Source organism: Alligator mississippiensis, chromosome 7 (genome assembly GCF_030867095.1).
Source record: "Alligator mississippiensis isolate rAllMis1 chromosome 7, rAllMis1, whole genome shotgun sequence".
Classification (NCBI taxonomy): Eukaryota; Metazoa; Chordata; order Crocodylia; family Alligatoridae; genus Alligator; species Alligator mississippiensis.
This window is the reverse complement of record NC_081830.1, coordinates 58,007,928-58,080,016: the sequence shown is the minus strand read 5'-3', so window position 1 is coordinate 58,080,016 and position 72,089 is coordinate 58,007,928.

Genomic DNA, 72,089 nt, shown 5'->3' with positions numbered 1-72,089 from the left:
TTCTTTATATTAGTACAGTGCTTTAAATACAAAAGCAAAATGCTTTTTGAGTTTACCTCAGGAAATTAATTAGCAAGGGCTGGGAAATTATATGCAAGGAGCAAACAAAATAAAAGCAAGATCATACCTACCCCTTTTTGAAATTCAACAATTTACCTATATTTTTTCATTTCCATAGTAATATAAAGTATCTGTTTTACTAATTGAATCATCTGGTAAAAATAGATTTAATTCCTTAACAAAATAACTCTAGTGCACTGATGTATAAAATGCTTAACAAAGACACTTTCATTTTTATCTTCAGGCAGTTACTCTTTTCATGAAATCTTGGTTATGAAGTAACTAGAATTGGGTGCTAAAATGAGACACTCTGACTGATTACCCTATTCATGTTGATCATTTCCCCACATGCACAACTTACTTCTTAAAATGTCTATTGCTGTAAAAGAAGTTAGAAGTTCATTTAAGCTTTTCTTCATATTTGAAAAATCATGCAAAAGAGTCATTACAAATCACCATGAGAGCATATCAGAAACAGCACTGCATTTTTTGCCATATTCATTCTGAGAGCAGAATTGTTCCTTTGGTGATAGTCATGTTGAATTTTTGTGTAAAATGCTCTTGGTTTAAATCTTTGCTTTCTTTGTCCTCTGAGGTTGATTCACACTGGAAGATTTTTCTTTTATAAGAGTTAACATTTTCTGGTAGCTGGTTAGTCTTTTCCTCTGAAAGCATATGTTTAAATCTTTAAAATATAGGAGTTTCATTATTTCAACTTTGCTCTAGTATTGAAAATAAGTAACTACTGAATTTGCCAGTGACTTCTGAATTTCACAGAAACACCTTGCAGCTTTGGAATTCCCAGGGTACTGCAGACCAGGATTCCACTAGTTCTACTACAGCAATTTGTTAAATATGTAATTATATATGGCACAAATTTAGTCTGCCGGTCCTGCGTGTGCAATAAAATCCTTCTCTTTGCAACCCCTAAGAGGAATCGAGGCAACATCTCTACTATGTCTAGTGATACTGTTTTTCAAATATGCAGCTTGGACCATAGCTTATTATACAAATATTATTATATTATTGTCATAATTCTCCTTCCATTTGAAATCAACACATAAGTATGTTGGTGCATAACTTCTCTCAACTATATATATATATATATATATAATTTAGGGGATAATTTTTGGCATCACTGACTTGTTTTCTCCATTAATCTTGTGCCTCTGCTAATGGATTGATAAACTTCATTTATGCTTTGCTGACCTTTTTTTTCCCTCTAGCCAATACATTTTATCCTTGTATTATCCCTGTTAGTCAGATGCAATAATCCTGTTCGTTGGAGTATATCATGGAAGTTAGAAATTTGACACTCAGATGCTGTAGGAATGGATGTCTTTGCAGTAGTAGTCTATTTGCCTGCCTGGCATTTGAGGATGATTCCATACTCATTTATTAGAGTTTTATCCAAACTACCTTTAAATGCCCCAAGTTGCAGAACTTTTAATATTCTTGTTGAAAAACTACAACCTTAAAAATTATCATCTCCAAACTTACTTTGTATGCTAATAGCCACTATACATAAACATGCATCGCCTGCCTCTATTACTCTTGTCCTTCCGTCATTCTATTTGTTGTATTCCTTTAGTGTATCTTAATCTTCTTAGGATCTATGACCAAACTTGCTTGAACCCTAGGTAGCTGAGCGAGGCCAACACTCTCTACAAGTAAGCCCTAACTTTTGTACCAGTTATACCCCTCAGTACCCCATATAATGGCTATGCCTGACATCAAATTTGCACTGGTGCCTTACCACATTTCCCTGACACGTGCTGTCCCTGAAGCCTTACCAGACTGTTAGCACCTACACAGTTCCCCAGCATGAATCTCATGTGAAGCTTCTACAAAAGCTGATCTGGCAGGAGAGCAGTATGAAGGAGCTAGGTGAACATCTCTTCTTCTACATGGGAGACCTGCTTACAGTATTATCAACAGCACACATTCAAATACAATGAGTTTTACTCCAATTTTCCCATACATTTGGATTCTGTTTATTGCTTTCCAGGTTGAGCCAATACAAATAATTGTTTCCAACTCTTTCTTCAAAGTCAGGAAGAGCTAGAAACATAGTTTTTTGTTCTGAATGTAACCGGAGATCCTGCAGGACATGGCAAAGAAAAACACCAAAAATGAGTCATGAGAGTGAGCAAGCTAGTTCATGAACAGTCTGAACAATTAAGAAACTTTGTCTTCATTTTGATTTACTCTTTATTGATTAAATTAATTTCTGTGAAAAGGACCAGCACAAGATGTATGAACAGCCTGAACCAGAAAATCTTAAGCAAGACTTCAGGGAAGCATAGATCATGTGCTAGCTTTCTCTCTAATTCTTAATTTCACTGTACTTGTGAACATCTCATGTGTGCAATTGAAATCTGCTTGTTTATAGAAAGGCTTAAGTGTGTAGCAGGTCCATGGCCACAGGGATGACTGTAATGCCCCCTCATGGTCATGCAGCCCCGGCCTGGCAAACCTTCCTCTGAATCTTGCCTGCCACACCTGGCTTTTAATGAAGGTTATAAAAGGGAGGCTGCCTGTGGGCGTTGCATGAGCCTGAGCCTATGTTGATCCCCACTGGGCCTCTCCTGGGTCCACTCAGTCAGTCCTTTACCCCAAGCTGGCAGGCCCTTTCACGTTGTCTGTACCCCTGCTGGGCACCTGTCACCTTAAGGGCTCCCTGAGTGGCTCCTTACCTCCCCTACACCATACCCCAAGCCTCATGAGTGTTCTCTCTCTGTGATGTTGCCTAGTTATGTACTGAGCCCCCTTGGGCCTTCAGACCCCCCAGTCCCTTACAGAGCCTCTTCCTGGACTCTTGGGCCTTTGGTCCTGAATGCAGCCCCTTCTCAAGGCTTCTAGACCCCTGGTCCTGGACCCCTGGGCTCAGGGACCCTCTGCTGTGGCTTAGCCCTTCCCTGGACACCAGGATCCTCTATGGGCTCAAACTAAAACAAAGGCCTGTAAAAACTCAGTCCTTCTCTGTTCAAGAGGTTTGCCTCTGCTCACAGGCCTGCAGAGTTGTCTTTATGAGCTGTAGTCCTTTCAGGAACCCTGCTGCCCAAAGCTCCTCACCCCATGGTTGCCAGGGAGAAACTGCCTGACCGGCTCAGGTTTGGGGTTTATACAGCTCCAGCCTGAGCCCTCTCCCGGTCAGGTAAGTCTCTCATTAGCATCCTGTATCACCTGGAAGCAGTCTTGCAAGCTGTTAGCTCACTTAAAAGAAGCAGGTACATGCCAGTGCCCTGGTATAAAGTGTTAGAGATAAGATCCGCTTAATTTAAAACAGGTTTTGTTTCATCACAAAAATGGATCTGTTTTGTCAAAGTACTTCGTAAGGGTTAAGGTCAGTCTGATAGGAAATAGAACCAATGCCATATGTGGCCAGCCCAAAGCTCAAAAAACAAAATTTTCATGTCAAATACTAAACCAAGTAGTTACCTGAACATATATTCGTTGATTAAAAAATAGTCACACATTCATTTGAAAATACAAATTAATTAGTAAATTGGATCTGCTTGAAGAACTAGCAACAAGAAACAGAACATTTAAATTCATTGAACAAGATGTTGCCGACAAAGATGCTGACTAGCATTAAGTGTAATCTTCTTGCTTACAGTATATACTATGGTAAAGTTTACTCGCAACAGGAATGTTTTATCTGCCACAGATAAACACGACAGTATTGAGCCTCTGGCAAAGCCTGAACAATTTAGTTGATCAGTTTTTGTGGGCTGTATTCACAAGGGAGCTGGGAACATTGCCATCCATTGGTTACATTAAGTAGAATAAACCAAAAATCCCATTATTATGAAACTTGTATTTTCATTAGTAAAGTGTCACAACAAGAAGTATTTAGTCATCTTTCTGGATAGATCTGTTCAATTTTGTAGAGGTTGAATTAGCATCTAGCTTCCTTCCTTCCTCATTAAGAGAATTTTAAATGAATACCATATGCATTAGTGATTAAACTCCAACAGCTATATCTATTATGGATTTTTTTTTTTAATACCCCCATTGTTACATATTACATTAAATGTTTCCATGAAGAACTGGACAACTGAAAAACTTGAAGAATATATGGACAATTTTGGCTGTCATTCTGTTATGAAAACATTTAACAGAATTTTGATATTCGTGTCAAATCAAAATGTTATGATACTGGTAAAAATAAAACAGTGCAACCTTTTTTCCTTCATTATTGACCAAAACTGCTTACTAAAATACCGCATCCCCCTAGTACCAGATTTCATGATCAACCTCCCATTTTTCCAGGTGTTCATATATAATGTTTATAGCTGAACTTAAAGAAACTGGAAAAAATGATAGACCTACAATTAACTTAAACCAGGATTACATGACAGTGAAGCAGTTAAATGATGGTAGACCTAAACATAATCTTTGACTTGAAAAATCCTGAAGTGTTCACATCCTTTAGGATGCATAAGTTCAAATGATTGTTTAGACTTATCTTTAGTTAACTAATGTTATTCAAAGTTAATTAGAGACACTTAAAATACTATTAAAACTGAGATCTGTTCTGAAATTTTATTTTGTTCCATGGTCCTTCACAGCTCTCATTCAATGGCTTCCCAAGAAATGTTGATTGTACAAATGAAAAGATGCTTTGTAGCTGACATGTGGACAACTCAGGCTGAGACCTGACAGTCAACTGCATTGTCTTTCATGTGTCATACCCTGAAATCCCACTTCTTTACTCTGTGTTAACTCCCCAGAACTGGACCCATCTTTCTTGAGTTTAAAACATACAGCACTTAATAAATTCTGCCATAAATAAATAAATCCGAACCACCACAGCTGAAGAAAGTCCTGAAGACTATATTGACCACTCAACACTACGTTATCTTCAAATCATGCTATAAATGACACTACCAGGAACCTATTGCTTTCTATTAAAAGTCCTCCTTAAATATACCTTCTAGCCAACATGTAAGCTACAGTCTAGTATGCATAACATAGAAGAACAGAAACCAAATAGAACTTCAGCTCTGACTATTAAAAGTTCTCAAGGGCCAGAAGACTTGCATATTCTTTTTGGAATAACAAAATCAGAAGCATATTTTCCAATGTCCTTCTATTTAATAAGAATGAAAGGCAGGCACCCAATATATTTCCACTTTTTAAATGCAGCACTGTAGCACTGTGGAGAATCTGTGCCCACAAGCCTGTTTTGGGTTAGATTAATTGTTCTGGGCTCAGAATCTAGTCATTTTGAAGGCTGTGTATCTACACATTCATATGTAAAATGTAGCAAATCTGTTAAATGGAAGAAACCCAGTATTGGCACCAGAAAATCCTCTCCCCATCATCTGTCTTCCCAAATGGGAATCAGATTTGGATGCAGTTAGGAGGAACATTGTGCTCTGACATGATTAACCTGCCCCTCCATCTCCCATAGGGCACAGGAAAGCACACAAAGCCTATAGAAAATCATAAGAGAAATCAAAAAACTTTATTTCATCTCGGGATTAAATGAAAAAGCCTGCTATTTGACAGAGTGTTTCAAGGTATTTAGCCCTGTGGATATTGCCTCAAAATATATATGAGAACTTTTCCTGAATCTCCACACACACACACACACACACACACACACACAATGACAACGTGACTGACCACTCTCTCCGATGACACCTTGTAATTCAGAGGGAAGGGAGTGACAGAACAAATACCGAGAGGTAATGCTGATGCAGGTAGGGAGAATCTCTGATGATTTGATCAAAGATTCTCCTGATGATTTGACGTAGCATGGCTCCACCCCAAACACCTCAGGCTTGTACATGGTTTTCGTATAGGTTAGTATATGTGCAGAGACCTTGCAAAATGATTTAAAGAAATAGCGAGGAAGAAAATGGCCTGTTGAGCTTTCTTTCTCCTAGCTAGCCCCATCCTGGGTTTAGTCACTTGAGTTGCAAGCTACCTAGAACTTGGAGAAAGGAGCACATGTTACAGAAGGAAAGAATTTGAAAGAGATAGCAGGAAGCTAGTCTGTGTGCTCATGGCTGCAATGCTAGCTGCAGTGTATGGTACAGAGCCTTAATAAAAAGCCAATTTAGTTTCAGAAACATGGAATTCTCTGTTTAACCAGGATACTATATATCAAGCAGCATCTGTATATCACTTTAGCTCTGAATGTAGCATATTGTTGTAACATTTAATGCACGTCTTAAGTTCTCTTCCTCTCTTCACTTGTTTTTTTTCCCATAAATATTTTTATTTCTTATTATTTCACTTTTCAGAAACTTTTAGACCATGAAAACTATCTTACATGAACTATAACCATCAACCACTTCGTAGCGCTCACCATTGCAGCATTTACTGGAAATATTTGAGTGGAGGTAAATAGCCTAGCTACTTAAAATGAATTAGCTTGTGTTTTTGTTTGATCTCAGATCTTCCCTTTGAAATGCCTCAGGAAGGCCACTGCTCCAGTTTCTGGAACATTTGCAAACTTGAAAACATGCAATTAAAAGCAAAACAAAACAAAACAAAAGTTATTTTAAATATTTTACCCAGATCTAGAAAAATCATCAGAGGATAATATAATATCAGTCATTCCTAAAGCAATTCTGTCTCTAGGATGGAGCACAATCACTATTCAATAGTGAAAATAGCAATGCAAATGTTTTAAGACGAGTAGGGGAAAAGAATACCATGTTGAATAGGAAGTACAGATTAAATTTACCAATGATAAGGTTCACTGACATGTCCAGAACACTGAATTTAGTATTACTACTCTTACAAAAGGCATCATCCCTAAGCAGCATCATAGTGTCCCTTGCCACTAGTCAAAGGCACTGCTTGTCCGCTCAAGAGTGAAATTGGTGTTTGCACAATGGGCAAACACAAAGAGTATGGAATATTTAGAGTCTTTAAATTTGGCTTAAGTTCAGCACTGGAACAGCCAGCTATTTTTGAGCATCTAGCCCAGTGATTGTTAACTGGCATGCCGCTGCTCTCTGAGGTACCACACGATCCTTTGAAAGGTGCTGTGAAGAGCAGGATCAGACTTGTCCCTGCCTGGCCATTCCCCTGCCCATGCTGTGGCTCCTCGACAATGAAGTTAACACTGTAATAAATTTGTTTTTGAAATTCATGAAAGGTATAGAGGGGTACCTTGAGTCTAAAAGGTTAAGCACAAATGATACAGGTGCTAGGCATGGACTCTGAAAATCAGTTTGCAGGGATGTCAATGTGGTGCTTCCTTCCATTCAGAGCATGCCATGCAGTTTTAAAATAAAATCATAAAAAACATTTGATATTTTAAAAATTGTGAAGAGAAGCAGCATTGACTAAATTGCTAAACAGGTTGAAATTGTTTCTTGCTCTGTCAAGGTTAATGGAGGATTCTTCAGAATTCCTCGTGGAACAGATGGGGTGAAAAGAGCACAGAGCTTATGAGTTTCAAATCAGGTTAAAAAAATTCAGTTAAGATGCTGAAATTAAAGTCTTTATGCAAGAAAGTGCCTTACTCAAATATTTTCTCCTTAAACCTACTAAAACAAATTTAGCTAAGTCAACGTAGACACTGTAATTATAATAAATACTTAATGCATATTGCAAGAATAATAATAAACATTAGAATATTCCTCACAGAAATTTCTCAAGGGTTTATTTTTACTTAACTGTATACTAAGCTTTTTTACATTTTTTTTAATAGGAATATATTTAATATTTGGACATTTTATGTACACTTTGTAAATTGGAAAAGTATTATCCTGTACATGTATACAGCATTGCAAGTTTGAAATGCCCTTTCTGATAAAGCTGAAGTATTATTAGGTTTCTTTTCATGGTGTAGCTAAGATGTTATAAGAAGAATGACAGAATAATTAGAGATTGTCAAATAATGAGAAAATGCTGTGAATAATTTGTTTCAATTTTTGTAATTTTCTTTAAAAAATAATCAACTGTTATTAGCTGCTTCCAGATATTTTTAAAACAGTTCTCCCTTTCTCTTCTTAAATTAATCTAATGTGCCCACAAAAGGTTTAAGATTCCAGACTAAACTGTCAGGAGGTAAATAAATAAAATAAAATTTGGAATGGAATGGGATCCTCCATTATTATAACTTAAATAAAAGTTATATTCTAAACAGCTAAAAAAAGGAAGTACTGAGAACATCTAAGTACTTGTTGTGTCTCACAAAAAAATGTACATTATGGAACTAGATAAAAAGCCATCAGAGGAAAAATGGGTGGTGCAAGTGGTGGATATGGAAAAAGATATACCACTCTCCCAGTAAAAACTATAAGCTGTCATTCAATTTGTCCCAGGGGAAACATGACCCCTCAAAGGGGAAAATCCTCCAGGTCTCAACCTAAAGATCTCCCTTCTGAGAGAAACTCTCTCTCAAGAATAAATCTTTGTATGCTCCCCTCTCGGTTTGGTATGTTTCCTGGTTGATCTCCCCAGCTGGAGAAGTGCAGAGTCTATTCCTACTGCTTCACTGCCCCTGGGACTGGGAGGAATGGAGCAGCTGCTGCTCTCCACACCTTCTCCACACTGGGCTAACCTGTCTTTGGAAGGCACAAGGACCAGGCAAGAGGAAGCAGTTGCAGGTTGAACGCCTGCACTGCTTCCTTCCTGGAAACATTTCTAGCAGTGAAAACTGAATGCCTGTTCATGGCCAAAGTTAAAGCAGCCAGGGTCTGAAGTTGGAGAGAAAGAATGGGTGGAGGTGTAAACTGTGAACTTGAGCTGCTATAAAACAGAAACTTTTTGGCAAATGAGAAAATCGTATAAAATCGTGTAAATAATAAAAGTAGCTAGTTCCTTACCTTTTTTTTTTTCTTCTTTTACTTTTCATCTTTCAGATTTAAATGGTGCAGCAGCATCCTGCTGCTAACATAAAGGGCTACAACAGTGAAGAACACCACCACCTGAGAGGAGTTACCGACTAGAGGGAATGAGGACTTTCATTTCTTCTCATCTTCAGACTGTCACTTAAATTCATAGCTTTATAAACATTTAAGGCCACAAGGGACCATTAGATCATTGAGTCTGACCTTTTCTATACATCATAGGCAATTAAGTTTCACCCAGATATTCCTCTATTGAGCCCTATAGCTTCTTTTTAGATACTGCATACAACATAACACCCCAACAGAAAAAAAGGGTTTTTTGCAGGTGGAATATGTCCCCCTATAAGTCTCACCACATTTTTGCTCCAGTTTCAAAAAAATTCATTGGGGGTGGGGGGAGGGGGAGGAAGGTATTATTATTATTTTAATTTTTTTCCCCAAAGAGTGAGATATGCTAGAACAGTTCAAAACATCTCACAAATAAATGTTCAATTGCATTCCCTGCAGATTAATAGCAGTCATATGTTACTGTAGCACATCTTGCATATGTTCTCCTATTTGTAGCATTCAAGGAACTGAGCACAGTGCCAGCCATCTGACTCGCATTATAACTAATGAATCAAATAGCTAAGCCTCCAAGGCATGTTTCCTTCAAAGATCCCTTCAGAAAAAGAGGATTCTGTGTATTAGACAGACATATTTAATAAAATTATTAGTCCTAAACAATATAAATGCCATATTTTCCCTGAGCTATACACAAGGAGGAGGGTGGACAAGTGTCTACCTTCTGTACTCTACATAAAATGGAACAGTGCACAAATCTCTATATGCTTGAGGCAAAATCCCTGGACAAGGGCCTTATGAAACAGTGCACACTGTTCTCCCAAGGGAAAAAAATTAACAAATGCTACAATCCAGACTGAAGAGCTTCTAGAAAGGGCAGGAACAAACCTATCTCTTTGAGGTTTAACTCCTCATAACAGTAGTATAACATTTGATAATGACTCCACTCTGTTATATGCTATTGTAATAAGATGCATTTTATGTATCATCAGCATAGTTAGTATCAATGAAGCGCAAGGTGATACATCATTCTTTACAAAAAAAAATTTAGAGGTGGGCTAGAGCCTTCAGACCCAGTCAAACTATTAGGAAGTTTTTTTCAGTTTACTATGTTTCACCCCCTTCTACCAGGTCATATTGGCTAGGGACAGAAATGACATATGTAACCTGGGTATACCCAAGGGTGTGCCCTATTCTCAATAGGATGGGATGGGTAGGCAGGAGGGGGTGCTGTGAGAGGGATGCCAGAATTTCGAGGAGATTCCTCTTTTCTCTATAGTTAGTCCAAGCCCAAAGTTCTTAACTACATACAATTTATTGAGTTATAAAAAACATAAACATAAAACTAAATATCATATACATATATTTATACAGTGGAAATTAACCAATAACCAAGGTCAAACCCTAAATAACACTATTTACAACATCACAATACAACCTGTCAATCACAAAATATAAGGCACAAACATGAACAATCTTAATAACATCTATTTCCTTAATATAGTCCCTGACTCATGGCAAGAGACAGTCCTTCTTCCAATGAGGTCCCTTGCAGGGGGGTGTCCAAGAAGCATCAGGGGCCCCTCCCTTTAGGGCCTTGACTAGCAGAGGGCTGCTCACTCAGCCCCTTCTCTGGGCCTGCATGCCCCAAATGTCTTTCCTCTGTGGTTCCCAAAGGCCCAATGACTCATGCTTCTTCAGGTGGCGGTGATCGGGGCACAGCTCAATTGGGGTCTCCTCCGCTGGAGCACCTCTCCAGGCCTCTCCTCCTCCACTGGTCTCCTCCCCACCCTGTGCCCTGCTCTGGGCACCGAGGGCTCAACTCCTTTCAGCTGCTGCACCACCACTGCTGGCTTCTGGGTGCTGGGCCTCATGCTGCAGCATTACTATTTCCCCATGCTCTGGCTTCAGCACCGAGGGCTCTTTTTGCACAGGCTGGGCCCTTCAGGCTCTGTCCATTCATCCATCCTCATGCTAGGTGGCTAACCTAAGCAGCCTCCAGAGAAGTTCAGTGCATAGAACCAGTTGCAAAATGGCTAGAACTGGTTTAAGATAAGGCAACTCCCCTCCCTCCCCAACCCATCTCTGCTAGAGCAGACAGCACAGCACAGCACAGGGCTGGAAAACACTCTGGGGAACTCTGATTTAACTTAAACAAGGAAGGGATCTGGGACAGAAGTTTCATAACCTGGTTTGACCCAAATCAGTAAAGAGTTCCCCAGCATGCTTTCTAGCCCTGCGCTGGGCTAGGCTGGGCTGTACTGTCTGCTCCAGCAGAAATGGGTTGTGGGGGTGGGACAGGGACTGGTCCCTCCCCACCGGGCAAACCCTGGTTTGGGCCTGGACCTAGGCACAGGGGTTAAACCCCCTTCTGCAGAGTTCATAGCTGCTCTGTCCTGCTAAACTTACTAAAAGTTACTGCTGGCTGTGACTGTGGACCGCAAATCCCAGAGACACCTGGAAGTAGGAAAAGGAAGTGATGAGAAACCCTGCAGAGTCCTGGTTCTGTGATTCTGAACTGCAAGTTCCAGAGACCTGGGGGGCAGCCGAAAGAGTGATGCATAGTCCATGCTGGCTATATACCAGACAGCTGTGCTCTAGCACCCCTTGGCTGGTGGCCCGAGCCACTGCAGGCATGTGGCTGCGTTTCCTGAATCAAAAGTAAATGTGCATCCAGTTGTTTCTCAATTTAATCTCTGCAGCTTAGACTAACCTGCAAAGAGTGAACCAATTCAGCCACAGGCTTTTTGACTGTCTGTACTTAGCTCAGATGTTCAGTGAACATAAATCACTTTCAAAATGACCAAAACCAGTTTAAGGTAAATCTGGATGGATGTAGTATCAGACCTGAGTTAGGTTAAATTGGATTATTGGACTTCTGTCCAAACCTCTCCAACATAAAAGTTAACTCTCAGTCCCCTAACATTCCAGAATGCTTTGCACCTTCTCTGAGCCCCCCCCCCCCACCCTCCAGGGTGGGTGGGCTAGCTGGCCCAACCTTTGTGCTGCAGCCGAGCAGGGAGGCATGCACGCCTCAGCTTCTGGCCTGGGCCAATGGCAGGGGGCTGCATTTCTGGAATCAAAAGTGAATATATGTTCACTTGCTTATTGGTTCAATGTATGCAACTTAGAATAACCTGCAAAGGTTGAACCAATTCAGCCTCAGGCTTTTTGACCATCTGTACTTAGCCATCAAGTTTGGTAAATTAGCTTCATCTTTGTTATTTCGCACTTCAGTTTTTATAGCAACTATACAAAATTGATTGAAATCTCTGCTATCCAATTGCTCATTCTGCTCCAGAAAGGACAATATATGAACTCTTGAAGTGCATTGTCAACTCTCAAAAAACAAGCTGCAACCAACGTTTTTTTGGACATAGTGAAGGTAAATACATTATATTTTATTCCTTTTTAAATGATGAACAGAAACCTAATCTACTTAAGGGTTCTAATGTAAGAATTAGGAAATTAAGATCTGAATCCCAACATTCAGTACAAAATTTAGGTTATACAGCATAGAGAAAATTGTGCACTTTATGCAGGTAAGCATGATTTCAAAGTTCATTCCAAGTATAATTTCATAATTAAAACTACAATGGAATGAGCTATAAAGAACAGCACTGATCTTGTACAGTAAATACTCAGATCTTAGACATGTATGGAGCTGACAGACATGAAAAGATACCAAGATAACACCTTACTGGAAAAAGAAGTATGTTAGTTCAACCCAGGCTCCCAGAGTCTACATAGATCAGGTGCTTCAGCATGGCTTCTTGGCACTTTTATCTAATAGATTCAATCAGCTATTAGATAAAACACCAAAAAGCCCCACTGAAGTGCCCAATCTATACAGATATTGGGTGAGCCGGGACAAACTAACGTAACGCCTCTTCCAGCATATACTGCACTCAGTGTGAGGGCATGTGGAGCTGAAAGTAAAATGCCTTTTTTTTTTCCACCTGCAAGCAGCCATAGAGTGAAAAATATTTTCAGAAGGGAAAAAAAGGACTGTGTAAGGAATATTGTTTTCTACGTCTACCAAAGTATTCAAAAACCAAGATATTTTTATTGGCGATACTGGCAACATTCTTAATTAGCATTGCTCACATTACACTATGCACAACTTTGTTTTATGAAAAAGCAATATCTGCTTAAGATAAATACCTCAATTCACATGGAGTAAGACAATTACACATATGAAATTATTAGCAAACTGAAAGCAGATAGCTGAATAAACAAAACTGCAGAATTTGTGCATTTCCACATGAAGTTATAGTGGAAGAATTTTTAAAGCTTGATGATAACACGGGCATCAGACACATCTTAACATATAAAATACATATTTTAGTCCAAAAAGTTACATTAACTTGCCTATGCCTCATCTGTTATTTTCATTGCAGCACAGACTAAATTGTCATAATCACTTTGCCCAGGTTTCAAGGACATACAGAAAGAAGACAGCTTCCAGTTCTACCTGAACTTCAGTTAATTAAAGAAGAATGCCTGCACGTATCCAGTCATTTATCCCAGCAAACAGCTTATGCAATGTCAGTGTTAAAAAAAAGAAAGAAAGAAGGAAAAAAAGCTACCATTCTCACTTGGTAGCACTTACCTATACCTATACGTGTGTATACACCTACACACACACGCGCACACACACACACACACACTGTAGAGGTGTAAATGGCTTCCCAAAGAACAGTGCATTAGAGAATCAGACTCATTAAGTTTACATAATTCTGCTATTTGCTTGTTTGTTACTATATATAATAAGAGAACCTATCCTCTGCTTTGGCCACTTCCCCAAATTTAAATACAGGAAACCCTTGCTATTTGCGAATCCACTATTTGCAGATTCGAATATTCGCAGTGTGCCATGCCAACTGGGTAGGTTGGGGCAAGCCCCAGCATGGCTCCCTCTGGCGCTGCACCCAGCTCTTGCCTCTGCAGTTAAGCCACACACAGAACACTGCACAGGGCAGGGGAGGGCAGAGTCGGGGACAGTGGAGTGGAGAGCAGATCTGGGTGGGAAGAAGGAGAAGGCAGAGCCAGGTGGGTGGAGAGCGAACGCCGGGGATGGGGAGGGAGTCGGCATCAGCGGCAGCATCTTCTCCCCTGGAGGCAGCCGTTGTTGGTCCCCAGGTGCTGTGGGAGAGCCTCGTACTTCCAGCCTCTCATGGTGGGGAATCAGGGGGCAGTTGTGGGGTCTGATGGGGAGCCCCATCATTATTCGTGGATTTTGCCATTCGCAAGGATCTCCAAAATGGATCCCTCGTGAACAGTGAGGGTCTCCTGTACAGAAATATACAAAACTCCCATGTGCTGAAACTTCCTGGATTTTTTTTTCTCTAGCTTATTAAAGCTGATGGTTCTAATATGAACCTTCTTCTAAACAAAATGGAGGGTGCCATTGCAGGGCGGACATGAAGAGAGTGAGCTTCTGGAAGCCAAACTTACTGGAGATGTCCAAGCACATGGAAACTGCCTGCTTCTCAGTGGGCAAGTCTATTCGAGACACTTAACTCTGCAGTAGCCTAGTTTACTGTACAATAAGCATGCATGCCTATATATGTGCACGCTTACTGTGTGCACACAGTAAAAATGGCTAATCGTGAGTAAATTTGCTACCTGAAAATGCAGGTAGGAAATCTACTCATGATTAGTTACTACACAGTAATGCATCTGTAGACGGAACCGGGGAGCAAATTTGCATCCAGGTCAGCCTTGCCACTAGGAGATTGGCCTGAAGCTAGCCGCAGGGCACTGCGCTGGGAGCCTCTCCTGCCCCAGGGCTAGGCTGCCTCTATGGCAGCCTCTGCTTCAGGCCCTTAAAAGCATGCAGACATTTTGAGCCCTGGGGCACACAAGCAGGGAGCCTAAGAGCACTCCAGGCCCCTGTGTCCCCCTGGTCAGGCCACAGCCTATCTGTGCCAGCCTGCCTACACCCTAGCACCATTGCCTAGCACCGCAATGCTGCACAGCTGCCAGGCTGACACAATCCAGACCTGCAAGGTGCTGCAGGCAGCTTCAGATAGCTTCTGGCTGCCAGCACCAGCTCTAGCTGCCCACAGCCCACCCCCAGCAGCCTGCCCTTATCCTGCAGGTGCTGTGGGGCAATGCTTCCGCCAAGCAGTTGTCAGTCCTATACCATGCCCCTGTGCTGGGCACTGCAGGCAGCTGCCAAGGCTCAGCAGCAGTGAGACAGCTGCACGGAAGTCCAGAGAGCTAGTGTGGGACCCCAGAAGTCATCATCCTTGCCCACACTCATGCCTAACACCCGGGGCTCCAACTGGTCCATGGAGAAGACTGGAGACCTCATGTTGCCATGAGACAAGGTGGAAGTGTAGCACCAGTTCATAAGGGGTGGGTGCTCCAATGCTCATGTCTATGAGGGGCTTTCAGGCCAGATGCAGGAGCATGGGTAAGACTGGTCAGCCCAGCAGTGTCACCTAAAGGTCAAGGCCTTGCAGGCACAGTGGGTCACCATGACCAACCACAATCATCAGTCAGGGAGTGCCCACAAGTCCATGCCCTTTATGTGGCAACTGATAGCCATCCTTGAGCCCCAGGACCAGGCAACAGCTGTGCTGTCTACAGCAGCACAGGTAGCCTGTCCAATCCCCCACCCTGGCCTGGCACCCAAATGATACGTCACCAAAGGTGGGCCCCTTTGGCCAGCAGAAGCCTGTCGTGCTGACCTTCCTGACCGCAGCCTCCACCAGGAGCTCAGGAAGCCTGGGCCAATGATTCTCCAACAGCTGTACGATGTGGCTGTCCCAGCCATGAGGCATGGCCAGCCATGTCACCGCCACCTGTCAGCAGCATCAGCTCCACCCACCTGCATGCCATGCTGCACCATCTGAGGACACCACTCAGAGCCACACACCATCATCACTGGCAAGCAGAGGACATTACCTGTGAGGACACATGGAACCAGCACAAGGAGGAGCATAACAAGGAGGACTGTGAGTTCCGGGCACAGTTCCTGGCCCTGGAGTGTAAGCAGGTAGAGGCACTGCAGGAGCAGAACACCATCTTGGCCCAGGCAGTGAAGGCCATGGATGATAATCACTGAGTGCTGGGGACCTTTTTGGCCCTGCTGGTTGCCTTCATGCCACTGCTGCCCAGCCCCTGACTGTAGTGCCTCCTGTCCCCTGACAGCCACCTGCCACCCAGCAGTAGGCTTGGGAGGAGGTCCTGTGCCACCTCCAGCAGTGCAGAGCCCCTGGCCTGGCTCCACCCTAGGTCCCCCACCACCCAGCCTGTCCCCAGATTCCACCCCTAGGTGCCCCCAACCCATGCCCCCCCACCCTGGGATGGCACAAACAAAGCACATTTTGTAAATACTTTGCACAGGGAAGAAGATGTTTTATTGTTGGTGGGTAGGGTGGGTGGCAGAGGGGCTCTGTTTCTCAGGGACGGAGGAGGGAAGGGGGCTCTGTATGTTGGGGAGGGAGGAGGGAAGGGGTCTCTGTTTGATGCAAGTGGAGTAAAAACTTGTTTTCATATGAAATGTCTGCAGTGAGTGTGGTGCTGGAGATGGATGGGGGGTCAGTGGGTAGTGCTCAAGGCTGGCTACAGCAGGGAGGGCAGGAGGAGGCAGTCAGCCAGTACCTCTTATACCTGGTGTCCTGGCCCCTGCTAGCAGGTATGCGGCTTGCTAGAGGCCTCGGAGGGGGGTGGGGGGCACCACTTTCAGTGCTGCCACAGGTGACGCTCCCACTGCCTCCACTTGCCACACCTCCTCCACCCAGGCCTCATGAAAAAGCTGCCCTGGGGCCTTGCAGATGTCATGCAGCATTCAAGCTGTGGTGATGGCCTGGTTGTCCTCACTGAACTCAAGTTGGTCAGTGATGTCCCTTGAGGTGTCCCTTGAGGTGGCTGAAGATGTACTACACCAGCACGTGGGTCCAAGCCAAGCAGTGGTTAAAATGGGCCTGCAGGAATTGTGGGCACTGCCTGCCCAGCCAGCACTCACATGCGTGAAAACACTACAGTGGTCCACAACAGCATCCCCATGGGGCAGGCATGTGACAGGGATGTGCATCCTGTCCAGGGCCCCAATGCACTGGGGGAAGCACAGAACCATGTCACCACTGCCAGAGGGTCATGCACATGGAGCACTGTGCACCCCTGCATGTCCTAGAGGGTGCCACACACCTCCAGGATGGCCTCCCAGGCAATGGCCTTGCCCACCCCAAAGAGATGGCCCACATAGTGAAGACAGCCAGCTTCACCAGTCTATAAGATTCAAGGCAAGAATAAGGAACCATGGGGCCAGGTACTGGTGTAGAGTAGAAAGGGAAAAAGAAATAATTTAGGCAAGATAGGTAAGCTATCGAAAAGTAGGTAACAGAGCCAAGTAAGAAGGAACCAGGGCAAGATCACAGGACCGAACAAAAAAGGCAGCTGAAAAGCAAGATAAAACTGCATGGCTAGGAAGCAGTGGGCATGTCTACACTTCCCTCGCAAATGCTGTGGAGTTGGCTTACTCTAGAGTAAATTACAGGCAGGGATCTACACGTACGAGGATGTGGGAGCAGATTTGGCCCTGGGAGCGACATCCAGTGCCCCAGACTCCTGCTTGCCATGCTGCTTGCCTTGCTGACCTGCTGCAGTGACCACCACCTGGTCCAAGTTAGTCTTGTCCCTGATGACAATCCCTGAGTATAATGTGGCTGCCTGGACTGGATCACCACACCAGCCCAGGCCTCCTGCCGCACATTTCTGCCACCAAGACCTTGTGCTGCCACCCAGGGATGCTGATGATTCCCACCTGGATGCCACCACTAAGGCCATCCACATCTTCTTAGGACTTCAGCCCTGCAGCCTGTGGGCCAGATGAACCAGCCAGGACTGGTGACTGCACATTGCCCAGACCACCTGGGTGACAAGAGTGGCTCGAGTCATTCTGGATGACCTGGACCATCTTCCAGGAGCTCCTTGGCCAGCTCCACCCACACCTGTAAAGGCAGGCCACCGCCATACAGTGGCCCTTCCCCGTGGACACCTGGCTGACCATTGCCCTGCTGAAGCTAGTCATGCTCATCAGCCTCTGTTACACTGACCACCTCTTCAGTATGGGCAATGTGACCACCGGGAAGACTGTCCTGGAGGTGTGTGGCAACCTCTGGGACATGCTGGAGCACACCATGCTCTGGGTGCACAACCCCTTGGAGGTGGTGGCAGGGTTCCATACCCTCAGCTTCCCCCAGTGCTGAAAGTGTTGAAAATGGTGCCCCCCGCCCCCCTCCGAGGCCTCTAGCAAGTGCAGAATTTGTTGATGGCTGTCTGGAGCACAATGTATTGGAAACCCCACCAGCTGTAGTAGGGGCATTCACCTTGGGTTGGGCAGGTGATGAAGCTGTGGGTCTAGTCCAGGGCCCTCATGCACTGGGGGAAGCTGCACCTCCTTTTGGATAGCTTACCTATCTTGCCTAAATTATTCTGCACTGGTCCGGTCCTGTAGGGAGCTGACCAGGAAAGCCAAGGCTGCAACGGAACTCCAGCTAGCTTTGAGCATCAAGGACAATAAAAAGTCCTTTTTCAGATACGTGGGGAGCTGGAGGAAAAGCAGGGGCAACTTTGGACCCCTGCTGAACCAGATGGGGCAACTGACAACTGACGCCCAGGAAAAAGCCAACCTATTAAATAGGTACTTTGCGTCGGTCTTTCATCAGCCCCATGGGACGCCCATGCCCGCTACAGGGCCGGGAAGTCCGGGTGAGGGTGATCCCCTGCCCTCCATTAATGCTGACTTTGTGAAGGAACATCTTGAGAAGCTGGATACCTTCACGTCAGCCGGCCCTGACAATCTTCACCCCAGGGTACTCAAGGAGCTGGCGAGCATCATAGCCCAGCCTCTAGCGCGGATCTTTGAAAACTCTTGGCGCTCTGGTGTAGTGCCCGAAGACTGGAAGAAGGCCAATGTGGTGCCTATCTTCAAGAAAGAGAGGAAAGTGGATCCGGCTAACTATAGGCCCATCAGCCTGACTTCTATCCCGGGGAAGATCTTAGAAAAGTTTATTAAAGAGGCCATCCTTAATGGACTGGCCGACGCCAACATCTTAAGGGACAGCCAGCACGGGTTTGTTGCGGGTAGGTCTTGCTTGACCAATCTCATTTCCTTCTACGACCAGGTGACCTATCACCTGGACAAGGGAGATGAGATTGATGTCATATATCTTGACTTCAAAAAAGCCTTCGATCTGGTGTCCCATGATCGTCTCTTGGAGAAACTGGCCAATTGTCGCCTTGGGTCCTCCACGATCCACTGGCTGGAAAATTGGCTCTGGGGTCGGACCCAGAGGGTAGTAATTGATGGAAGTCACTCATCGTGGTGTCCTGTGACCAGTGGGGTCCCCCAGGGCTCTGTCCTTGGACCCATACTGTTCAACATCTTCATTAATGATGTGGACACTGGAGTCAGAAGCGGACTGGCCAAGTTCGCAGATGACACCAAACTTTCGGGCAAAGCATCCACATCAGAAGACAGGCGGGTGATCCAGGCTGACCTGGACAGGCTTAGCAAGTGAGCGGATGAGAATCTGATGGTGTTCAACTCTGATAAATGCAAGGTTCTCCACCTTGGGAAGAAAAACCCGCAGCATCCTTATAGGCTCGGCAGTGCTATGTTGGCTAGCACTATGGAAGAAAGAGACTTGGGGGTCATCATTGACCACAAGATGAACATGAGCCTGCAATGCGATGCTGCGGCTAGTAAAGCGACCAAAACGCTGGCTTGCATCCATAGATACTTCTCAAGCAAATCCCGGGACATCATTCTTCCCCTGCACTCGGCCTTAGTGAGGCCGCAGCTGGAGTACTGCGTCCAGTTTTGGGCTCCACAATTCAAAAAGGATGTGGAGAAGCTTGAGAGAGTCCAGAGAAGAGCCACGCGCATGATCAGAGGTCAGGGAAGCAGACCCTACGATGACAGGCTGAGAGCCCTGGGGCTCTTTAGCCTGGAAAGGCGCAGGCTCAGGGGTGATCTGATGGCCACCTACAAGTTTATCAGGGGTGACCACCAGTATCTGGGGGAACGTTTGTTCACCAGAGCGCCCCAAGGGATGACGAGGTCAAATGGTCACAAACTACTACAAGATCGTTTCAGGCTGGATATAAGGAAGAATTTCTTTACTGTCCGAGCCCCCAAGGTCTGGAACAGCCTGCCACCGGAGGTCGTTCAAGCGCCTTCATTGAACACCTTCAAGATGAAATTGGATGCTTATCTTGCTGGGATCCTATGACCCCAGCTGACGTCCTGCCCTTTGGGCGGGGGGCTGGACTGGATGATCTTCCGAGGTCCCTTCCAACCCTAATGTCTATGAATTCTATGAAATCTATGAAATGTTGCATCTTCACCAATGTGAGTGCCAGTTTGGGGGGCAGTGCCCATGATGCCCATGTGTTCTTCAACTCCACCCTGTCAGCCCTAGTGGAGAGCGGGTGCTCCACAATGTGGATGCTGGACATTCAGCTGGTTGCAGTAGTGGTCCCACCCCTCCTTATCATGGACCCCACCTACCTGTTCCTCCCCTGGCTCATGTGACCCTACACCAGCCACCTGGACCCCTGCCAGGCACACTTCAACCAGTGCCTGAGCTGGACCCATTCACTGGTGGGGTGTGCCTTTGGCTACCTGAAGGGATGCTGGTGCACCCTAACTGCCTGCCTCAAGGTTGCCAAGGCCAACATCCCCTGGGTCATCATTGCAACCTGGATACTGCATAACAACTGAGGCCCGGGGGGAGTTGTTTTGTGAGGCCTGGCTGAAGGATGTGCAGCAAGCAGAGGATACCTGGCACCAAGACTGCCAGCAACAGTGGCAACAACACCAGCAGACCCTCCCTCCCCCTCCCACCCCCCCCCCAGCTGAGGCCCCAGGTGAGCCACTCAGCCACCAGTGGGGCCAGGGTACTGGGTGCACGAGACAATGGCTGACCACTTCCTCTTACATTCCCTGCTGTAGCCCACCAAGATAGCTGCCCATGGATCCCCATCTGACCACAGATCCCCAACACCATACTTACTATGGACAGTTCTTAGAAAAGCACTTTATTCCACTCCACAAACACAGAACCCCTCCCTCCCCCACAACACAGCCCATCCTACCTCCCTCTCCCACACAAGACTCCATCACCCCCTCCCCAATGAACCACAGAGCCCTTTTTCCTGAACAATAAAGCCCCTCCACCACCCACCCCACCCATGACCAATAAAGCACCCTCTTCCCCATGCAGACCAAGTCCAGTGCTGTGTGTGCCCTCCTAGGGTCGGGGGATGTGGGGTGGGGGTTCATAGGAGGTGGATCCTGGGGACAGGCACCCAGCACCCTGGCCTCTGACCACTCCCCTTCAGGGAATTCCTGCTCTGGGGCCACATGGAGCCAGGGTGAGTGGTGAGGCTTAACCCAGGAGGAATGACTGTGTGGAGGGGTGCACTGGGGTGAGAGCCAGGGTAGGAGCACCTGTCCAGTGGAGGTGCTGCTGCACCTCAACCTAGACCCATGGGGGGGCCTGCTGCCACATGACAGGTGGCTGCCAGGAAGCAGCTAGGGGCAGGGGCAGAGCAGCGGACAGCATGAAGGAGAACACCAGGGTCAGAAGAGTGTCCACCCCTCCACTGCCCTGGGCACCAGGACAGTTTACCGCTTTAGGGCCTCCATGTGCCTCTTATCCAGGCCCATGAGCCTGACCCAAAACACCTGGTCTGCCTGGTCCCTCACCACCTCATGGATGTCCCTCACCTCCTTGCACTGGTTCCTCACATCCTTGTGGGAAATGTCTTCTGTGCACTAGGCCTGTGAGTCTGTCATGCAGTCCTCAGCCATAGTGACCAGCCAGTCCAGCAGCTGGGTCTAGTCCTGTGTTTTGCACTGCTGGAGCTGGTGCATACAGAGGGCCCCAGTTGTGGTTGGCAGTGACCCCTGATGGCACATCTCAGCTGCCAACTAGTGCTTCCCCCCACACGCAGCTGCAGATCCTACAGAGCCAGGAGAAAGAGATTGTTTGTGACAGCTTGCAACATTTCTGAGATAAAATGCTCTGTATCAGGGGCCTGTGCACTGCTCAGCCTCAGATTGGGGTGCCCAGGGACCATGGTAAGTCGACTGGGCAGGCAGTAGCCCAGACAGCTTCTGGCCAAGCCCCCCATTCTTGCTAACTCCACAGGAGCAGGTGGACCACTGGGTCTTGGCCCCAAGCAGCCTGCCTCCTCTGCCCCCTTCCCAAGCTTGACAGGCCTGGCTCCTGGAAGCAGCTGCTGCTGAGGCTCCAGAGCCACTCCTCTTCCTGCCCCCCTGCTTCTACTCCTACAGGATAGCCTGTTTCTTGTGCTGCTGCCAAGCCTATGGTGGCTGGGCTCAGGGGGCAAGGGGCTCCCACCTGACTGGGATGTGGAGCTTCTGGCACCCCTGTACTCCCCCCAGGGGGCAAAGGCCCCCTGGGGTCAGCCCCTCCCTGTGACAGCACTGTGCCCCAAGAATGCCCCAGCTGAGAGTGTCCCAGGTGTGCCATGAGGAGCTGTTACTGTAGACCAAGGGGTGCCCAACCCAATATGCTCTGCTAATACTGATCGCCATGGTGCCACATCACCATGGGTGTCAGGCTGCAGCAGAGGTTTAGGCAGACTGTCTGTGCTTAAGTAGATAGAACAGCTGCAATCAGCATCCCAGGGCACAAGGATCTGGTCCAGCTGTCTCATAAACCAGGATGTGGCAGGTGGTGTTAGGGAGGATGCCAGCATGGCTCCACATGGTAGTCCTGATGCTAGCAAGCCTGAGCAGGTGCCTGAAGTGCCCAGCACAGGGGCACGGCATGGGACAGGCAGGCATGCAGCAAGGATGTGCCAGGCACCACTAGTGGGGCCAGCTGGAGTGGGACCTGGCAGCCAGAGGATGGCTGCAAGTGGCTCAGGGGGCTGCCAGGCTTGACAGCTGGTTTGCAGCACCCAGCACAGAACAACAGTATGGGACAGGCAGCTGGCCTGGAACCTCTGCAGGGATAAGCAGTGGCCAGAGGCTGGCTGCAGGTGTCCCAGAGCCCCAGCATCCCCACAGGTTTTTTAGGGCCTGGGTCTGGGGCAGGCTGCTGGTAGCCAATCAGAGACTCAGGCACAGCTGGACTTCATCCAATCAGATAGCTCCTAGAAACTCTTGAGGTTGAGGCAAGTCCTTAACTCTAACAAAGCCCACCATTACTATATTCTGAGAAAGAGGCTCCTTGTGAACATTATTTGTAAACAACAACAACAACAACAAAATTAATGGAGAAACTCTCTACTCCTATCAGCAGTTTCTCCTATATTTATATAGTTCATATTATCATGATGTGAATGCTCCAACATACATCCTACTCTACGTTCACTCCTATCTACTGAAACAGCCTGCAAAACCTTAAATATGTATAAAATTCAACTAACATTTTTTTTTTCTTATAAAGTGTTTTACAGCCGGAGAGAAAAATTTCAGGAAATATTACCATAGAGACAGCTGATGTGCCTTACACTAGGCAAGGCAACATAAGAAGAAGCTGTTCACACTATGATGAAGTATTATAATTAGCATGGGCAGAATAGGTTGTTAGACACCAATTGTAACTCTTAGCCAACCTGATTCCATTACTGGAGATGTTTTGTATGTATGCAGATATTTGCTGCAGATTTATCTCTCTGGGTTTTTTTAATGTTCAACTGCTAGGAGCTGAGGCTAGGCAAGTTCAATATAGAAATAAGATGCATTATGTAAACTGAGGAAATTAGCCAAGGAAATAACTAACCTAAAGTGTGACAGATTCTCAATCATTGGAAGTTTTTAAATATCAATATTTTTTATACAAGATAAACCATAAGTCAGAAAATATTATGGGGCTTGATAAAAGTTAATTTGGGTGAAATTCAGTGGCCTGTCTATATAGAAAATTAGACTGAATCTGAATGGTCTCTGGAATTTTTACAATATATGAAGCTATAAAACAGCTGCTAAATGAAGGTGAGTACCCCAGTGACATTAGAATTCAAATGAAGTCAGGTGCCTAACTCCCTTAGACAGCTTTGAAAATCCCAGGTTCTATCATCACTATTTCAGGCTTTCAGAGCCTTATTACATTTCTTTCAGACAAGTAACAGAAACCAAAATATAAATCTTTCCAACAGATATGATTGAATATTTGGCATCAACATAATTCATAATGTTTGCTAAATAATGTGATTGCAATGGCATAATAATAATAAATGTGTGAGCTGTTTGTTGTCTCTCTTAGGACCTGTGCAAAAATGAGAGTGAGAAACTATCTGTCATCATTACATTACCCTGTGAGAAAAATTCAGAACTAAAGAAAATAAGAAAGTGCATTTAAGAGGTTTATAAAAAATCAGAAAACATAGAAGCAAGCTCTTTGGGAGCCTATACATGAGCAGTGAGGCTGCTCCAATGCACTGTAATTACAGTGTGTCAGAGGAGACTCAATTAATCGAGCATGGTAATTACCATGCTCCAGCAGACTCTAGAGTCTTGTGTATCAGTATCCCCATGTTTAAAAATGGTGACAGAGGCACTTTAAAGCTTAGTCGGTGAGTTTTAGATAAAGTGCCCCAACACCATTTTTAAGTGCAAGATGCAGCATTTTTAAGGATACACGAGATGCTCTGGGAGCTTTATTTACAGTGGCTCTCAGAGCCACTCAAATGAAAGCACCCACCTCCCACCCACCCCCTCCATTCCCAGAGCATGTGTATAAACAACCTTTAGTTATACTCTAGTAACCTAATAATAAATGGAAATTTCTGTTTTTGAATGTGTATTTGAAAGTCTTGAGTGACATAGCTAATGGTTTTCCTGATATTCAGGATCAGGTAAAGCCTCAAGAGGCCTGACCCTGAACTGGAGAAGACACAATCCATCCCAGAGATGTCAGATCCACATTGGGAATATGGATGCTCCGATCTACATCCTCCTCAGTGTTCAGCACCATCAGCTTGCCCAGACAGTAAAATGAACAATGTTTTAAAGGATTTTAAAGCAATGATGCTGCTTTCATCTTAAATTCATAATAAAATCATAACTTAAGTGTTATGTTGCATTGTCCTTTAAGGTCTATCAACCCACAAAATCAATGTCAGCACTGAGCCAAGGCAGAACAAGTATTCTCATAGTGTCTGCCAGTAGCTGTATAAGTGAACAGATAGATGGATGAAGGGAAAGGTGATATACTTGCTTACATCTACACTCAGAGCAAAGTGTAGTATACCAATTTTTCTTATTTTTGTGATTTTTGGAGGAGGTTGGTACAGAGCTGGAATGGTGAGCAGCTGGGTAAAATTACCCAGGAGAGCTCTTTTATTTTGAACTATGGTGCAGCTCTTAAGAAAGGAGGAAAGAGGAATCAAAGGGAAAGAACAAAAATATATAGCAATTTGTGTCTGCATTTTCAATGCAATGTTATTAACTTTATGGAAAATGCAGATATGGTAAATTATATCAGTCTCACTTTAAGTGAAAAGAGTATTTTCCCTTGAAAGATTTCAATCTGCTGCTTCAATAACTGTGAGTCATATTTGAGACCATTTAGAGATACCCATACTTTCCATTTCCTATATTAAAATACACAATTTTATGGTAATGTAACATTAAGGTGACATTTATTTTCATTTGGGCACAATCCACCAATATCTGAGAAAATTAAGATTTTTGAAAAAATATTAATTCTAACTCCATTCCAAGCAATGTTTGGATACTAATTACTGGAATGTTTTCATTGGCTCAGAGCATCCCATAAACACATAAACTTGTTCCATCGCGTTCTACAACCTCTGCAGTTGGTGCTCTGACACCAGGAGAGAAGATAATATATGGGGTAAGCCCATATAAGTTGTCAGTTTTGATATCTGCAGAGTACACTGCTGACCTTATAGGCCTTGTCTACCTAACATATATTTCCTCCTTTTTTCAAATAAAAAAGAACAAGCAAAGAAATTCAAGAAAATGACATATGCTGTAAGGCAGATTCACCCCATGAAACGACAATGTTATTTACATAAAAACAACATTAAAATCTTGCTAATTAGCACTAATGATCAGGAGCCCTACTGCGAACTACAGAATGTTGAGTATAAGTGAACAAATAATATAGAGCAAGTATAATGTATTACAGGATGCTCTTTGCTTATTTGACAGGAGTAGTTTAGTTGTTACCATATTCCATAGTATAATCTTAAAATGGTCTGCTGTACCCTTTATAAGAGTAATAGAATTTTACCCACATTCTACAGCATACAGCATCCTGCTGTTAAGTATTTGCTGTCAAATGATTTAAGATCACTGGACTCTTTTTCAGATGTCAGGGTTTCTAATTAGTAGAATGCAAGTTAATGTGAATCTATTTAGCATGGATATTACTGGATATAGAAACTTACTGGCTCACAGTCAAAACAGTCCAAATTGATGGTCATTTGGGGGATATTTTAAAGGCCATCAATATGATAGTTGCTAAGGAGAACCAGCAGTGTAAGCATGTAGCATGGGCAAATGCTGCTGCTGTATTTGCTATCTACTGAGCACTGCATTCATTTTTTCTACTACATTATTCTGCCAAAAATATACTCTGAAATTGTAAATTTAATTGCTGCTAGGAAATTTGGACCTGGTGTCTAGGCCTACTTTTACATCTAAATAAAGAAAGGAAACGTGGTAAATTGTGGCCTCACTTCAGCAAAGTATAAATGCATGTTGCTTTTTGCACGTACCTGGGTATTCCCATTAACTTAATGTTTATAATTAGGCACATGCTTAAGTCTTTTGCCAAATCAAGATTGATAAATATCTTTAAAGCATTTAGTCTAGTTTAAAATACTTCAGGGATGATTACTCTTACAGGCACACCTTTATGGAGGAAAAATCCCCTTGAGATAGTGAGTACTGAACAAGAGGCTTCTCTTTTCAAATTTTATTTCCTATATAAACATTTGAATATTTGCAATGTGTTTCTCTTCTTCCTTTTCCCATTGTAAGTCAGAAGTAAATCCTTTGAAATATGGAATGACTTTAGAGACCTGACTGCCTTCCTACTGACACACATGACTGTAACCCTGCAGACATGTACTTTATTCCCACTGATCCAGTGTCAGTGGTAAAACAATCACGCTTCTAATGTCATTCCATAGTTTAAGACCACTCAGTAAGAGTAAAATACATTCTTCTTTTGATTACTGAGAATAACCAAGCTTCCCCCATGTGCTTTCTTAACACTTCCTGGATCTCTTTGCCTATAAAGAAATACCAAAATTCAAATTACTTTAATATCCTACCTAAGATCAGGGTTCTTTTTCCCCCTTGTTTCCAAGAACAGACCACTATGTATATCCCCAGAACTACAAAAAATTAGAAAATGTATGTGATGCAGTTTGACTTGTGCTCAGTGATAAGCACCGTGTGCATCTACATGTGTCTCTTTTAAGCAGGCTTATCCTAAAATCACCATTTTGAAGGCACATTAAGGGCACGTGTCTACATGTGCATGCTCTTAATGCACCTGAAAAATGGCTGTTTAAGCCTATGTGAACCTAAATTTGATACCTGCATAAGGCAGGAATCATATTAAGGCACGAATAGCTGAGTCAAATTAGTGTACATGTAGACATGGTAATGCACATTAATGTGGTGTGTGTTAATGGATACACACCGCATTACTGCACATTAGCACATCTGCACATGCCCTAATGCAACTTAGCTATTCATGCCTAAATCTAATGCACCTTAATAAGCATTAGTACGCCCACGTGTAGACACACACCTAAATTGCCTTAATACACCTTACGTAAATAATAATACCATACAGCATAATTATATAAAACATCTGTAAAAATCATAAATATTGTACAGATCCACTATGTAAAGAAAGTCTTCTAATGGTTAACTAAAAAAAGGTGAATAGTTACAGAAAGACAAAGAAATCTCTGTAAGTGTCAAACCTAATTAGAATATACTACAAGCCTACAAAAGTCTAATTCTCCAGAACAAAATTATGTGATTATGATTTTTGAAAGTGCTTATTGTTGGGTTACATAAAATCTAGCCGCATTGAATGATAAAACTCCTATTGACTTTAAAGTTAAAGAGAAAGGCACCAAACAAGGCTAGCACTGACAATAGCATTAGTCTCCTCACAGAGCTTACCCACTGGCAACACTGGCACCTTTTCAAAAAGATGCCAGTGCCTTACTATGACAAGCACTCTTTTGGAGTCCCCAGAAGAAATTTGTTTGAATCAGGCAGAATTCATCCTAGGGAGTTTGTAGCAAAATGCCCCAGCTTATTCCCAGAGAGAAAAAGGTGATGCCTCAGCCAAGCCTTAAATGTCTTTATTATTACAATAATTAAATCCGAATTTTCACATAGGCAAATTTTAACCCCATGATAATATAAAGAAGCATAATTTGTAGGCTTTTTATTAAAAATAGATTGAAGGATTATGTACACTCTTCTCAGATTGGGAATTCATATATCAAATTTCACCTGAAGAGGTTATTTTCCAAGTAAACCAGCTGCAGTCCCCCTCCCTCAAAAAGCAGTAGTTTGACACAGCTTGATTTATTTTTATATAGCATTGCATTTATAATGAAACACTGACAATAGTGTTGTGATAAACCTAAATGTCACTGCTGTAATAAAGTGATTTGAAATTAACTTGCAAACTAACCTGCAAGCAAAACATTGCCTGCTCTGACGGCAGAAAAAAAACCAGATTTCATATAAAATGAAATCTGAGAGTAATGGCTTTTGATGGAATCAATTTCTATGGTAGAAAGTTGGGGTAAGCAGATGAATGCAGTTCCATTCTTTAGCTGTGCAGTAAGGAAACAGAAAAGCTGTTGTCTGCAACTAGTTCAAGGACATATGATGGGCCACATAAAACTGTTCTTGAGAATGAGCATTTTATTTCTGCACCTGCAGCCTAATATTGCCAGATACAGACTTGGCCAACCAGCTGTCTGGCCTATTACATCAATTTGGCAACCTAGTTATAATATTAGAAAAACACTCCAAAAGACAAAGAAGGAAAATGTTGAATGTCAAGTTTTTCCATCATCAATGTATTTTAAAATACAGCTATATATGAGGACAATGAAGTATTCAACTAATGAGTCATACCTATTTTTGAGAAAAATATTAGATCATAATTAGAGAAACCATCATTATAGGATGGTCTGTTTTTGCAATGTATTAGCAGTAACGTTTGCAATAACAAAGGGCTAAGATAAATTCGGAAGCTGACTAATGTAAACGTTTATCCAGGAATCATAAGCACAATAAACAGCGTTTTAATTGGAGGAACATACACATTACTGGATGATATACATAAAAAGGCAAGAATGCTCAGTCCTTGAAGTGACTGCTCAATAAGTAGCACCCAAGCCTTTCGAATAAGCATAGGATCAAACAACTATGACTAGACAGGACTGAGTGTAGCCACCTGAACTGGAGAACAAGTGTTATTTTTTTCAACAGGAACTGGTCAGGATCAGAAAAGCTACTTAGAGATGCTATGCATTGATTCTAGATAACACATCTAGCCCACAGTGAGCTGGGTTTGTCTTCTCTGCAGAGTTAACATGTATTCTCCCTAACAAAAGTAACATTTCACACTAAAAACCCTAACCCAAAAGCAGTGAAACTTTTAGCTCAAGCTTCTAGCTTTTGACTGGGTCTGGAGAGGACACAGGATCCTATAAAGGATCTTCAAAGCTTATAGAAATCTTTCCACTGATTTTAACAGACTGTGGATCAGGCACCTGGACTAGGGACAGACATTACACATAAACCAAATTAAGTGATCAGAAACTGGTTTAAACCCATAACAGAACATAAGTTCAGTGCACATAAACAAATTTCAAAATGCCAAAACTGGTTTAAGATAAACCTGGTTGAATGTAGAATCAGACTTAACTGATTGAGCTCAAACTGGTTTATGTAACTTCTGTCCCAGATCCCTTCCTGGTTTAAGTTAAACCAGAGTCCCTCAGCATCCTGGCATGCTCTCTAAGCTGTGCTCTCTCTTCAGTGAAGCAGGACTAGCACTGCCCCCTGCTCCCTAACCAGAGCAGGGACAGGCGGGGGTGGGAGCTGGCCAGATGCTAGTCCCAGAAGGGAGCAGGGACGAGTTTCATTCCCTCTTCCCTCCCCTGTCCCACCAATACAGACCTGCATTTCTCTGCTGGCTACTCCAGCAGTGGGGGCATAGCCAGCCCTAGTAGTAGCCTGGAGTGAACTAGCCAAGGAGGGGGTTGAATTCCCCACTCCCTGTCCTATGGATCTGAGCCGGGGTCTGCTGGGCACTTCCCCCTCACTGCCGCAGCAGTGCAGGTGCAACCAGAGCCTGGCTGTCATGGCCCCTTTAAGCAGGGGAGGCAGCTTTCCCCTTGCCCCATGGATGGAGCGAGTGGCAGTGGTTGGGGCTGGCAGACCCCACTTTGGTCCCCCAAGGGCAGATGGGGTGGAGGGGGAATAACTCCCCTCCCTGCCCCCTCTGCCTCAGGAGGCCATGACAGCTGGCATCTGGCTGCCCTCCCCCCCCTCCCCCGCAGCAGTGAGCGGGGAGCACCCAGCAGACCCCGGCTCAGGTCCATGGGATAGGGGAGGGGGAATTAAACCCCCTCCATGGCAAGTTCACTCCAGGCTACTGCCAGGCCTAGCCACCGCTCCCCCCAGTACAGCTTCCCAGCAGCCAAGGGTGGTTCTAGTGCACCCCGGCTCCTGGCTCAAGTGGCTACAGGTATGTGCCTGCATTTCCTTAGTCCAGAAGAAATGTCTGTACAGTTGCAAACTAGTTCAATCTAGGCAGGTTAGATTAACCTGCAAAGATTGAATCAATTCAGACTCCGCCTTTCTGAATGTCCCAAGCCCTAATGCTACACAAAATAAACTTTCTAAAAATAATTGGTATCCTCCATTTATCCTTTTTTCACCTTTATTACTGCTCTTTTACCCACAGACACATATATTTTGTGCTCAATTTATGTTATGTCCACAGATAATCTGCTCATCCAGTATAAAAAAAAGAATCTAATCCCATTGGTAGTTTATCAGATAGGTGTGGCAGGAGTAATACTAATGCTGGGTGACACACAATAAGAATATAGGTTACAGCTGAATTAATAATTTGTTCTCTCTCCCTATGGGATTGCTCAGTTTCATTGACAAAACAATGGTCAAATGGAGCTATCCTGTTAGCTCAAATAAAGAATGGTATTTTCAGGTTCAGAAGTGATAAATAGACTTGGTATTTTGTAAATATTTTTGGTTTACAAATTAGAACTATGACCACTAACCTAACCTCCCAGTTTCAGTGTTTGTTTGTTTTTTTATCAATGCTGCTTTTATAATCTCTCCTTCCTATAAGCCAGTTTCTTTACAGCTGATACGGACCTTGATGAATTGCTGAAATGTCAATAACTGTGTAGAGTTTGATTGGGCAATTAGAACCTTTTGTGTTTTCACAAATCCTATTATTAAGGGAGCAATGGAAACTCTCCAGCTCTGAATATTATACATTATACTTTGCTTTTCTGACATTAAAAGATGCAGTTATTTTTTCATATTCCTACTGTTTCACACATAAACCCTTTTATTCAGTGACTCCACACCTGACAGCAAACCCTGAAGCAATCATACACACTAAACAATTATAACTACTCATAAAAATAAGCAGTGCATAAAATGTAACAGAAGAACATTAGCTAACAAAACTAGACACCCTTAGGGGATCTATTGTCTTTTTGCATATACAGTTCCCATTGATATTAAATGTGAGTTACAAGACTAGGAAGAAAGCCAGAGATCCTTTGCCTAAAAAAAAGTATGTATTTTAAATAGATGTATACTGATTAGCTCAGGGACTATTAGTAGGCTGTCTGGAAACAATTCTCTCTGTGTTGCCAATACATGTCCTCCCAATGCTCATAGTGACAAAATTCATTATCCTTGGGGATTATTTTCTTATTTATGTAAATAGGAAGCTTTGGTCCATTTCTTAGTGGACAGATATCAAACACACAAAAATAGCATTTAAATTCCACAAATAACATGCATAGAACCAAGGAGTCCCATGGCAGTGTGAAAAGATTGCATTAGGAAAATTTGCACTGCTGATAATGATCAAAGGAGATGCGTATTACTGCCTTCTATGACGTTATTATTACTTGCCTTTATAGACTATGAATTAATATAAGCAATGGAACCAAACTCAATGTGAATATTTGGTTCCAGTATGGATCCAGAAATTCATCCCATTTGCACATTTCTAGAAGTTTTTTGGGCAGAGGCCAGATTTCAGATACAGGCTCAAAACCATGTCAAAGTAGAATATGTTGTTTATTTTTTTTTTACATAATGCTAGAAAAATACTGTAAAATCATGCTACTGTGTGCAAAAATCTGAAAAAAACTAAAAAAACGGAACTAAAACCTAAAGTCACTAATATTTCTGGCATCAACTACCATATACATACGGACAATACAACAAATATAAATCCATAATTGATTTTTGAATTATAAATCATTAACTAACATGTGAACACACTGCCATTTACTCCAGTTGGTGCATTTATACACTGAAATATCATTCTGTGCACTGCTGTTAAAGTTCAGTATGAATTTTTTATATGGAATCAAATGGAACATGGTCTGTGAAGGTGAGCCAACAGAAAAGGTCAGGCGGAGCAAAAAATGTGTACTGATTTAATAAAGTCCTCCAAAGCTCACTAGCCTCCCTAATAAGAAATATATTTTGTTCCTCCCCACCAGTATTGTTACCTTTCTTTTTCTCAACTCTTTTCCCCATTCCTTAATTTGTTAAACTGCCTCTTCCTTTGGGAAGCATGGATTTTAAAAACTAGTTTTTATCACCAGTCAGGATACTATAACCCCTGTTGTTAGTCTTATCAATCACTGCAGGAATTAATGACCCAGAAATCCAGACAACAGCTTTCCAGAATCCAAATAAACTAAAACTATATTCAGGATACATATCTTGGATTGCATTTACATATTGCAGATAACAACGAAACATGGTATGGAAACACACTACAACTCAGGGACCTGAGGAAGGGTACTTTGTACCTGGAAGCTTATCGAAAATCTCTCCTAAGCAAGCAGTTAGTCCAGTAAAACATTTCACCCCCACAAAAAATCCTTGCTTCTCATACCACATACGTCTGGGATCAATACACTATAACAAATACTAAAGCCAGACAAATACTTCAAAATAAATAAAAGTAAAGCATCTAAAACAAGGGCATTAAATTCTCAGCTAAAGTAACCTGATGTAGTTACAGTGACAGCAGTGTAGCCATGTCCATTTGTACCAGCTAAGGTTCTAGCTGACTGACTCCGGTTTTATGATGATTTCCCTTTGGTTTTCCTTACAGTCCCCGTAATAACCATCTGCAAACAATAAAATTCACTCTCAAACTGAGTGGGAAAAGATTTTCCTATCCTGCAGAATATAGATCTAAACTAGTCTTTCAAAAATTTCTGTGGAAAAACAGAACAAGAGGTATACTCACTCCAAAAAAGCCAGCTGCCTGAGGGTTAGCATACTGCCAGGTTCTGACATTCTGCCACCCCCAGATGCATCCCCAAACTAGCAGACTATTCAACTACTGGATAGTGGTACCACTCTCATTTTGAGTGAGCATTCCATCCTGGAGTTAGTGGAAGTAATTTTAAGAGTCATAACCAGTACACTTCCATTGAAAGTTTTGATTTTGACAAATCAACAGAAAAAATAAATGTATTCTCACAAAATTTCTGACTGGCTCTTGTTATCAGTTTTTTCCTGCATTGAAATCAGGGGTGTTTATTTTCATAAAATGGTCTTCATGATGTATGCAACCAAAGTGAAATAACAGAAAGATGTAGGCCAAGTGAAAACAAACCTGGAACCAAACTGAGCCTTTAAGTACAGGCCTACTCTAGAGCCACAATGACCTTGAAAAGCACAATCCCCTTCCCAAACACCTAGGTACATAGGCAACATATTTAAGCTGGTCTATCCATTAAGTTGACACTATCTCCATCACGACCATGGCTTGGCATATTTGGAAGTAAATTGCACCTAGGAACACAGTGAGAATTAGTCCCTTTGGCCCCCATGGACAATCTCTAATTGCCTTTATGAGGTGCATGAGATTGTCTTTTTGTAAAAAAGCACAAGGAACCTCTCTTAGGCCACATCCAGATGAGTATGGCTGTGTGGTACGCAGCATTGTAGACATATCTGAGGTGCCACATACTGCACATTCAGCTGTTCTCTGCACTGCAAGGTAGCAATGCATGGGGTTTTCTTGACCCCAGGAGATCCCAGGGTCAAAAACACTCTCTAAAAAAAAAATTCAAAACAGTGCACAAGGGTGCAGCATGTGCCAAAGAAAACTGAAGCCTGGCTGGCTACAGCCACACTTGGGCTGCTGGTCAGGCTCCAAGTGGCAATATTGCTACTCCTGCAGCCCCAGGAGGCCCCCAGGACCTCAAGTAAGGCTTCTGGTGCCAGCCTAGTGCTGGTTCAAGCCTCCCCTATCACACCCAATGTAACCTGCCATGCATCAGAGGGTGCATGGCACAGGCATTCCCCAGGGACAACTAGCAGCAGCCCAAGGTGTGAAATTGTATAAAAAAAGCACATTTTTTTAATACCTTGTGCTGCTGCTACTTGTCCCTGGGGAAACAAATGCCCACACTCATGTGGATGCAGCCTTATATTCTACTTTTCCTTCACTGCCACAACACCTTCTCCTATTCTGTGCCTCTCACTTGCATATCCATTTTCTTTTAGAGAGATAAATTCTTCCCCAGCCTCTGGCTTCTTTACTTGTCATTCCATGCAGGAAGAGCACACACCAACTGCTGAAGCTTCCTTAGCCTGATGAAGGGTTTTTGAACCCAAAAGCTTGCTTAATAACTATTCTCCAAGTATTTGGGTTGGTCTAATAAAAGATATCAAATTCACCCAAGGAACCTTGTCTCCCATATAACATAACATGTTTCAGTTTTACTATTTATCTTATAAATAAGATATTGACCTGGCAGGAGTGGTTTCATGTGAACACATCTGTCTTTAAAAAGTAGAACACAAAAGTGTTTCTGCTTTCAAAGGCTGAATTCCTTTTCACACCTAAAGGCAATTGAAGTCCTTTTATTAAAAAAGACACTCTGGTCCCCTTCTGGTGAAGAAAGATCTTACAGGCGGTCCTCGACTTACAACGTTTCGAGTTACATTTCGCACTTACAACGTTTATAAATTGACACGCTGTTTCAACTTTATGACGTCAGTTTTGGCTTTACAATACTTGATCCGATGCGCCACCATGCCAGCTAACAAGTTCATGGTCTTCAGGAACCAATTGTGTCATAAATCTGAGGACTGTCTGTATAGCAAAAATAATACTTTGTCAAGAGATAATGTATGGCTCCATGCTATTCTTATTGACACATAAAACATGTAGAATCCTGCCAAATACTGCCCATCACAGACCTGCACACCAATTCCTACACAACCTACCCACGTCTTTCTCCAGCCATCTGCCCTGGAACAAGCATGTAGGAGTCAAATATAATGAATAATAAGGATCCTCTCCAATTGCAATTTCAAGGCATTACCATAGAGTGAGTTATCAAGGAGGAAGGAACTACTTCTTTTCTTCAGTGTTTGAACCACTCTATGAATAGGTTTCCTAGGTGCTACTGTAAGGCAAATAAAAAATATTTTTATAGGGTGCTACCCCAGGACTTAGAAAAGCTGCATTCTATTTTTTCTCATCCCAAAGATTATACTGTTTTACCACAAAACAATGCTGAAGATATAAATATATTAAAGATTCTAAAACACTCATATTACCGTGATGACATGCCATATCAGGACAAAGGATAATATTTCAAATTCATTAGTTAATCTCAGAAGAAAGTGATATTTAAGCTTTTGTGAGTGAGCAGTCATACATGAATTGGTGTATCTAATACTACAAAACAAGCTTCTCAGATGCCTCAGTAAATTGTTTGATTGGAGTAATGCCATATACTACTATAAAGGCTTTACTCATATTTATTTGGAAAATCCTGACTAATTTATTCCTGACATCACCATTCACAAGTAATTCAAATATCATTCAATCATAAAGAACCACTTTTGCAGGAAAAACAGAAATCTCTCTTTTTTCACCTCATTGAGAAGAATAAAAAATATTATACAGCAGGTGCCAATCCATTTTTAATGGGACATGGGACACCCTAAAAGAGAGCAAAAGCATAGTGTGTGTCAGCTGGGTCCCAATGGAATCACTTTGTCAGTGCATGTCTTACATCCTCAGGGCACTGAGGTAGTTAAGGTTTTAAGAACAAACCTGTAGTTATTGAGATACTTTCTTTCTCCTCAGTCCCCTGGCCCCAGATTATCAAGTCATTGATCTTCTTGATATAAACTACCCATCTGACTTCTCCAGATGCAGACCTCTTAATAAATGGTATTACTGTCCTTTGAATGAGATGTTATAACTTCTGTGGATTAAAGAATAAGGCTATATGAAATGCTATGCTCAGGTATAGATTTATCAGTCTTTCTTTCTTGCACACAAAATAGGGGCAATACTCTGCCTACCACTGCACAATAGAAGCAGAGTTCAGAGCAAAAAGAGAATAGACTAGCCTGAGGATGTGCATTTCCTTCTCTGCATTGTAAATCTAAAAAAACAGAATAAACCAGACCACTCTGCATGACTTCTCTGTCCTCAACATTTACCACTCTACCAATCTTTCTGCCATCCGCAAATCTCATCAGCAATGATTTTGTATTTACTTCCAGCTCATTCAGTATTTCTACAAGTTAGAAGTAAATATAAAAATCACTGCTGAAAAAAATTAATTTGTGGATGACACAGATACTGGAAGAATAGTGAGTAACAATGAGAACAGGACAAACAGAGCAACCTGATTTTCATGGATCCATTGACCCATGAAGAGAAATTGTATTTTAACACAGGCAAACACAGGTCAGCCATCAAGTACAAAGAATGCAAGATAATGCTTATAGAATTTAGGATTAGCTCCTACACAGCAGTGACACTGGAAGAGTTTTAGTGGCCACATTGGGCAAACAACTGAATATGAGCTCCCTGTGAAGTATTATCCACAGAATTACAACTAGGGAAAAAACAGTTATGTCTTGTGGCTTCATAGGGGTGGGGAGATTAGACTAGCAGAGAGAGCCCCACAAAGCTGGTAATTTTGTTGTCCTGAAACAAAACTGAAAGTAAAACATGAAGCCTTTTTACATGTGCTCTGGTGGTGGTAGGAGTGGGCACTTTAATTAGAGCAGCTTCAAGAGCTGCTCTAATTAAAGTGACCACAGTGTCTTGTATATCAGCATCCTGGTGCTTCAAAATGGTGGCAGGGATGTTTTAACTAAAGCTCATCAAATAAGCTTTAGTTAAAGTGCCCCAGGTGCCATTTTGAAGTGTGGGGAGGCTGATACACAAAACGCGGAGGCTGCTGGGGGCACACTAATTAACATGCTTCAGCATGCTCTGACATGTCATAATTACAGAGCATTGGAGCAGGCTCCCTGCACATCTACAAGCACCCACCAGTAGTGGCCTTAGGGGAGGGCAAACAAGGCAATTGCGTGGGGCACCGCACTTTATACAAATAAAAATTAATTACACTGAATATGTGTATTATCAATACTGTATTAAGATACTCTCATTGCAGTTTCATGGATAGGGCAAAGTGAAATTGAAATTGAAAATGTCCAACTTGCTTATAGGTCATCTAAATTAAGCATGTAAGGGGCCCCAAATGACTGTCTTGCCCAGGGCCCCAACAAACCTAAGGCCACCACTGCACCCATGGTACCTAAGAGGGTACCCAGCCTGACCATATTTAAAGAAACAGTACCATACATAATGACCAAGGCACAATACTTCACAATATTGTATAGAAAAGTAATTCTATATTTGATACTGAAACACTAAGTAATCAGAAATCAATGACTGGCACTGGAGTTCACACTTCAGGAAAGACAATGAAGGCATGCCAGCTCTTGTCTTACACCTGCATTGTAAGATCTTCAGAGCAGGAATCATATTTTTGTGTGCAAATTTTATTTTTTTTTAATAGATTTATTTTCATTGGACTGAAAGCTGATCTAATTTAGTAGATTAAGCAAAAAGATTTTAGAAGCTAGATCAACTGTATTTATTTTACAAAGTATTCAGAGGTACTGAATTAGTCCCCAGTGCTTTAACTGGGGTGTAGGTTGTACCATGTTGGTCTCAGGACATAGGCAGACAAGGTTCTTTGGGTGAATGTGATATCTTTTATTAGACCAACTTAAAATAGTTGGAAAAAATATCATATTCACCCAAAGAATAGTGCTTTAACTGAGAGTTATTTTCTGCTCCCATGAAGCACTCATGATCTCTGGGAACAATACCATAATTTAGTATTTTCCAAAACCATAAGGCACAACAGTCTAATCATAGTGTAACAGGGCAAAGACAGCCCTGTTCCTTTGATGTTACTAAGTTGCAAGTAGTCAGGTCAGGGACAGGGCAAAGTTAAATACTTAGTAAGCACAGTTGGGAAGGGGATTGCACCTGGGGTGAATGTTAACTGATTAGGAGCCAGCAGCTACTTAAATCCACAGCAAGGGGTTTTCCTTGGTGCCCTGGGGCACAGCGTGGAAAGATTCAGTGGGAACTCTAGGAGCGGTGGACCCAGCGCTGGAGCAGCTTGCAGATAAGACTGGCCAACTGGGTGCAGGTAACCATGGTGACCAGTGAAGCAAGGAGGTGAGGAAGAGAGGAGAAACTTACTGGCTGAGAGAAGGTCCCATGGAGAAAGGATCCACTGGTAGCACAGGAACAAGAAAAGAAAGTGGGACTGGAGTGGAGCTGGCTGACTTGTGGGAGTGGGCTGCACAGTGGTGGAGAAAAAGGAGAACACGAGCTGTGAGAACAGCCAGGGTGCTCCACAACCTGTGGGGAAGTTACTAATAATCCAATTTTCTTTTATCCTGCTACTGGGGTGATTTACTACACTCTCTCTCTTTGGGGAATTAACTTATTCTTCCATCTTTCCAAAGTGTGGCAGATGAGACCCAGATACAGAGGTTTTGTTATTCACCCCCACCCAACCACACATAACATAACTTACTGCAACTGGAAAACCAAACCTTGAACATTTACCAAGAATTGCATGCATGGTTTTGCCTGTGATGCACAACTTTCTGACTTTGCTGCTACTAGGCTAACCTAATGTAATTTGTGGTTTGAGTTGTGCCTGTTTAAGTGTTTTTAAATCTTATCTCCGGTCAGAGAAAAAAAAATGGATAAAAGCAGTAAAGCAATGACCCCTTTTTCCTTTTGTTTGCTTATTCTGCCATGCCTTTGCCTCAATGGGCTGGCAGCATGCTGAGTCAGGTGGACAGAACCCCAACCTCACAAACATAAGGGGGAAAATCCTCAGACAGATCAATATACCCCAAGACAAGGAGTATCAGCCTGGGTGGGCTTTGGTTCTTTTTCTTTGCTTTGTTTTCTTTGATTTAGTTGTGCTAGTAGAGGGCTTAACCCTTGGGAGACAGAGCGGACAAAAAGCCCTCCCAGGACTGACCTCAGGACTCACCTGAGACTGGCGAAGAAGTCTGGTAGTCCACACTGATTTTATTCCATCAAGATGACTGTTGAGATTCATGCGAGCCTGAAATAGAACAAAAAGTCACCAGTTAAGACCAATATAAATGAATGGCGGCATAACATCTAGGTGGTTTTAGGCTGGGATGTAGGGGAGGTCGGAGCCCCAGAAGAGACCTACATGGAAGTATCATTGTCCAGTGGTGGTGAGAATCATCACCTTCTGATTGATTTAATCCTAAAACATCAAGATGTGCCAGGCATGAGTCAGAACCACCACTACGGAATACAGACAAGCGATTGTGAGGCTGACAGTCAGGGTCAGGAAGGTACTCGGTTGCAGTGCATGTAACTTTAATCAGGCCAAGCCCTGGCAGATATATTTTGGGCTCACCACACAGAGTTCTACATATGGAAATGAGAATTGCTATATGCACACAGCTCTCAGGATGGTTTTTAAACAGGAGCTAGAATTCATTAGCCTTTTTATCAGCTGTAGCCTTATCAAACTTGTTTATGAGTGCTTCCTGTTTCTGTGACTCATCCATAGCAAGTAAAGGGAAAGAATGGGATAATATAAAACAAAATATAGAAACCAATCTGTAGTGATTGTTCTAATTTGGTACTCTGTATTAGTGGTACAAGTGACAGACATCACTGAGCCAGACAAGAAGTTATAATTGATGCTAAAAATCTATTTGGCTTGTAATGACCACTTAGGACAGCTTTTAAAAAATGTGTTTCCAGTTTTGAATCTCAAAAACTTAAATTTTTAATGTTCCATATGTTCCCGAAATTGTAATTTAAAAATCTCAGAAGGAGGAAATACTGTGTTTCTGAAACCTTAGCTAGTCAGATTACAGAACAGTCTCTCTGACAGTGTGGTGATTCTCAGAAAATTTCATTAGAAAAAGCAGGATGGGGTAGAAAAAAGTAAAGAATTCCTGAGATTTCATGCTCCAGTTGCAGCTAGTGTTTTAACAGCAAGGGTATTATGGATGTGTGACCCTGCTCTAAAAATACCCATTTCTTATAAAGAGAGACAAGGTTCTTTGGGTGAATCTGGTATCTTTTATTAGACCAATTTAAATAGTTGGAAAAAAAATGTTAAGCAAGTTTTCGGGTTTAAAAACCCGGGTTTTTAAACCCAGAAGCTTGCTTAATTTTTTTTCCAACTATTTAAGTTGGTCTAATAAAAGATACCAGATTTACCTGAAGAACCTTGTCTGCCTATGTCCTTCGACCAACACGGCTACAACCTAAACCTCTGTATCCCTTATAAATACTTTGTCAAGTCACAGTTAGAAGGTAAAATCATCAGATCTTGTCAAATTGAAACCTCACATATTTGTTATTCAGGGTCTTTTATTAATGCAAATGTATTTGTAACTCTATGAATACATAAAACAGTAATGGCTAAAACAAATCAACAAGAGCCAAAATCAACACTAACAAATTCTAAGGTTCCCATGTGTCACTACAGGAGTTGGGAGAAGGCATATTCATATTTAAAATGAAACACTGGATTTTAATTTCATTTTCAATAAAATTGTGGAGCCTGCGCCTCGCTCCGCCAGGCCTATTGGGGTGTTGCCCCTCCCCTCAAATCGCCTGCCACGACTTGGATGTACTCAGTTACCTTCAGAGGGGTCTCCAGTGGAGCTCTTTATCCTGGGTGGGGCCTCCCGATAGACGGTGTTACTCACGGTTATTGGACACGGTGATCCACGGGGCTCCGCCTCCCCTACACCCCGTCCACACGCCAGCTGCTGGGTGATGTCTTCCAGATGTTGCCAGGCCCAGTATGATGGCCTCTGACCGGTTCCCCAGTTCCCGGTCGTCCTTCCTCCTGCTGAGAGGGGTTTCTCCTTTCTCCTCCCTTATAGATAATACTCCTCCGAACCAGGGGGAGCTGGTGGGTGCTTCCCCTGGTTCCAGCCCCCTCCTGGGGCCTCCTCTGTCTCCCCTTTCCTCCTGTCCGCAGGGCGCTCCCCTGCTTCCTGTGCGTCTGCCGCTTCAGGACGCAGAGAGAGTGCCTCAGCGTGCACTCTCTGACCGCCTCTCGCTTGGCTGCTGGTGAAAGGCTTCCAGCTCTTGCCTACACTGCCTGCTTGAGACCCGCAGGCGGGGTCCTCGACGCTCCGTGCGAGAGCCTGCAGCACGGGCAGCACACCCGTACTCTCTCTCCCTGGCTCTCCCTCCTTCCCTGTCCTGCCGGCGTTTTTAAATCTTCCCGCAGCGGCCGCTCCGGCCGCTGGGATTGGCTCAGCTGTTCGCCACGCGGGGAACAGCTGTTGCCAGAGCCGGAGTAATGGCGGCTCACGCAGCTGCAGCCGCGGATGCGGCTCTTCCTCCCGCTGCCCCTCTGCCGGTATGTATGCCCTTCTGGGGGCTTGCTCTCGGGGTCTGGGGTCTGTGGGTCCCCTCTTCTCCCCCTCACTCGCCTGTGGGGGTGCTTCGCTGCCACAGACCTCCCCCCTTAAGTTGCCTTGTGGCGGCTGATTTTCTCTCGTGACGGCATGTGTCACCTGCGGCTCCTCCCTATGGATGTGGCCCATACCTTCCTCTGCATCGTCTGCGCCTCCCCACCTGGACAAGAAGTCAGCCACAAAGTTATCTCGGCCCGGACGGTGTATCACCATGAATTTGAATGGCTGTAAAGCCAAAGCCCAGCGGGTGATCCTGGTGTTCATACTCTGTTTCTGTGTTAACCACTGTAGTGGTGCGTGGTCTGTTACTACCACGAATTCCCTCCCCATCAGGTAGTACTTAAAATATTCTATTGCCCAGCGTATTGCCAGGCACTCCCTTTCGATGGTGGCATACCTGGTTTCTACATGACTGAGTTTCCTGCTGGCAAAGGCAATTGGGTGCTCCTCCTGCCCGTGTTTCTGCAGTAACACTGCTCCCAGCGCCCGTCCTGATGCATCCGTCTGTAAAACGAAAGGGGCGTTAAAGCTAGGCGTGTGCACGACAACGTCGTGGCGCATTGCTTCTTTCAAATTCTGGAAGCTTTTTCGCATCCCCGGTGTCCATTTCAGTGGCGTCACAGATTTCCCAGCTAACGCGTCTGTAAGTGGTGTGGCGAGCGTCGCGAAGCAGGGTATAAATCGTCGATAATAGTTAACGAGTCCCAAGAAGGAACGCAGTTGTTTGCGGGTTCTCGGTTCCTGGAACTGCCCTATAGCCTCAATCTTATCTGTGAGTGGCCGAACTGTCCCTCAGCCTACTCAAAACCCTAGGTATGCTGTCTCTTTCCCCGCCAGTTTACATTTCTTCGGGTTGGCGGTCAGCCCTGCTGCTCGGAGTTCCCTCAGGACTGCTCTGAGGTCTTGGAGGTGTTGTCGCCAGCTGGCAGAAAATATAATGATGTCATCAATGTATGCCGCCGCGTATGCTGCGTGGGGTGCCAATAGGTTGTCCATCAACCTCTGAAACATCGCAGCTGCTCCGTTGAGGCCAAAGGGCATCCGCGTGAATTTGAATAGGCCCCATGGGGTCCCGAAGGCTGTTTTGGCACAATCCGTGGGTCGCATTGGGATCTGCCAATATCCCTTTGCCAAATCAAGCATGGTTATATACTGTGCTTCCCCGATTTTCTCAACGAGGTGAGTGACATGTGGCATCAGAAAGGCATCAAACGTAGTCAGGGCATTGAGCTTCCTGTAGTCTATACATATGCGCGATGACCCATCCGGTTTGACGACGGGGACTATGGGGCTCCGCCATGGACTGCGGGACGGTCGTATAATCCCTTGTTCTTGCATTCTCATGATCTCTTGCCGTATTTCCTGTTGCCACCGCTGCGGTATCGGCCTCCATCTCTCCCTCACCAGTGCTCCCTGAGGGGTCCTGATTTCATGTTCTACTCCCGTTACTCGCCCCGGGATCTCTTGGAACACTGCCCTAAATTCCTCTATCAAAGCTAGTAATTCTTGCTGTTGGTGGTGGCCCAACTCCTTGCCCATCTGTACTGACCCCTCCTTCCCGGGTCCCCCTAACCCGGGACACATCGGTCCCAGGTCCTCCTTTGTATCCTCGTCTAGGGCCAACCAGCCCTGGGGAGTTTTCCACTCCTTGAGCAGATTTACGTGGTAAATCTGTCGCTCCCGGCGGTGACCTGGTTTAAGCAATTCATAATCCACGGGCCCTACTTGTCTCACCATGGTAAATGGCCCCTGCCACATAGCCAGCTGTTTGCTGGAGGAGGTTGGCAGCGATACCAAAACTTTGTCCCCCGACTGGAACGTCCGCATTTTCGTCTTCTGATTGTAACGCCTTTCCTGTATGCCTTGGGTGTCCCTCAGGTTTTGCCTGGCGATCCGTTGGGCCGTGGAGATTCGGTCTTGTAGCTCCTCCCGGTACCTCTCCGCCGATACCCCCAAGCCTATTGGCTTCTCCCACTCTTCCCTTACAATTTGTAGCAGTCCCCGAGGGCTATGGCCATACACCAACTGAAATGGGGAGTACTGGGTTGACTCTTGCGGCGTGTCCCTTATGGCGAACAGCAAGGGTGTCAAGATGGTATCCCACCTCCGCGGGTCTTCCTGGGCACACCGCCTGAGCATCCGCTTGATGGTCCCATTTAACCTTTCTACCAAACCGTTAGTTTGGGGATGGTAGACCGAGGTCTTTAGCTGGGTGATGCCGAGGGTTTTACATAAAGCCTTCATTACCCCAGACATAAAGTTTGTTCCCTGGTCTGTGAGGATCTCCCGAGGTATGCCCACCCGTGCTATCCGCTTAAGAAGTTCTTCTGCTACTCAAGTGGCAGTTATGGACCTTAGAGGCACGGCATCTGGGAAACGGGTGGCATAATCTACCATCACCAGGATATATTGGTATCCGTTATGAGACCTGGGGAGGGGTCCTACTATATCCAGGGAGATCCGTGAGAACTGTGTCTCTACTATGGGCATGGGCTTCAGGGGTGCCCTTGGGGGCTTCCATTCCTGGGCCCTCTGACACTCTGGGCATGCAGCCCCCCACCTTTCCACATCCTCTTGGAGATGAGGCCAAAAGAATTCTTGGGCCAGCCTCGCCCGGGTCTTGTTACGTCCCAGATGGCCGCCCAGGGGTGAGTCATGGGCCAGTCTCCACACCACTTGGCGGAGTGAGGTCGGGACCACTAATTGTCTCCCCCATATGGTACCCTCCTCACCCCGTTGGACCCGATATAATAGCCCCCCTGTTACCTCGAAGCCGGGACGCCCCTGTGAGGGTCCTTCCCCGGGGTCGGCGTCCCACATCCGCTGCAGTTCCGGGTCCTCATGTTGTGCCCTGCGAAATTGGGCCACGCTCACGAACTGTTCCAGGTCGATGTCGCCTGTCATTGCTTCGTTGCGATGGGCTGGGCCCTCGCCGGCCCATCCGTCGCCCCTCTTGATCCAGTTCCTCGCCTCCTGCGTAGCCCTCACTCGCTCAAGGACTGTATAGAATGGGCCCCATTCTTGGCCTAGTATCATCTCACACGCCAGAGTCGGGGCAATTCCCACTCGGAGCTCTCCGCTAAACTCCATTACCCTAAGCGGGACATAGCAAGTCTGGAACTGCATCTCCCCCCCTAGTATGCAGGTCATCGTCAGGGGCCCCTCACTCTTCCGTTCCCCCTGCGGAGCGAGGTCTGCCCGAAATAGGGAGTGGGAACAACCCGTGTCCAATGTGGCCTTAACCATCCTGTCTCCAACCCATGCGGTTACTACGGGCCGGTTCCATCCCTCGTTCTGGGTTGCCGACCCGAAACTGCAATCCATGGGTTCCCCTCTCTCTGCCTCTTTGCCTCTATCCCGGGAGGGTGGATATCCTGTAGGGGTACGACTCAGCTCACTCAGGCCTTCCCCACATTCACGGGAGATGTGTCCGGTTTACCCACAGCGGTAACACACCACCCCTTTCGGTAGCCCTCGTTTGGAGACCGTTCGCCTTTCCCCTTTGCTTGTGGGTCCCTCTTTCGTGCCTCGGGAGCCTCGTCCATATCCCCATTCCCTTTCCGAATTCGCAAAGGCCTCCGCCAAGCGAAGTGCCTCCTTGCTAGTTTGCAGCTGGTGTCTGCATACCCACCTCTGGGCATCCTCTTCCAAATCCCATAGGAATTGTTCTAACAGGATCTGGTCCATCACGCCCGCCCGGTCGATCTTGCCAGCTGGCAACCATTTGTTAAGCGAGTCCCTTAAAGCTTGCAACAACCCCCGGGGTCGCCTGGCCTCCTTGGACTTTCGGGCTCTAAAGGCCTGGCGATGACTTTCTGGTGAAATCTCAAGCCTGTAGAGGATTGCCGCTTTCACTGTCTCGTAATCACGAGCTTCGTCCCTCAATAGCGCTCGGTAGGCCGCTTGGGCCTGATCTATCACCAGCGCCCCCAGGTGGTGGCCCCACTGACCATGGTCTAACCCTGTCTGGATGGCTGTCCTCTCGAATGCCTCGATATAAGCTTCTGGGTCATCCTCCCTAGTCATCCAGGGCATTTTAAATAAAGCAGCATTTCACTGTATCCACTCCTGCTGGTGTGCGCTCTGTTGTTGCTGCACTGCCAGCACCTGCCCTATGGCCTGGATAGCCTGCGTAAGCAGCTCCGTGGGCGCGAGGGCTGGCTGCTGCATCGCTATCGGGTCCCGGGTCGGGACACTGTCCCTTTAACCACCGTACGAGAATGATGTCTTTCCCGGCCAATGCACCACTGTGGGGCCTGCGCCTCGCTCCGCCTGGCCTATCGGGGTGTTGCCCCTCCCCTCAAATTGCCTGCCACGACTTGGATGTACTCAATTACCTTCAGAGGGGTCTCCAGTGGAGCTCTTTATCCTGGGTGGGGCCTCCCGATAGACGGTGTTACTCACGGTTATCGGATGCGGTGATCCAAGGGGCTCCGCCTCCCCTACACCCCGTCCACACGCCAGCCGCTGGGCGATGTCTTCCAGATGTTGCCAGGCCCAGTATGATGGCCTCTGACCGGTTCCCCAGTTCCCGGTCGTCCTTCCTCCTGCTGAGAGGGGTTTCTCCTTTCTCCTCCCTTATAGATAATACTCCTCCGAACCAGGGGGAGCTGGTGGGTTCTTCCCCTGGTTCCAGCCCCCTCCTGGGGCCTCCGCTGTCTCCCCTTTCCTCCCGTCCGCAGGGCGCTCCCCTGCTTCCTGTGCGTCTGCCGCTTCAGGACGCAGAGAGTGCCTCAGCGTGCACTCTCTGACCGCCTCTCACTTGGCTGCTGGCGAAAGGCTTCCAGCTCTTGCCTACACTGCCTGCTTGAGACCCGCAGGCAGGGTCCTCAACGCTCCGTGCAAGAGCCTGCAGCACAGGCAGCACACCCGTACTCTCTCTCCCTGGCTCTCCCTCCTTCCCTGTCCTGCCGGCGTTTTTAAATCTTCCCGCAGCGGCCGCTCCGGCCGCCGGGATTGGCTCAGCTGTTCGCCGCGCGGGGAACAGCTGTTGCCAGAGCCGGCGTAATGGCGGCTCGCGCAGCTGCAGATGCGGCTCTTCCTCCCGCTGCCCCTCTGCCGGTACGTATGCCCTTCTGGGGGCTTGCTCTCGGGGTCTGGGATCTATGGGTCCCCTCTTCTCCCCCTCACTTGCCTGTGGGGGCGCTTCGCCACCACAAAAATGCAGACATGAAACAGTAACGTAGGAAATACCAGCTTAGTGACTGCAGCCTAAGAAACTTGCATCTCCCACTGACTTCAGCTGAAGGTGAGAGTGCTCAATCCCTCTGGAAAAGTGAGAGGCCACATTTATGGCCTCTTCACAGGTCTCTCTTAATGAAGTGGGTCTTAGATGAGTAAAAGTGTGGATGTTTTACTGTTGCACGGGGACAAAGAGTTTTAGCAGTATTTGGTGACAAATTGGAATGTATGTTTAATTTCTAATATTTGAATACTGACAGAAAAGGAAAAACAGTCAAAGCTCTGTTATGAAGGCAAACCAGAAATAATATTTCCAGAAATAAATTGGACCATCACTAATTCAAAGTGAAACAATTGTTTCTCATGAATACAGTCATTTAGACTGTAGGGGCCAATCCACCCAAATAGCCACCTCCTGGACCACAACTGAATGAATACAAAGCCAGACACCTCTGCAATGGATACACTTAAGCAGCACAGAAGTTGTTCAGCTGAACAAGATGCTTTCTGAAGTGAAAATATAGGGCAATATGGTAACTGATTCTCTTTGGAATAGCAGGGAGCCTCTTCTACTTAAGAACGACACAGATGTAGTTTCTGAAAAAGCAGGAAAGGATGATAGCATGACATGCCATAACCAAGTCGGGTCACACAAAGATTTCACTTACAATGTTATAAGATTTACTGAATTACAAGTTCACTTGCATTAATAACAGATGCCAAATGAAGAAGATAATGTAAGGCTGTTCATCACTTTCTGTCCCTGACTGTAGTAGCCTATTCTGCAATGCAAGCCTTTGGTAAGCTGAAACACACATTTCCATTTTCTAGTATTCCTCTAAATTTTAAGACTCTAAATGAAACTTGTTTTCAAGATATAGCTGCTGAATGACATTAGAGGATTCATACGGTCTTAGTCTCTGGAGGTTATGACACCGATAATCTCAAACTGTGTCCTATAGGAGAGACAGAGCCTTCATTTATATAGGTGTATACTCTGGTCTCAGTCCATACAGTGGAAGTTCCACAGAATTCCACTCCTATGACAGACCAATGGCAAAGTGCCCTATGCCTGGGGAACTCTAAATTACCCAGAGACAGAGACATAATCATCTTACTAAAACTTTAAAAGGTTCATTTTTAAATAAGTCAGCACCTACAATGATAAATGTCCTCCCACATTAGTATGGCACCGTAGTCGATTAGGTATCATGATTAGGTATAAAGCACTAGAAGGTTCTCAAACAACATTTGTGGTTACTTACAGTATGCAAAATGCCTGGGAAGTAGGGTAGTTGGTCTCATTCCCTGTACTCTGGATCACTGATTTATCTCTACCCATACCTCTGCAGCAGATTGTTCCCATTTCTCCCTTCGCCCCAAAATAATTGTTTATTGAGAATGAATTTTTGAGCTATTCACCAAATCACAGTCTCCAGAGAAATTATTTTCTTAGACACAGAAGTTTTTTTTTTCTTAGAGAAAAAAATGCCACTGCTGCAAGCCAGACAGAATTGAAATTGATGTAAAGGACAATGAACAATATAATGGTACATAATGAAAGCCTCACAAATGTATAAGGTTCATTGACAACATGATTGTCATTAATGCACTACCATTTCTAATTAAAGTGAAAATACCAACCTTGTTACTGTTTGCTTTTTCTAACTGCAGTTACCCTTTCTAAAGTGCTGTCAAAAGCAGCATAATTTAAAGGTCATGAAACTGCCAAAAATGTGAGCAATTAACTGCTCCCTGTCTAAATAATGGAAATGGTATTTGTGACTAGCCCATCGAGTTGCAATATATATGGTCAAAGATGCCCAGTGGATGAAGAGACACCGAGCTATCAGAAAAAAGGGAAGGAAGAATTATTCAAATCATGGCACAAATCAGGTCACTGGACTAGGATTGTGTCTCATAAACTTGACTGGCCATCATGGAAGATGAGAACCTCTGCTGTTTATGGTACCAGAGGCTCTCTCTCTGCCTTTTCCACTAGATTACCGTATAACCATGAGTAAGATAGTGATGTTTTTCTTTTAAGCGGCCACTTATTTTGGGTGCATGATTTAAGAAACCTGGGTGCTGATTTTCATAGATAAGAATCATTTGTGGGTAAGAAGCCCATCTAGTCCAAATGTATGTGTAGATGGCTAGGCTCTCTGGAAGAAAAAAAAGAAGCCCAAAGGAAGGCGTAAAACAACTGGAGCCAAGCCCATGGACATTTAGAAAATCTAACTAATCTGACTAATCTGAGCTTTACCAGAAGTGAAAATGATTACGATTTACCTCCTTAACATGGTGGTAAAATGTATTTAGAACATCAGGGTACAGAACATCAATACCAACCTACCTCATCTCCTTCCTTTAGGAAAGCATTTGGGAAGATTCTCAGACCAGGGAAAATGTCCAGAAGGCTCTTCAAACTGATATCACCATATTATTTGATTAAAAATCCCATCTCCTTAAATTCTCAGTCCTTTAAAAAAGAGGCATGTAGGATTATTTAGCTGTGCTGGTCAGATTGTCTTTTCTTAAGAGAATGTATTGATTCATCAGAAACAAAAGTGTATGGTTTCAATTAAGATTTGCTCTGCTTTGTCTCCTAAATCTAGGAGGTACCATGCTGCCTTTCCTTCTGCCAGATCCAGGATGGCATTTCTTGTCAAACTTAGAGAAGACAGATGCACTCATCCTATAACAGGCAACCAAAAAGGTCGAGAGTCCTTCCAAGCTTAGTGGTCCACTGGTCTAGTATAATTTCCACCATCATCAGCTCACAAGACAGTGTTGAAGCTATCATCACATCCAACCATATTTGACCCTCAGCATAAATAACTCAGTGCTAGGCCAGCTGGGTATATCTTTTAATATGATTCCAGAGGAAGTCTCGAACAAAAGCTTTTGGATCCACAGAAAGACACCTTATCTGTTCTGCCAACATATTTCCAAAACCCGCAATTGTCCAATGGTGAGATGCACACTTCCTTCTCAGTTTTGCCTGATTTGGAACAGGGACCTGAACCTGGGTATTTCACAATTTAGGTTAGTGTCTGACCACTTCTCTAGTTTTTTTCCGCTTGTGGAAAATTTTGAAATATCTGTTTCATCTTGATGTACAATGAAAGCAAATGTCACACATTTTCACAAAATGTATTTTTTGTTTTCTGGCCCTCTGGATGCCCTAGGAACCTGTACAGACATGCAGAGCTCCTCAGGAGACCAGGGCTACATGTTCTCTCCACTAGGTTTAGGTTCAAGCATCCCTTTTTAAGTCCATAAAGAAGTCAGTACATTGATACTGCACATAAAGGCTTACCTGTGATTATTTCTGCCTGAAAGGAGTGTGATTTCACGAAAGGAGCAGTGCATGGATGCATTTTATCTTTAGTCTAATAGCTATAACACTAGACAATGGTGGGCAATCTGCATGCCGCCATCCATCTCTTCCTCCCATCTCTTATCTCTACCCTTTAACACAAAGAGCCTACAGACTTTTCCATGGGTCTGCATATATCTATCCTATGGGGTGCTGCCATTTTAACTCTGGTATAACAGCCACTCTGGCAACAAAATAAGTTTTTCTGGTCATACACTTAAGACAGGATAGCCTGGGAAAACTTTGTAATGTACACAAGTCTTTTATAGGACAGAGGGGGAGTTCTCTGATTTGCATATATGTTTTGAGCTTCTGTGCATCTTTCCTGCATACATAGATCTAGAGAGCACAGTATATCCTGATGCACATTATAGAGCTCCAAGCACACTTACTATACCATATAATAAATAAGGAATGTTTCTAAAGTGCTTTGAACTCCTTAGATGAAATGCCCTGTAAGCATAAAATATTATTTCTCTGTATGATGAATACTATTAAATACAGTTTAGGAATAAGCTATTAATTACCATGCAAGACTAAATCAAACTTTAAGATTTCTGCTGACAGCCACCTGTAAATTTTCACAAGTTGCATTTTTTCAAAAAATATTTTGACATTACATATTAGTGTTCTTATAAGCAGTCAGTTAACTGAGTAGGCTAAAGGCAGAATTTATAGTATTATACATTAAGCATTTTACAGCATCCACCTTTAGACAATAGCTTTCATACAAGAGCAAACCCAGGGTCCAATCCAAAGTGTAAGTGGATATAAAATAGATACCAATGGGAGTACCTGCTTATACACTGGACCTGAATTTGGACCATAATTATTACTATCAGCATTCACATTTACTTTTTAAGGAAGGCTCTTTGATGGATAGAAAGATTTGCTCCACGGTTGTTCATGTCTGGAGAAGAAGAAATATCATCCAAAGAAAGAGTTTGTACTATAGATTTTCAATGCGTTAGTTCAAATTAAAGATTCTGTACTGCTCTTCACTAGATGTAGCAAATAGGTTTTATTTGCTGTCTTACAATTATTTTTATTTACCAAAAGAAAGTCTCCAGATAGTTGCATTGATCCTTCTACACTTGAGGCTATTTAATCTAAAGAAAACTGTTGTACAGAAGATGTTTAAAACAACAATAGCAGTAAAGGGCATCTCGTGGTGCTTTAATGAGATTTTTTGTTCTCTGCCAGTTTAGCATTCCCAGAGAACAGGATCAATACTGGCTTATTTCACCCAGATACTTTAGAGAGCTTCCTGCACAATGAACTAAACCTACATCACCCTTTTAACTCCTCAGGTTTGCATCTCACAAAGTGCCGCAGCAGGTGGTAAGAACAGTCATTCTGTCTGTCAGCTACATTGCAGATAAAAAATGCTGCCAGCAACTGCTCTAAGTGGCACGTCTCAGGTATAAAAGTTAATACATGTGTTTAAAAAAAAAGGAGAGAAATTAGGCTAAACTAAACTCAGTGGGCATGTCCAGATGAGCCCACATGTGCCTCTTGCAGTGTCTCAAAGCAGTTTCATCATTTCATAGTTGGTAGGGTCGGAAGGGACCTGAGCAAATCATCAAGTCCGACCCCCTGCCATGGGCAGGAAAGAATGCTGGGGTCACATGACCCCGGCCAGGTGATTATCTAACCTTCTTTTGAAGACCCTCAAGGTAGGAGCCAGCACCACTTTCCCTTGGAAGTTGGTTCCAGATCCTAGCAACCCTGACTGTGAAGTAGTGCTTCCTGATGTCTAGCCTGAACCTACTCTCAGTCAACTTGTGGCCGTTATTCCTAGTTACTCCTGGTAGTGCTCGGGGGAACAGGGACTCTCCTGTTCCCTGCTGGTCCCCCCGGTAAATTTATAGACGACCACCAGATCCCCTCTCAGCCTTCTGTTATGGAGGCTGAACAGGTTCCGGTCCCTTAGCCTCTCCTCGTACAGCCTCCCCTGCTGCCCCTTGACTATGCAAGTGGCCCTCCTCTGGACCCTCTCAATGCTGTTCATATCCCTCCTGAAGTGCGGTGCCCAGAACTGGATCCAATACTCCAACTGCTGCCTAACAATGTCGGATAGAGGGGGAGGATCACCTCCTTGGACCTGCTCGTGATGCATCTGTGGATGTATGACAAGATGTGGTTAGCCTTACTGACCGTGTCCTCACATCAGCGGCCCATGTTCATCTTGGAATTAATAATGACTTCAAGATCCTTTTCTGCCTCTGTGCTGATGAGAAGGGAGTTCCCCAGCCTGTAGGTATACTGCTGGTTCTTCCTCCCCAGGTGCAGTACCTTGCACTTGTCAGTATTGAATCCCATCTTATTCTCATCCGCCCACCCCTGTAACCTGTCCAGATCTAGTTGTAGACTGTCCCTTCCTTCTAGCATGCCCACCTCTACCCACATCTTAGTGTCATCTGAGAATTTGAACAAGGTGCTTTTCACCCCCTTGGCCAAGTCATTGATGAAGAAGTTGAACAGTGTGGGCCTGAGGACCAAGCCCTGGGGGACCCCACTGCCCATGTCCCTCCAGGTCAAAAATGATCCATCCACCACCACTTTCTGGGTGTGGCCCTCCAGCCAATTTGTGACCCATCTGACTGTGCAGGCATCGACGCCACAGTCACCTAATTTTTTAATGAGAATGGGGTGAGACAATGTCAAAGGCCTACCTAAAGTCCAGAAAGACTATGTCTAATGCAACACCTGCATCTAAGGATTTTGTGATCTATTCATAGAAGGCCACCAGGTTGGTCTGACAGGACCTGCCCCAAATGAACTCATGTTGGTTGCCCCTAAGCATAATCTCCCCTGCTGGTCTCTCGCAGATGTGCTCCTGGATAATTTTCTTAAAGAGCTTCCCCAGTACTGAAGTAAGACTAACAGGCCTATAGTTTCCTGAGCCCTCCTTCCTCCCCTTCTTGAAAATGGGGACCACATTGGCCCCTTTCCAGTCCTCTGGCCAGAGCACCATGAGTGCCTGTAAAACCATGCCAGGGGTCCCACAATGAGATGCCGCAAGAGGCATGCTGGGAACAAAAATATTCCCCATGCTGCATATTTGTACCTCAGGCTCTAAATTTGATACCTGGAAAAAATAAGCCTGGGGGAAAACAGTGGGGCAAGGCATGCTTTTGTAGTGTGCCTTGAAGTAACCAGAGGCTGGGGTCCTCCAAAAACAGACACTGATAGCTGGCCAGAGCATCTTTATGCCTGCCCCTTGCCCCAGTGCTTCAGCACACTGCCTTCCCATGCAGGGCAAACAGCAATGCAGGCTGCAGTGACCTGGCCCAGGGCTCCAGTCTGGGTAAAGAGGGACTGGGGGTTGGGGGGACTGGAGCGGGTATGGAGGATGTGAGGAAACAGTCGTCTGTGTGTGGGGCAGGGCTACCTGAGAAGTGTGGGTCCCCCACCTGCCCCCTGCACAGCTCACAGCCCACCCTGCAGCTGCAGCTACCATTGGGGTGCTTGGGGCCCTCCTAGCATAACTCCCCCATGGCACAGGGCAATGCAGTGTGGCCTCAGCCACCTGGCACCTGGCGGTGCCTGTGCCACCTTGTACTGGCCCTGCTCAGTCCAGCACAGGGACATGCACCTTCAGGCAGGACCAGGCCACTCAGGCTGTCACCCAGGGGCCCAGCACCACTCACAGGGACCACATGTTGTGCCAGGCCATGTCCTGCCTCCATGGAACAGGCCCAATGGTGCGGGGGACCCGTGGAGGCAGGACCTACAATGGGGGCTGTGCCAGGAGGGCCCTGAGCACCCCAATGGTGGCTGCTGCTGCAGGGGGTCTGTGGGCCATTTGCAGGTAGAGGGGTGCTGTGGTCCTGCAGAGGGGAGCTGTGGCCCTGGTGGGGGGGCCTGTGGGCCCTGTGAAGGGAGGCAATCTGTGTGCTGTACAGAGGGGCTGCTGCCTGTGGTGGGGGGCAGGGGACCCAACCCTCCTGAGCACTCCCCCCACACCCTGCAGCCTGTACCAGTGACGCCACCCTGAGAGGAAAGGGCCCAACTCAGTCCCTGCTCCCCAGTCAAGGTATTCCCAGGATGGGGCAAGAAACAGAACACCAAGGGCTGGCACTTGTCTGAGCCACAAAGCAGCAGGTGGGACAGCTGCAATCCAAGTCATGTCGTGGTGCTGGGACAGAGCTGCAGCTGGGAGGGAGCTAGTGGGAGCAGGCAGGGGCTACAGGTCAGGAGTGAAGGGACTGGTGGGGAGGGGAAGTGGAGGGACTGTGGGCTCGTTGTGAGGGGTAAGGGCAAAGGCAGGGGCAGGGCACTAGCATATCAGTGCTGCTCAGCGCTGCACATCCTGGTGAGTGAATAGGGTAGGAGCAGCTCTGATTTTTCTATGACAAAAAAACAAAAGTAAATCCCAAAGTGTATAGATATTTAGATTCCATTTTATTATGATGCTAGTGGCACTAATAGGCTTCCAAATGGTTTTAAACTTCTAAATATATCAATAAAACTTTGGCCAACTGATTTCTCTATACCCAGTGACATTTCATTTTAATAGTGAAAGAACACTATTTGGGGTATTTTCATGAGTGAATTTGGGTTTCTTATCAAAGATTTTTCATTTTTAAACAAGGAACACCAGGATCTCTACTGTTGAGACAAGTGGTGAGACCCAAGCAGAGAATCCTGTCCAAGACTAGCACTGGGGACCCAGCTGGAGGGCAGATGAGGTGGCTGATCTCTTGGCTATTTGCAGCCAAGAGGACACACTTTGCCAGTTCAAAGAGGGCCATGGCAAGGAGCAACATATTCTGGGCGATAGCTTCTCAGATGGCAAAGTGGGGACACCCCATCTGGGTCTCACAGGCGCGCACCTATGGGGCCACAGGTCCAAGAGGGTGGAAGCTGTTGCAGGTGGCAGCAGGTCACAGCCAGGCAGCAGCCCCCACTGCCAGACTGCTGCATTGGCTAGATGGTCCAGGGACAACTCAGGCTAAGGCTGCTTCTGCAGTCCAGGTGGCACAAGGGGTAGTGTCCCCAGATACCAACTGGCTGGGCTTTAGAAGTTTCTGAGGGCAAGCAGCCCTGAGCTGCTCACCAGGGCAGGTTTTTATACTGCTGGGGCCAGCACAGCCTCTAGCTCCTCTTGGCTGAAGTTCTGGAAGGAGCTGGGCAGGGTCAGTTTGCCCCTAGTGGCACAACTTACTCCACACCAAAGTGCATGTCCAGGCACATGCACTGAGGCAAAAGTCCCTGGCACAAATTTGTGCTGCTCCTGTTTGAGCTGCTGCAAGCACACATGCCTGCATATGTGGACACATCCAGTGGTAGTGCCTACTCTACACATGGATGATTTAAGTGGCATTCCTCTTGAATTAAAGTACTATTCAAAGCAAGTAAGGGTACACAATTTGGCCTATTAGTAATTTTTATTACAATAGCTTCTATTTCTTCTGCCTTTAAACTCTTTCAAGTTGCATATATGTGCTCATCTGGAGGCTGCATCCAGATGAGCAGGGGCATGGTCTTACAGCAGCACAAATAGTGCCACTATTTTGTGCCACCTCATACACCCTTGCACATACGCTTTGTAAAGGGACAAATTGTCCCACTTTGGGCAAACTGCCTGTACCCAGCTCCTCCTAGCTCCTGGATCCCAGCTCCCAACTCCTGGCCAGGCTCCATGTGCTGCAGGGAAGGCTGGCTGGGGCACAGGGTGCCTCAGTGCAGGGCTTACTGGCAGGAAGCCTCCATGCTGAGGCACTCTGTGCCCTAGTCAGTCAAGGAGTGGCAGATGGAGACAGGGGAGCAGCCAGTCCAGGGCTGCCTACTCCCCCATCTAGAGACACAATGTACTCCAGCCTGCCACAAAGCACAGTGTGCCCCAGCATGATGGCTCTGCAGCATGTGAAGTTGTGGGAGCAAGCAGCACTGGACTGGCTGCTCCCATCTCCATGTTTGTCCAGGTGCATGCTACTTTCATGTACTTTGTCTCACTTGTTTTTTTATTGGGACTTGACTTTGCTACTGGGAAATCCCAGTAGCAATTTTGCCATTGCACTGCAAATTAGCAGTGTGGTGCACAGTTTAACATGCAAGGCACATAGTTTGTGGCACTACAAAGAGGCTTGTGGCATCATAAACTGAACATGCCTACAGGTGTGGATGTGGCCAGAGTGTCCTGGCTGCTTTTAATTTCCATTCAAGTCTTTCAGCCTCAATATCCAAATCCACTTTCTATTGTTTCTACCATTAACACTCTTATCACAGGACAGGTGTTTCTCAGTGGGGGAGCTGGAACTAGCCAGATGTTAATAAAAGAACAAGTTTAGTGAGGAGGATTAGACTTTCTGTAAAATGGAGTTTGTTCTATTGAGGGAAGGGAAGAATGGAAGCTGTACTGGACTTCAAACAACTTGATCAGGAGAATTATGTAAATTCATGAGTTCTTTTTCATTATCTTCCTTAATGTTGTATATAAATGTAAAGAGTGTGCATTATGAAATGCAGGGACAGTTATGCGGAGGTTGGGGTCACTAACAACAAGAAACTAATGTGAAAATTTCTCTAAATTTACATAATCCATCTGATGTGTAAACTGAAATCAAGGTGTAGAATAAAATCAGATATTCTCCTAACTAAAAAATAGGATCTCATTTAGCAATCTGTGAGTGCTGCCTCACAGATGAAACTGGACAGGAGCCTACATGTTGCCCTACTGTCTTTCTTTGTACTCTAATTTATTAATTTATTTTTAAAAGGATAGTTTTCATTCAGTATGTATTTTTCTCTTAAAAGATAAAGTATCTCCTCTAAGAGTAGTCAGAAGGCAGGGCATGGTGTCACCTTAGAAAGTAACTGGTTCAGAAAGGCATAAACTTTCATAGGCCACATCTACTTCATCAGATACTATGAATGGACTTTCTAAGACTAAAGGAGATGTGGCAGAAAAGAGATGAAGAGTAGGTCTGTGCAAAGCAGCTACTATTTGCTTCAGATTTGGCCAATTCAGGGGACAATGATTAGATTCAGTGATTCGAATCACTGTCCCAAATCAATTTGACCAAATCTGATTTGGAGATTCTGCTGCTACCAAATAAGCCAAATCTCCAAATTGGACAGGCCCCATGTCCCGCCCGCTCTCCCAGACCCATCAATGGCTGCCCCGCCTGACCCCAGCTCTCATCTCTTAAAAAAAAAAAAAAAAAAGGCTGGGAGAGTAGCCATAGGTCAGGGGGTGCTCAGGGGGGCTAGGGGAACAGGCAGGAGATGGAGGCTGGTGGGGGTCCCCCCCATGGTTCCCTCCTCCAGCCCCCTCTCCCATGCTCCCTTACTTACTCCCTGTGGCAGCAAGCAGGGACTGCCCGAATCTCTGAAGCTCTCCGAATCAATTTGGAGAGCCTTGAATCAATTCAGACCTTTTTATTGATCTCCTCATTTGATTCAGATTCAGAGATTCAGCCACCGAATTGGGCCAAATCTCCTCCAAATTGAATCAGTTTCACACAGCCCTAATGAAGAGGCATTATTTGCATTTTCATTTCATCCAGTGTTTCCTTAAAAAGAAAGAGTTGAGAAGTCTACTCCAAAAAAGTTATTAGAGTATTCACTTGGCATAAAACCTGGGCAAATAAAGAACATACAACTATTCAAAAGAGACTAGCAATTTTGGGTGCTTCATTTTATGAATGCCCAACATAAGATCCCATAAAAAGGCCAGATATTCAAAAGTGCTGGTGACCAGCATCTGGACACTAACTTCCTCCACACAAAAATTAACAACTTTTGAAAACTTTGGCTTAGATGATTACACTTCTAAAATGTGCATCCTCATCCAAACTTTCTACCAAGACCAGCATACTTCCCTTAACTGCATTCTTTTTCTTTCTTTCTGAATAATTGCTAGGAAAAAGAAAGACCAGAAAAAGGCAGTGGCCCAAAGCACCAATAATCCTTACACTGATCCTGACAAAGGTGTTGACAAAAACCTGATAACTCCCATTTTGTGCAGGAATCATTACTTGTGTTAACTTGGGTTACAGAACAGTTAGAGAGGGATGTATAGCTACTGACCTTGATATCAGTAGAATTCAGGTGTCTTATCACCAATCACTATGGAACATTCCCTTCAAATATAAAATAAATATGATTGAGAAATGGATCACCAAATCAGGGAGGAGTGATAATTCAATAATTTTTCCATGGCCAAACACACCCCATGAACTTTGAAAATCTGATATAAACAGTTTGGTTATTTATAAACAGAAAACAGACTAAATTCATAATTATTATTTGTAGTGACTTATCAGAAGAGCTCCACTGAGAACAAGAACTGAAAGTTTAAGGAAAAGCTGGCACAGATTTCTTTTTAAATGACTCACATTTTCATAATGTTCACTATATATCATTATTCATCATCCTGTAGGATTCTCAGAAGACTTACATGTACAATCAAAAGAACATTAAGCATAATCATTTTCTTTTCAGGCACATCATAACCACCTCCATATTGCTCTATGGAATCCCTCCCCCACTTCCACATGTGCTAAACCCCAAATAAAATAGAATGTCGCCACCTTAGTGAGGCACTGGTGGAGCACTAGCAAGCACACTCAAAACAGGGAGTATATTGGCCAACATCCAGAATTGCTCTTGGGTCACTGCACTGCAACTTTTTTCAGGGACTGTAATGAGAGTGGGGTTCCCTAGAGCAATCTGGAGCTGGCCAATATGCTTAGTACATACAGATTGGGTGTGCTATAGCTTACTTCAGAGCTCCCTAGATGCAGACATTCAAAAAGCCTGAGCATGAATTGATTCAGTTTTTGCAGGTTAGTCTAATCTGGCTAGGATAGAACAGTTTGTAACCCAGACAGACATCCCAGAAATGCAGGCACATGCCTGCAGTGGCTCAGGCTAGAAGCCAGGGTGGGGGGGTGCTAAGGCAGCCCTCCCTTTGTTTCCACAGGGCAGAGCTGAGGGAGGCCTGGCCAGACTCTGGCAGGACACCCTGATTTCTGCCCCCCCTCCCCCCAAACTATCTGGCAAGGAATGTTTCTCATCCCTTACTCCATGTTTATCAACTTATTAACAAAACAAAGCCTCTTTCCACTAACTAATGGAGCTCTTCTTAAACAGCTCTTCCAAGGAAAGACATTAAGCTATCTGTTGATTAGCTCCAAATAGCTTGTCTGCCTTTGTCATCTCTCCCAGCATGGACTGTAGCCAGCGTGTGGTCTGCTAGCTGATGCTGAGGTGTCTGCGTAAGGCACAGGGGAGGGGGGAAATAATCCCTGCTTAGCAAGGAGAAGCCAGGCAGATGCTCTGTGCCTGCAATTCTGTGCTGAGCTCCATCTGGGGAGCAGAGGGGAGGGGACAGTCCTGTAGTGGAGCAGAGAGCCCCACCCAACCAAGAGAGCATGCCAGGATGCTGGGGGTAATCTGGTTTATCTTAAACCAGTAAGGGGCCTGGGACAGACGTTGCATAACTGATTTGGCTCAAACCTGTTTAAGTCTGATACTACATTCAACCAGGTTTATAATCAAACCTGCTTCAGCCACTTTCAAACTGGTTTCTGCACACTGAAAATCTGTTCTGTTATAGGTTTAAACCAGTTTCTGATCACTTCAACCAATTTATGTGTAATGTATGTCCCTAGTCAATGTGGTCAGGAGGTGATGGAAACATGCCGTGATAGTAGGTGTTGGCATCTTTAGAAGCAGTGGGCTGAAATAAGGCAGCTTGAGGCGAGCTGGAACTTCCAACCTAGCCAATACCACTGTCACTTCTTCTTGCCACTGAGCCACAACAAAAGTCATCCTGGTAACCAAGTTGCTGCTGATATCTGGGTTCTGTAGGCCATAGATTGAGCATATTCGCCACTCGCCATTCAATGTATACACAGGTCTGATTGCAGTCATGAGGATAAAAGTTAAAACTGATCCTTTCTGACACTTTGCCTGGATGGATTTCCAAAATGATAACTATTAAATATACAATGTGAATGAGAATAAATAGCAGTCCCTTTGACAACCAGAAACCAAGCCAAGGACTATAACAAATGCTGGCTTGCTTAATATTCAACTATAGGTAACACAACAGGAAGAACAATGGAGTTTTAAACCATGCCCAGGACCTGGAAAGTGAGACTTTTCTAGGAAAGAACTACAATTTAATCAACCCCATTTAATTAATGTGCTTTATAAATACAGTGTTATTTTCAAAGATCTGCACTGTTTGGAAACATAATTACATTCTTGTCTGCCTCTGCTTTGTCCTACTGGATGAGAACAGAAGTGAAGTATCACAACGACCACTACATTCACATCATCTCCAACCAAAAGGAAAACAGAGTAACTGAAAGTTTGTTAGATAGACAACCTCAAATATTTTGTTATAATTCCAAGAGCAGAACAGTTTAGATGGACAAAATATGTATCCAACATTTGACTATCCCACTCAATAAAGCAGCCAGATAAAGCACTCAAATCAATTAAAATTTATCTAACACTAGTGGAAATATAGAATCATAGAAAAATAGGGCTAGAAAAGATTTTAAGAGGTCATCTACCTTCTGCCAAAGGTGGAATCATCCCTGTCTAAACCATTCCAGGGAAGTTTTGTTTCACCTGCTGTTAAAAAGCTATCAAGGCTTGAGATTCTACAACCACCTTAGGCGATCGATTCTAATGATTAAGCATCCTCCTAGTTTTTATAACCACCCTTCAGGTATTTGAAAATTGTTGTGAAATCCTCTCTCAATCTTTTCTTGTCCATAATAAATAATGTCAGTTCTTTCAACCTCTTCCTGTAACTTATGTTTCCTAGATTTCTAATAATTTTTGTTGTTCTCCACTAGACCCTTTCTAATGTGTCCATGTCTCACACAAAATTGGACTCAGTACTGCAGATGAGGGCTCACTAGTGCTTAATAAATTGAACAAGGTCAGATTCATCTGCCTGCACCATCTTGGGTCATTAATATGCTGGTGGTAGGACTTGGCTTCACTGACTAGGGCAAGCAGGCTGTATATTATCCTACCCTAAGGCCTGCATCCTGGCTCCATAGAAAAGGGCTGCAAAACTGTATACTGACCTAACACAACACTTTCCTACTATGGAAAAAGCTACTTGCCTGCTAATAGTTCTTGCCTTTGGGAATAGATGACTATTTCTGTGGTCCCTGCCTAATGAATACTGCAGCTGCAGCTGCCTCAACCTTCCTTCTGGCATTCTGCAGCTGGTTTGCATTGGTACTTCCTGACAGGCTGCCATCAGGACTCTTTATACCCTAGCTTCTTCCAGCAAGTTCAAGTAGACAGTAGGAGATTGGCATGTGCAGTTTGATGATTAAAATCCAAATTATTAATGTGAATATTTTTGATAAAATCCAAGTTATTCCAGGCTGATTAACAGAGAGATAATGATGCTGAACTGCTCCCCATTGACACCCTGTCTAACAATGTTTTCCTTTGCTTTCCTGTGTGCAGTACTATTTTGGAAGCAATTAAAGGGGAAACAGTCATCAGTCAGGATTCAGTAGTTAATTCAAGTTGTGTCGATTATATGGAACACACTGCTCTAATGTCATTCTCTCTGTTTAAATGACAAAGTATATAATTTAATACATCTTTCCAGAGCTGAACCACTCAGAGGGGTCAGCGCATTTGGACCAACTCAGTGATTAATATGCATAATGGTCCTTCACAAGTGAATAACCAGTCATTAAATGCAGTGTGCAACAAATTATTAGTGGCTTATAATTCAGTGAAATAGTCTAGGTGTTTTTATCAACCACATGTACTTATTCCTAGACAGAATTACAGTAGAAATCCAAATGTATGAAGCATTTTCAGTGGATCAATGGTAAATTGATTTGTGGGAACTGTGAAGAACAGCATTTTTAGAATCTGAACTAGGCCAGTACTGCTAGACCACATTGGCAGCTAAAATACCAACAGGCTAGTAACACCTCCATAATTATGACTTACGTGTATCACCAACAAAATCTGAAAATGACATGCTAATGGAAAAGAGGAAAGTGTTGCTTATACAAAAAGCAAATGCAACAGATTTAGGTCACTTCAAATGAACCTTTGTTTTAGAAGTGAATAACTTGAATATTAACACTCTAAGCTATAGCTTATAGGTATTCAAATTTGACATAATAAATCATGGCAGATTTTTTTAAAATAATGATTTCAATATTGAACCAATATCTTGATGGGTCCACAAAAAGGGGGTGTGATGCCTAAATTTAAGTTTAAAATTATGCTGTGTCCCAGGGGGGATGAAAACAAGGCAATGGGAGACCCCTACCGCAATGGAACCTAGGGCGCAAACAACCCATCCCCACAAGGAAAAGGAAAGGCCTGAAGACAGGGCAAACTTACCTTTTTCAGGAGTGTCACGGCACGGGGTCCTGCAGGATGGCCGTGATCTCCCCAAGACCCCCTTCCTGTGCCAAGTTGGCACAAAGGGCACCCTCAATTCTCACCCACCACGTCTTTGTTGGTAAATATACTAGGGAGGCTGCCTTTACATCTTCTTGGACACGGTTTTGTTGTACTCTGACCCCGTTGCCTCCTAGACCCCTTGTGGATCCCATTCTGCAATGGGTGTTTCGGGGCACCCTAGCCTTATGGGCTATGCGTGGCTCCAACCACCCCTTTACCACACCCCAAGCCTCGCAGATGGACCTGACATTGTTCGGTCTGGGCCTTGTTATAATGTGGCCCCCTTGTCCTTCCTGGACTCTCTGCATCCCCGTCTCACACTGCGCCCTCTCTGGCACTCAAGCTCTCTGCAGCCCCATCTCGCTCTGCGCTCTCTCTGGTGCCTGGGCTTCCCACAGCCCTGCAAAGTGCTGCACCCTCTCTGGCACTGGGGTCAGTGCACCCCAAATGCTGCGCCCTCTCTGGCGCCGGGGTCCCCATACTACCGTGGGTCCTATATGAGGCCTCCTCCTTCCCCTAATAGCCTCACCCAAGCCACCGGTTTTAAACAGCAAACAAAACACAAGCCCCTGGGCTATAACATAAATTCAAGCCACCCGGCAAAAACATCATTCAAACCACCCCAGGGGTGCTCCATCCCTCACCAGTATCAGAGGGTATCCCTGCAGTCAGGCCTCTCCCTTTTGCTTGCTCTGGGAGAGCTCCTTCCCCCTTGGCTGCTGGCAAGGAACTGCCCTCCTAGACTCAGCCCTGGGGTTTATATGTGGGCCAAGTCCTGCCCCTTCTGGTCAGCTGACCTCTGGCAGGTGTGGGCCACTAGCTCCCTCTGGTTGCCCTGGTAACCAGCAGCTGGGGCTCCCCACTCACTGCTAGGGCTCTTTCCCTAGCAGTTTCCACTCTAAGGAGCAGGGCACCTAAGTGCTCTGTGACAAGGAGGAAAAGAGATGGATGAGACACACTGGGATAGAGCACCCAAGCAGTTCATCAGCCACTTTTATTTCTGGTTAAAAGTGGCACAGGCAGATAACATCATACAAGAACACCACTAAGCAGATATAAGAGCTGGCAGCAAGGAAACAGCTGGAGAGGCACTGCGGGGAGCAAGCTGCAGGAGTGCTTCCCAGGTGAGGCAAGGACTGCACTGTTTGCCACTGAGGGACCTGGGGGCAAACACAATGGAGGGGCCTGTGAGCAATTAAGGAGATGAGGACAGCTTCAAGGGACTATGGAGCCACAGATGCTGAATTTGTGAATGGGGATGGGACAAGACCCCACTTCCCTTTTCTTTCTTTGTTAATTTGTCCTTTTCATGAAGTACCCTGAGGGGCCCTAAGGCAAGGATTAGGGCCACGGGTGACGGTAAGGAAATAGAGCCAGGCACTGTGAGCAGCAGCACAGCCAGGAAGACCCAGCATAGCAGCAGGAACAGTCTAATGTCCCAAAGATACCTAGGGCAAGGCAAGATAACCAGGAGCCCAGCAGATGAGGAGGGTCCTGGAAGCAACATCAGAGGGCAAGCCAACTGACCATCAAGTAGCCTTCTTAAAGGCTGACACATGGCTGGGGTATAGAGGAGGTGAAGCCCCAAGAATACCCATGAGAAAGTGTGACCAACCCACGAGGGGCTATGTGAGGGGGCCCCACCACTGAAAGAAAAACCCAAGTCATGGCAGGAAAGTTTTGGGGTTTCTCTTGGGGAGAACGTGAGCCCTCGCCAAGACCGCAGGAACAAACGCTGTGGCCAACCCTGGGCGCATGCTCCCATGTGGCAAGGGAATGCCTATACTAGACCAGGCTGGCACATAGTGATTTATCTTTGAGTAAAAAATACATAAATAAATAAATATTTGAGTGAGTTCTTAAAAATTTGTTAAGTTGTCTTTCCTATACTTTCACTTGCTGCCATATACATGCTGATCCATTTCTTCTTCCTTCTCCTGAGGGCCCAATTAGTGAAAGGTGTTACAGATTCAACTAAGTTACAAAACTGGACATTCTCATCATGGTAGCCACCATGACAACAAATAGACATATAAATAAATAAACAAAGAAACAGACAGGGATCAGCAACTCTGCACAAATAGTCACCAGCCCTCAAACAACCTTTTTCACATTTAGTTCAGACCTTCAGTTTTGCCTCTTCTATTTCTCCTTTAGTCAGCAGTTCCCACACCTTCCCACAAATGTCTGGCAGACCACATCCATTTTATTCAACATGACCTATTGTCTATACCATTTCACTTGATTTCCCTTATTTTTGACAATCTCATAAATGCATTCATGGAGACATTAGAAGCCTCTTTATACCAATTCCTTTTTTACACCATTCCTCTGAAGGTGGAAATATTTGCATTTAACCATTAGGTTGCAAAAGAGTTTTTGATTTTGAAGCCAAACTTCACTATGAATTAGAGACCTAGGAATAAATAAATATGCCTTTTCAGGAGATAACAGCTCCTTCAAATCACTCCAAAAAAATCCAGCAGAACAGCTGAAATGCAAAATGACTTGTGGACAAAGATTCCTGCTTCCATGAAGTGGGGATTTGGTGGGGTGTCTTTTTTGTTTGTTTGGGGTGCTTTGGGAGAGTTGTGAAATAATAAAATATTGTGGGCCCTATATTCCCTAAAAAGGACTGAGGCATTTGTGGGAGGAAGAGTAGAAACTCAGTTTTACCTTGGGGACTTTTCCACCTAGTTCTGTTGGGCAGTTACTTGCAGCCCATGGGGGAAAAAAAATTAATCATCCATGAAAACTACAAGTTTCTGAAGAACTCCTGGAGCTACAAAATCACCATAGAATGTTCCCAGTTTTTACACTCACCTTGTCCTCATTATCCTTCTTCCCCTATTTATATTAAATATAGGAAAATGACTGTGATATCTCAGATACAATGGTACTGTAGTCATTGTTCACTGACTGAAACTGGAGATGCAATTACTGCCTTTTATTCAGAATAACCATAAGAAGGAGTTCAATTCCTCTTCAGATACAAATCACAGAGACAATAGCAGCCTCTTCCCAAAACACAGACCAAATGCAAGACCAGTGAGAAGCTACACTATGGAGGGGAAGGGGGTTTATTGGAGGTTGATGCTAACAGAGGGACCGAACATTGCTTTGTTCATTTGTGTTTGTGTGTGTGGAGAAGCAGCCAGAAATACCAATCAGACAGAGAAGACAGTAGAAAGCTAAGGACTGTCAGGAAATCACTTGAAGTACAAGACAAAGCTAAGAGTGACAACATTTGGGGTACAGTGCTGCAGGAAAAAGAGATATGGAATAATCAGCAAGAAAGCTTGTTTGATTTGTCTTGTGTTGAGGGAAGCAGGACTTTAGGTACGGGTTAGGTAAACAAGCAAGATTGCATCGAAGAAATACCTGAACCTATCATCAATTTCCCTCCCCTAAGAGTAACAAACTGCAAGACTGTGAACACTGTCTAATCACTTAAAATGAGGGAGAAGAACAGTGTTCTTATAGGCCTAGAAAGAAAGGAACTTGAAAAGGAAGAAAGTAACAAGTGAAAGAAATGCAAACCTGTCTAATTACATCCTTCAAGGCCTGGTAGGAGGGGAAACAAAAGGAAAGAGAATTTACCATGACTTCTCCCATCCACTCCCATCCTAAACCATATTACAAATTAAGAGATTACTTTAATGTATATAATTGAGGACTGAGGGAATAAACACTTGTTTTAAACTCTTTAAAAAGGTGTCTTGTAACTTACATTTCAAGGTAGACTTTTGCTATATATTATCTCTTAAATGTACAGAAGGCATACAGGAGAAAAAAATTAAATATTTGAATAGAATTATCATACTGAAAAAATCTCCCAGTGTTTTAATTCCCTGTCAATTGAATCCTATTTTGCTGCAGATGCTATACAGCATTTTAAAGAACTAATTTACATGAGAATATGTTCTTTTCCTGTGTTCCAAATATTCTGTGGATATTTGTGCAGATTAAAGTATTCTATGTTGCATATGAAACCTTCAAAAATACCTTTGGCATAAAAAAATACAAAGTAAGTTGGAGCAAATTTACATTTGTATCTGCTTTCACCGCAAGGCAAAATGTCATCAGTGAAAGAGCAATTTAAGTAAAATACTTGGTTATAAATGTGTGCATTATACCTGCCTACAACTGGAGAGAAACTTAATAAATCCAAGTTACAAAAATTATTATGTATTGCAAAGAAGCCACATGATCAGAAGTGTAAAGATCATCATATTCAAATTAAGATTATCTTCTGCAGGGTAATATAAATTGATTTCCCTTTATACAAAACTCCCACTAGCCAAATATATATGTATAAAAAAAACCCATAATGAATCTGAAAACAAGAATGAAATATTTTAAAGTCCCTCTGGCCCCTTAAATTTTCTAATGAAAGAAACATCTCCGTCTGTGTCTCAACAACAACAACAAAAAATCCAATACAGTTTTATTAAAATGTACAGAAACAGAGCAAAAAGGTTTAAAGTAGACTCTCTGTACAGTGTAATAAGGGTTTTTGTTCATAAAAACGTTTAGACTTTAATGAAAGAGATCAATGAACCGGGGAAAAAATTAGTTTAGCAAAAATATACATGGAAGTCTTGCAGAATACCATTTAGCTAAAAATGTAATTTGTAAGATTCATTGTGAATCAGGGCATCCTTTTTGAAAGTAGGTAAGTGAATGAAGCATTTTGTTACAGGCAAAGATTGGAAAAAAGGAAATCTATAGGGTCAGTCCTGAGTATGGAAATAACATCCAAGTAACAAGCTCACCCAAAGCAAGAGTCATGGAAGGATATGAAATTTTGAACTGAGACTGAGGCACCTGCATGGTTAGGCCATGCCAGACCCAGCTGTTACTGGGTTTATGAGGAGGGATAGCGGAGGCATCCTGCTGCTCCCCATATAGTGGTTTTACAACTGTGTGGGTCTGCATTATGTGAGCCATCTGGCTCCACCTCTAGCATGCTTATAGTCCACCTGCTTTCTCAGTTAATTAGGAGATATCTGTTCTGGAGTATTTGCTGTATCTGCTGTTCACTAATAACAAGGAAGAAAGCAATTGCTTCCAGTAAAGTACATGTTTTGTATCATAGAAATGAAGGAAAAATATATCTGTAGCTGTGCAAAAGCAGTCTTTCTGATCAAGTCCAAGCAGTCTGTATTTTTAATCCCTTCAACTGCAATGACGTATAAGATGTCCATTGCCACTACACTGGAGAGCTGCTATTACCTTTGCTACACCAGCACAGCCATGTTGGAAGAGCATCCTAGTGGTGGTTCAGCATATGCTAGAATGGGCTTGCAATTTATGGCTGGAAAGAGATTGGGTCCAGGCCACAAAGGTCTGTTCAAGTCATGTTTTATTAACAGCGTAAAACCCCCAGTTGTCTGATCTGGCCCATGTTGCAGGCTCTGCATTTTACTAACAGTGAACCCATCTTCTCCAATGACTCCAGCATTCCTGCTCTGTCTGGAGGGCTGCTCTCCTTTCGCTGCGGCCTCTGGTCTTTGTCACTGCTGAATTAGCCACTCCAAATTCTCACTTGCCATACTTTTCAGTGGCAGGTTTTTTGACTAAGGATTTATTAAATTTCCCTCCTGTTGTAGGCAGGTACAATACACACATATATAACCAAGCATTTTACCTAAATTGCATTTTCATTGATGACATTTTGCATTAGTGGGGGCAGGAGCAAAGCCCATCACACACTGCTGTGACAGCTGGAGCATCCAGAGAAAAATGATAGCCAGTGGTGATAGCAAAGTTGCAAACTGCAGCCCATGTTAGTTGAAGGTTGCAACCCCTGTGGTAGAGGAAGAGGTCTTTCTGCCAATGTAGTTACACCACTTCCCCAAAGACATTAGCTAAACTGATAGTCCATCTCTTCTGTTGACATAGTTTCAGCTAACTAGGCAGATTAGGCTAACCTGCAAAGATTGAGTCAGTTCAGGCTCCAGCTTTTTTAATGTCTGTCCCTAGCCCTTAAGAGCCAACATACCATTTTCTTGAGACTTATCCAGAAATTCTGGAAGCAGTAAAGGACTTCCTCGGGAACCAGTAATAGACAGTGCTTCGATATTCACAAGCATTGGGTCTGAATATAAAATTTTCTTTTGAGAAAAGAGACCTTCCTCAATTCTCAAATCCTGAGCACTGTTCCATGGGCTGTTTGGCAGCTACTAAGGAAACTGCAGTACTTAAGCCCCATGGCAGCTCTTAATATTTCTGTCTGTTATTGCATCATGGAATATGCTCAAAACCTAAAACTAATTTATTTACTTTTATTTTAAATTATGCATCTATAATTTCCTTTGAATGATTCAGTTGGAAAAAATATGCTTTTTCAAATACCTGCTGTTTTCTTTTCAGGACTAAGATAAATATCAGTTATGATTTAATCTATTTTAAAAGAATCCTTTACTCAAACACATTGATCATAGCCTCCTTTGTCTTCCAAATTAGAATCAAACACGAGTAATACTCTCCAAAGAAAATAAAATTAAATATATAGAAATATTATGGTCAGTGGTCATATATTATAGAAATTATCATCTGACAGACTAATACAATTTCTGAAAACCCTTACCACTGAGAAAAGTAGCTAATCTAATCTAATTTGAATCAGAAGGATTTTTGGACATCACTAAATCACTGCTGGACTAAAGACATATCTTCCAATGATGATGTACTTCTACTCTAAGTAGTCAATCCCACAGTTCCTAGTTGTAAAAAAAGAGCAGTACTTCTTAAGGTTCTGACACCAAGACTAATCCTTTAGTTACATTCTGTCATATGCTGCAGTATAACAAAGTATATACCAATGTCCACAATTACTGAGCTGTTTTATCCAGGGCAAAGAAGGATAAGCAAATTGCATTCAAAAGCTATCTTGTAGTTATCAGTGTAAACAACGTAAATTAATAATTACTTTCTTCACGATCACAGGGAGATTTGATGGATGGATGTCAATATATATTGTTCCCAAAGCTTGCTGTTATCAGGTCTGCGGGGTACCGCCCGTTCCTCTGGTTCTCGCCTGCCATGACTTTGATCTTATTAAGAGAGGAAAGAGATGGAATGTTGGTAGGTACCCGCAGAATAATAATGCTTGACCCGTCACATGATTCCAGGTGCTTTTATTCTCTCATCTTCCTTTTACAGTGGCCCGGACCACAGGCAGCAGACCGCCTGTGACTTGTCCCCTCAGTCACCCTCACGTTCCAGAGAGGATCGCCCGCTTCACAGTTCTAAACGTAAGTACCGGCAGGAGTCCCGCAGTGCTAATTACCTCCTTAGCAAGTCACATGAATGGTGCCTTTTATCCTGCACCAATTATGGCCAAGGAGCAGTCCCAGCTGTTCCCCCTTCTGGGGGCAATGGTACCTTATAGTCCTGACCCAGTCCCCCTAGGTGTCAGCCACTCCTGCCTGGACTCAGCTTATTGCTTGCTAATTGCCTTGTTAGCAGCGGAGGCTCACCGCATCTCTCTCCACCTCCCTGTGGTTTGTGCCAGCTCATCTCCGGGAGCTCTCTCACTACCCACACCAGCACCGAGGATCCGGGAGGATCTACCTCTTTCTTCTGGGATCATTGCCAGCTTTCCCTTTTGGGTCCCAACCGGGGACTGTCTCTCTATTTTGGGACGCCTCACCCTGTAGCTGCCTGGACCTATGGCTTCTTCCCCCTTCTAACTCACCACAGCGGCTAGAGTTCTGTCACAGGTATCAGGCGTCTTTACTGATCTGGCAGCTGTATGGTCCCTTCTCCATGTTTTTCTGGGTCTCAGCTCCGTATTTTAGGGCCGCCTGTCTCCAGGGTCTCAGGTGACCCCTCTCTCTCTCTCCCTCTCGGTGCCCAAAGGCATCTTTTCCAGGGCCTCGTCCTTCCTTTATTCCCAGAAGCTAGGTCCCATTGGCTTACCAGTGGTGTGGGGAATCTCCCCCGCTGCCCCTGCCTGGGCACCATGACTGCCAGCTGTAGGGATCTTCCTCAAGTAGCAGGGATCCAGTCAGGAACCCTGTTACACTTGCAATGCATGGTTTGGGAAAATAAGAAAAGAACTGGCATTGATATTAGTTGACATTATTCAAAGAATAGGTTCCTTCCTAGTGAAACTGCCTCACACAGAGTTTATATAGCAAACAGATACCTTTAGTAAATAGAGTTGCATATCACAATTTTCCCACTAACAGGCTTTAAAAAAACTACACTATGGGCTCCAGTGCCAGTGGCACAAGACTGACTGGCATTAGTCAGGTAATGCATAGTGAAAAGACAATGGCTGACTTTTAATCCAGCTGCTTGGGGTACACCAAGTTCAGGGGTTATAACCATGTTTCATTTAAACCTGGAATTTGATTTATGTGGCATGATATTATACTCCAGGCATTTAAGGGCTTCACTTACATATTTACCTTTAGAGTAATGACACACTTGAGAAGGGAAGTAGTAATAGTATTATATAAGGCACAACTTATTTAGAGTACTATGTACAATTCCAGTTATCCATGTTCAAGAAAGATGAATTCAAGCTGGAGCACATTCAGGGAAAGGCTACCAGAATGACTCAAGTAATGAAGAGCCCCATATTGAGCCGATACTAAAAAGGTTTGCCTTGCTCAGAGGAGACCATGACCTCTCTATATTAACGAACTGGAGAGGGAACATTAGGGAGAAAGAAAAACTATTTAAGTTGAAGAACAACTTTGGCCCAAGGATGAGAGGGTAAACTAGCCATGTAGAAAATTAGTTTAGAAATTAGAAGGAAATCACTAAACATGAGAAGCCTGGATCAGGACAGCCACTAGTTATAGACATCTGTCTATCTTTCAAAACAACAGAATTGCAAGTGAGGCATCAGCTTATTGAACACCTGCATTCTTTCTGACATTTCGTCTTTCTTCTGCATCTTGGGCTCTTTTTTCCTTTAAAGCCTTTGTTCCACACTTAATAGACTGTTTCCAAGCTTTTTGATCCTCAGCAATCTTCTTCCAGTTGTTTGACTCAATGTTTTTGCCTTCAGACCTCTTCTTCCTCTAAAGAATTCTTC